Below are 70,966 nucleotides of genomic sequence, written 5' to 3' on the forward strand. Positions count from 1 at the left end.
ACTGGAACTTCCAAAGGGTCCTTCCCACCATTGCTTCAACTCAAGAAGTTTCCCGACATACCCGTCTCCACTCGAGAGGAAGCACGTGGTGTCCCGCACACATCCAGGGGAGCCCCGTTTCCGCCTCCTAGCTCGAGATGAGGGATCCTTTCCCTGTTTCGTAGGGAAAGAATTCCCGGCGTTCCCGTCGTATCTCAAGAGGAGGCGCTCTCCACAGGAAAGGCGAGAGGAACTCCAGGGTCGTGACACCATTCCAAGAGTCCCCCAGATGTGTCAGTCCATTCCAGAGGAACCTGTTTTCCCTGCACTGCCTTGACGTTCAAGCCGAGGATCGACTCCCACCACGTGTGCACGTGGGACAGCCCTGTGGGAAAGCCTGGTGGGAAAGCCTCGTGGGAAAGACTCGAGGGAAAACCATAGATCCTTTGATCCACGCGGCGGACTGCGTGACACTGCTGCTACCGCTCTGGAGGAAAGCGCAAGTGCATACCCGCATTCGAGACGAGGACTGACTCCCCTGGGGAGACTCCAGAAGTACCCCAAGATCCATGTCAGCACTGGAGAGGAATCCTCAGGTTCCGGCCCCGACTCCACACAAGGTCTTAGGCCCCGGCATCGACGGGAGAGGAATCCCGAGAGGCCCCCGAGGAACTCGCATGGGGACTGGCCTTTCCTGAGGCCACCAGAGCGGGTCCCTGAGGTCCCCGTAGTAAGTCGAGAGCACCTGCCGCAACTCGAGAAAATCCAGGAGGTTTTGCCCTCCAGGCGAGATGAGGCCCATTTCCGCTGAGGCTTCTCGAGGCCAATCACATCTAACCACTGGAACTTCCAAAGGGTCCTTCACACCATTGCTGCAACTCAAGAAGTTCCCCGACATACCCGTCTCCACTCGAGAGGAAGCACGTGGGGTCCCGCACACATCCAGGGGAGCCCCGTTTCCGCCTCCTAGCTCGAGATGAGGGATCCTTTCCCTGTTTCGTAGGGAAAGAATTCCCGGCGTTCCCGTCGCAACTCAAGAGGAGGCGCTCTTCACAGGAAAGGCGAGAGGAACTCTAGGGTCGTGACACCATTCCAAGAGTCCCCCAGATGTGTCAGTCCATTTCAGAGGAACCTGTTTTCCCTGCACTGCCTTGACGTTCAAGCCGAGGATCGACTCCCACCACGTGTGCACGTGGGACAGCCCTGTGGGAAAGCCTGGTGGGAAAGCCTCGTGGGAAAGACTCGAGGGAAAACCATAGATCCTTTGACCCACGCGGCGGACTGCGTGACACTGCTGCTACCGCTCTGGAGGAAAGCGCAAGTGCATGCCCGCATTCGAGACGAGGACTGACTCCCCTGGGGAGACTCCAGAAGTACCCCAAGATCCATGTCAGCACTGGAGAGGAATCCTCAGGTTCCCGCCCCGACTCCACACAAGGTCTTAGGCCCCGGCATTGACGGGAGAGGAATCCCGAGAGGCCCCCGAGGTACTCGCATGGGGACTGGCCTTTCCTGGGGCCACCAGAGCGGGAACCTGAGGTCCCCGTCGTAAGTCGAGAGCACCTGCCGCATCTCGAGAAAATCCAGGAGGTTTTGCCCTCTAGGCGAGATGAGGCCCATTTCCGCTGAGGCTTCTCGAGTCCAATCACATCTAACCACTGGAACTTCCAAAGGGTCCTTCACACCCTTGCTGCAACTCAAGAAGTTCCCCGACATACCCGTCTGCACTCGAGAGGAAGCACGTGGTGTCCCGCACACATCCAGGGGAGCCCCGTTTCCGCCTCCTAGCTCGAGATGAGGGATCCTTTCCCTGTTTCGTAGGGAAAGAATTCCCGGCGTTCCCGTCGCATCTCAAGAGGGGGCGCTCTCCACAGGAAAGGCGAGAGGAACTCCAGGGTCATGCCACCATTCCAAGAGTCCCCCAGATGTGTCAGTCCATTCCAGAAGAACCTGTTTTCCCTGCACTGCCTTGACGTTCAAGCCGAGGATCGACTCCCACCACGTGTGCACGTGGGACAGCCATGTGGGAAAGCCTCGTGGGAAAGCCGCGTGGGAAAGACTCGAGGGAAAACCATAGATCCTTTGATCCACGCGGCGGACTGCGTGACACTGCTGCTACCGCTCTGGAGGAAAGCGCAAGTGCATGCCCGCATTCGAGACGAGGACTGACTCCCCTGGGGAGACTCCAGAAGTACCCCAAGATCCATGTCAGCACTGGAGAGGAATCCTCAGGTTCCGGCCCCGACTCCACACAAGGTCTTAGGCCCCGGCATCGACGGGAGAGGAATCCCGAGACGCCCCCGAGGAACTCGCATGGGGACTGGCCTTTCCTGAGGCCACCAAAGCGGTTCCCTGAGGTCCCCGTCGTAAGTCGAGAGCACCTGCCGCAACTCGAGAAAACCCAGGAGGTTTTGCCCTCCAGGCGAGATGAGGCCCATTTCCGCTGAGGCTTCTCGAGGCCAATCACATCTAACCACTGGAACTTCCAAACGGTCCTGCACACCCTTGCTGCAACTCAAGAAGTTCCCCGACATACCCGTCTCCACTCGAGAGGAAGCACGTGGTGTCCCGCACTCATCCAGGGGAGCCCCGTTTCGCCTCCTAGCTCGAGATGAGGGATCCTTTCCCTGTTTCGTAGGGAAAGAATTCCCGGCGTTCCCGTCGCATCTCAAGAGGAGGCGCTCTCCACAGGAAAGGCGAGAGGAACTCCAGGGTCGTGACACCATTCCAAGAGTCCCCCAGATGTGTCAGTCCATTCCAGAGGAACCTGTTTTCCCTGCACTGCCTTGACGTTCAAGCCGAGGATCGACTCCCACCACGTGTGCACGTGGGACAGCCCTGTGGGAAAGACTCGAGGGAAAACCATATATCCTTTGATCCTTGCGGCGGACTGCGTGACACTGCTGCTACCGCTCTGGAGGAAAGCGCAAGTGCATGCCCGCATTCGAGCCAAGGACTGACTCCCCTGGGGAGACTCCAGAAGTACCCCAAGATTCATGTCAGCACTGGAGAGGAATCCTCAGGTTCCGGCCCCGACTCCACACAAGGTCTTAGGCCAAGGCATCGACGGGAGAGGAATCCCGAGACGCCCCCGAGGAACTCGCATGGGGACTGGCCTTTCCTGAGGCCACCAGAGCGGTTCCCTGAGGTCCCCGTCGTACGTCGAGAGCACCTGCCGCAACTCGAGAAAATCCAGGAGGTTTTGCCCTCCAGGCGAGATGAGGCCCATTTCCGCTGAGGCTTCTCGAGGCCAATCACATCTAACCACTGGAACTTCCAAAGGGTCCTTCACACCATTGCTGCAACTCAAGAAGTTCCCCGACATACCCGTCTCCACTCGAGAGGAAGCACGTGGGGTCCCGCACACATCCAGGGGAGCCCCGTTTCCGCCTCCTAGCTCGAGATGAGGGATCCTTTCCCTGTTTCGTAGGGAAAGAATTCCCGGCGTTCCCGTCGCATCTCAAGAGGAGGCGCTCTCCACAGGAAAGGCGAGAGGAACTCCAGGGTCGTGACACCATTCCAAGAGTCCCCCAGATGTGTCAGTCCATTCCAGAGGAACCTGTTTTACCTGCACTGCCTTGACATTCAAGCCGAGGATCGACTCCCACCACGTGCGCACGTGGGACAGCCCTGTGGGAAAGCCTCGTGGGAAAGCCTCGTGGGAAAGACTCGAGGGAAAACCATAGATCCGTTGATCCACGCGGCGGACTGCGTGACACTGCTGCTACCGCTCTGGAGGAAAGCGCAAGTGCATGCCCGCATTCGAGACGAGGACTGACTCCCCTGGGGAGACTCCAGAAGTACCCCAAGATCCATGTCAGCACTGGAGAGGAATCCTCAGGTTCCGGCCCCGACTCCACACAAGGTCTTAGGCCCCGGCATCGACGGGAGAGGAATCCCGAGAGGCCCCCGAGGAACTCGCATGGGGACTGGCCTTTCCTGGGCCACCAGAGCGGGTCCCTGAGGTCCCCGTCGTAAGTCGAGAGCACCTGCCGCAACTCGAGAAAATCTAGGAGGTTTTGCCCTCCAGGCGAGATGAGGCCCATTTCCGCTAAGGCTTCTCGAGGCCAATCACATCTAACCACTGGAACTTCCAAAGGGTCCTGCACACCCTTGCTGCAACTCAAGAAGTTCCCCGACATACCCGTCTCCACTCGAGAGGAAGCACGTGGGTTCCCGCACACATCCAGGGGAGCCCCGTTTCCGCCTCCTAGCTCGAGATGAGGGATACTTTCCCTGTTTCGTAGGGAAAGAATTCCCGGCGTTCCCGTCGCATCTCAAGAGGAGGCGCTCTCCACAGGAAAGGCGAGAGGAACTCCAGGGTCGTGACACCATTCCAAGAGTCCCCCAGATGTGTCAGTCCATTCCAGAGGAACCTGTTTTCCCTGCACTGCCTTGACATTCAAGCCGAGGATCGACTCCCACCACGTGTGCACGTGGGACAGCCCTGTGTGAAAGCCTCGTGGGAAAGCCTCGTGGGAAAGACTCGAGGGAAAACCATAGATCCGTTGATCCACGCGGCGGACTGCGTGACACTGCTGCTACCGCTCTGGAGGAAAGCGCAAGTGCATGCCCGCATTCGAGACGAGGACTGACTCCCCTGGGGAGACTCCAGAAGTACCCCAAGATCCATGTCAGCACTGGAGAGGAATCCTCAGGTTCCGGCCCCGACTCCACACAAGGTCTTAGGCCCCGGCATCGACGGGAGAGGAATCCCGAGAGGCCCCCGAGGAACTCGCATGGGGACTGGCCTTTCCTGAGGCCACCAGAGCGGGTCCCTGAGGTCCCCGTCGTAAGTCGAGAGCACCTGCCGCAACTCGAGAAAATCCAGGAGGTTTTGCCCTCCAGGCGAGATGAGGCCCATTTCCGCTGAGACTTCTCGAGGCCAATCACATCTAACCACTGGAACTTCCAAAGGGTCCTGCACACCCTTGCTGCAACTCAAGAAGTTCCCCGACATACCCGTCTCCACTCGAGAGGAAGCACGTGGTGTCCCGCACACATCCAGGGGAGCCCCGTTTCGCCTCCTAGCTCGAGATGAGGGATCCTTTCCCTGTTTCCTAGGGAAAGAATTCCCGGCGTTCCCGTCGCATCTCAAGAGGAGGCGCTCTCCACAGGAAAGGCGAGAGGAACTCCAGGGTCGTGCCACCATTCCAAGAGTCCCCCAGATGTGTCAGTCCATTCCAGAGGAACCTGTTTTCCCTGCACTGCCTTGCGTTCAAGCCGAGGATCGACTCCCACCACGTGTGCACGTGGGACAGCCCTGTGGGAAAGACTCGAGGGAAAACCATAGATCCTTTGATCCATGCGGCGGACTGCGTGACACTGCTGCTACCGCTCTGGAGGAAAGCGCAAGTGCATGCCCGCATTCGAGCCGAGGACTGACTCCCCTGGGGAGACTCCAGAAGTACCCCAAGATCCATGTCAGCACTGGAGAGGAATCCTCAGGTTCCGGCCCCGACTCCACACAAGGTCTTAGGCCCCGGCATCGACGGGAGAGGAATCCCGAGAGGCCCCCGAGGAACTCGCATGGGGACTGGCCTTTCCTGAGGCCACCAGACCGGGTCCCTGAGGTCCCCGTCGTAAGTCGAGAGCACCTGCCGCAACTCGAGAAAATCCAGGAGGTTTTGCCCTCCAGGCGAGATGAGGCCCATTTCCGCTGAGGCTTCTCGAGGCCAATCACATCTAACCACTGGAACTTCCAAAGGGTCCTGCACACCCTTGCTGCAACTCAAGAAGTTCCCCGACATACCCGTCTCCACTCGAGAGGAAGCACGTGGGTTCCCGCACACATCCAGGGGAGCCCCGTTTCCGCCTCCTAGCTCGAGATGAGGGATCCTTTCCCTGTTTCGTAGGGAAAGAATTCCCGGCGTTCCCGTCGCATCTCAAGAGGAGGCGCTCTCCACAGGAAAGGCGAGAGGAACTCCAGGGTCGTGACACCATTCCAAGAGTCCCCCAGATGTGTCAGTCCATTCCAGAGGAACCTGTTTTCCCTGCACTGCCTTGACATTCAAGCCGAGGATCGACTCCCACCACGTGTGCACGTGGGACAGCCCTGTGTGAAAGCCTCGTGGGAAAGCCTCGTGGGAAAGACTCGAGGGAAAAACATAGATCCGTTGATCCACGCGGCGGACTGCGTGACACTGCTGCTACCGCTCTGGAGGAAAGCGCAAGTGCATGCCCGCATTCGAGACGAGGACTGACTCCCCTGGGGAGACTCCAGAAGTACCCCAAGATCCATGTCAGCACTGGAGAGGAATCCTCAGGTTCCGGCCCCGACTCCACACAAGGTCTTAGGCCCAGGCATCGTCGGGAGAGGTATCCCGAGACGCCCCCGAGGAACTCGCATGGGGACTGGCCTTTCCTGAGGCCACCAGAGCGGTTCCCTGAGGTCCCCGTCGTAAGTCGAGAGCACCTGCCGCAACTCGAGAAAATCCAGGAGGTTTTGCCCTCCAGGCGAGATGAGGCCCATTTCCGCTGAGGCTTCTCGAGGCCAATCACATCTAACCACTGGAACTTCCAAAGGGTCCTTCACACCATTGCTGCAACTCAATAAGTTCCCCGACATACCCGTCTCCACTCGAGAGGAAGCACGTGGGGCCCCGCACACATCCAGGGGAGCCCCGTTTCCGCCTCCTAGCTCGAGATGAGGGATCCTTTCCCTGTTTCGTAGGGAAAGAATTCCCGGCGTTCCCGTCGCAACTCAAGAGGAGGCGCTCTCCACAGGAAAGGCGAGAGGAACTCCAGGGTCGTAACACCATTCCAAGAGTCCCCCAGATGTGTCAGTCCATTCCAGAGGAACCTGTTTTCCCTGCACTGCCGTGACGTTCAAGCCGAGGATCGACTCCCACCTCGTGTGCACGTGGGACAGCCCTGTGGGAAAGCCTCGTGGGAAAGCCTCGTGGGAAAGACTCGAGGGAAAACCATAGATCCTTTGATCCACGCGGCGGACTGCGTGACACTGCTGCTACCGCTCTGGAGGAAAGCGCAAGTGCATGCCCGCATTCGAGACGAGGACTGACTCCCCTGGGGAGACTCCAGAAGTACCCCAAGATCCATGTCAGCACTGGAGAGGAATCCTCAGGTTCCGGCCCCGACTCCACACAAGGTCTTAGGCCCCGGCATCGACGGGAGAGGAATCCCGAGAGGCCCCCGAGGAACTCGCATGGGGACTGGCCTTTCCTGAGGCCACCAGAGCGGGTCCCTGAGGTCCCCGTCGTAAGTCGAGAGCACCTGCCGCAACTCGAGAAAATCCAGGAGGTTTTGCCCTCCAGGCGAGATGAGGCCCATTTCCGCTGAGGCTTCTCGAGGCCAATCACATCTAACCACTGGAACTTCCAAAGGGTCCTGCACACCCTTGCTGCAACTCAATAAGTTCCCCGACATACCCGTCTCCACTCGAGACGAAGCACGTTGTGTCCCGTACACATCCAGGGGAGCCCCGTTTCGCCTCCTAGCTCGAGATGAGGGATCCTTTCCCTGTTTCGTAGGGAAAGAATTCCCGGCGTTCCCGTCGCATCTCAAGAGGAGGCGCTCTCCACAGGAAAGGCGAGAGGAACTCCAGGGTCGTGACACCATTCCAAGAGTCCCCCAGATGTGTCAGTCCATTCCAGAGGAACCTGTTTTCCCTGCACTGCCTTGACGTTCAAACCGAGGATTGACTCCCACCACGTGTGCACGTGGGACAGCCCTGTGGGAAAGACTCGAGGGAAAACCATAGATCCTTTGATCCATGCGGCGGACTGCGTGACACTGCTGCTACCGCTCTGGAGGAAAGCGCAAGTGCATGCCCGAATTCGAGCCGAGGACTGACTCCCCTGGGGAGACTCCAGAAGTACCCCAAGATCCATGTCAGCCCTGGAGAGGAATCCTCAGGTTCCAGCCCCGACTCCACACAAGGTATTAGGCCCCGGCATCGACGGGAGAGGAATCCCGAGAGGCCCCCGAGGAACTCGCATGGGGACTGGCCTTTCCTGAGGCCACCAGAGCGGGTCCCTGAGGTCCCCGTCGTAAGTCGAGAGCACCTGCCGCAACTCGAGAAAATCCAGGAGGTTTTGCCCTCCAGGCGAGATGAGGCCCATTTCCGCTGAGGCTTCTCGAGGCCAATCACATCTAACCACTGGAACTTCCAAAGGGTCCTGCACACCCTTGCTGCAACTCAAGAAGTTCCCCGACATACCCGTCTCCACTCGAGAGGAAGCACGTGGGGTCCGGCACACATCCAGGAGAGCCCCGTTTCCGCCTCCTAGCTCGAGATGAGGGATCCTTTCCCTGCTTCGTAGGGAAAGAATTCCCGGCGTTCCCGTCGCATCTCAAGAGGAGGCGCTCTCCACAGGAAAGGCGAGAGGAACTCCAGGGTCGTGCCACCATTCCAAGAGTCCCCCAGATGTGTCAGTCCATTCCAGAGAAACCTGTTTTCCCTGCACTGCCTTGACGTTCAAGCCGAGGATCGACCCCCACCACGTGTGCACTTGGGACAGCCCTGTGGGAAAGCCTCGTGGGAAAGCCTTGTGGGAAAGACTCGAGGGAAAACCATAGATCCTTTGATCCACGCGGCGGACTGCGTGACACTGCTGCTACCGCTCTGGAGGAAGCGCAAGTGCATGCCCGCATTCGAGACGAGGGCTGACTCCCCTGGGGAGACTCCAGAAGTACCCCAAGATCCATGTCAGCACTGGAGAGGAATCCTCAGGTTCCGGCCCCGACTCCACACAAGGTCTTAGGCACCGGCATAGACGGGAGAGGAATCCCGAGAGGCCCCCGAGGAACTCGCATGGGGACTGGCCTTTCCTGAGGCCACCAGAGCGGTTCCCTGAGGTCCCCGTCATAAGTCGAGAGCACCTGCCGCAACTCGAGAAAATCCAGGAGGTTTTGCCCTCCAGGCGAGATGAGGCCCATTTCCGCTGAGGCTTCCCGAGGCCAATCACATCTAACCACTGGAACTTCCAAAGGGTCCTTCAAACCCTTGCTGCAACTCAAGAAGTTCCCCGACATATCCGTCTCCACTCGAGAGGAAGCACGTGGTGTCCCGCACACATCCAGGGGAGCCCCGTTTCCGCCTCCTAGCTCGAGATGAGGGATCCTTTCCCTGTTTCGTAGGGAAAGAATTCCCGGCGTTCCCGTCGCATCTCAAGAGGAGGCGCTCTCCACAGGAAAGGCGAGAGGAACTCCAGGGTCATGCCAGCATTCCAAGAGTCCCCCAGATGTGTCAGTCCATTCCAGAGGAACCTGTTTTCCCTGCACTACCTTGACGATCAAGCCGAGGATCGACTCCCACCACGTGTGCACGTGGGACAGCCCTGTGGGAAAGCCACGTGGGAAAGCCTCGTGGGAAAGACTCGACGGAAAATCATAGATCCTTTGATCCACGCGGCGGACTGCGTGACACTGCTGCTACCGCTCTGGAGGAAAGCGCAAGTGCATGCCCGCATTCGAGACGAGGACTGACTCCCCTGGGGAGACTCCAGAAGTACCCCAAGATCCATGTCAGCACTGGAGAGGAATCCTCAGGTTCCGGCCCCGACTCCACACAAGGTCTTAGGCCCAGGCATCGTCGGGAGAGGAATCCCGAGACGCCCCCGAGGAACTCGCATGGGGACTGGCCTTTCCTGAGGCCACCAGAGCGGTTCCCTGAGGTCCCCGTCGTAAGTCGAGAGCACCTGCCGCAACTCGAGAAAATCCAGGAGGTTTTGCCCTCCAGGCGAGATGAGGCCCATTTCCGCTGAGGCTTCTCGAGGCCAATCACATCTAACCACTGGAACTTCCAAAGGGTCCTTCACACCATTGCTGCAACTCAATAAGTTCCCCGACATACCCGTCTCCACTCGAGAGGAAGCACGTGGGGCCCCGCACACATCCAGGGGAGCCCCGTTTCCGCCTCCTAGCTCGAGATGAGGGATCCTTTCCCTGTTTCGTAGGGAAAGAATTCCCGGCGTTCCCGTCGCAACTCAAGAGGAGGCGCTCTCCACAGGAAAGGCGAGAGGAACTCCAGGGTCGTAACACCATTCCAAGAGTCCCCCAGATGTGTCAGTCCATTCCAGAGGAACCTGTTTTCCCTGCACTGCCGTGACGTTCAAGCCGAGGATCGACTCCCACCTCGTGTGCACGTGGGACAGCCCTGTGGGAAAGCCTCGAGGGAAAGCCTCGTGGGAAAGACTCGAGGGAAAACCATAGATCCTTTGATCCACGCGGCGGACTGCGTGACACTGCTGCTACCGCTCTGGAGGAAAGCGCAAGTGCATGCCCGCATTCGAGACGAGGACTGACTCCCCTGGGGAGACTCCAGAAGTACCCCAAGATCCATGTCAGCACTGGAGAGGAATCCTCAGGTTCCGGCCCCGACTCCACACAAGGTCTTAGGCCCCGGCATCGACGGGAGAGGAATCCCGAGAGGCCCCCGAGGAACTCGCATGGGGACTGGCCTTTCCTGAGGCCACCAGAGCGGGTCCCTGAGGTCCCCGTCGTAAGTCGAGAGCACCTGCCGCAACTCGAGAAAATCCAGGAGGTTTTGCCCTCCAGGCGAGATGAGGCCCATTTCCGCTGAGGCTTCTCGAGGCCAATCACATCTAACCACTGGAACTTCCAAAGGGTCCTGCACACCCTTGCTGCAACTCAATAAGTTCCCCGACATACCCGTCTCCACTCGAGACGAAGCACGTTGTGTCCCGTACACATCCAGGGGAGCCCCGTTTCGCCTCCTAGCTCGAGATGAGGGATCCTTTCCCTGTTTCGTAGGGAAAGAATTCCCGGCGTTCCCGTCGCATCTCAAGAGGAGGCGCTCTCCACAGGAAAGGCGAGAGGAACTCCAGGGTCGTGACACCATTCCAAGAGTCCCCCAGATGTGTCAGTCCATTCCAGAGGAACCTGTTTTCCCTGCACTGCCTTGACGTTCAAACCGAGGATTGACTCCCACCACGTGTGCACGTGGGACAGCCCTGTGGGAAAGACTCGAGGGAAAACCATAGATCCTTTGATCCATGCGGCGGACTGCGTGACACTGCTGCTACCGCTCTGGAGGAAAGCGCAAGTGCATGCCCGAATTCGAGCCGAGGACTGACTCCCCTGGGGAGACTCCAGAAGTACCCCAAGATCCATGTCAGCCCTGGAGAGGAATCCTCAGGTTCCAGCCCCGACTCCACACAAGGTATTAGGCCCCGGCATCGACGGGAGAGGAATCCCGAGAGGCCCCCGAGGAACTCGCATGGGGACTGGCCTTTCCTGAGGCCACCAGAGCGGGTCCCTGAGGTCCCCGTCGTAAGTCGAGAGCACCTGCCGCAACTCGAGAAAATCCAGGAGGTTTTGCCCTCCAGGCGAGATGAGGCCCATTTCCGCTGAGGCTTCTCGAGGCCAATCACATCTAACCACTGGAACTTCCAAAGGGTCCTGCACACCCTTGCTGCAACTCAAGAAGTTCCCCGACATACCCGTCTCCACTCGAGAGGAAGCACGTGGGGTCCGGCACACATCCAGGAGAGCCCCGTTTCCGCCTCCTAGCTCGAGATGAGGGATCCTTTCCCTGCTTCGTAGGGAAAGAATTCCCGGCGTTCCCGTCGCATCTCAAGAGGAGGCGCTCTCCACAGGAAAGGCGAGAGGAACTCCAGGGTCGTGCCACCATTCCAAGAGTCCCCCAGATGTGTCAGTCCATTCCAGAGAAACCTGTTTTCCCTGCACTGCCTTGACGTTCAAGCCGAGGATCGACCCCCACCACGTGTGCACTTGGGACAGCCCTGTGGGAAAGCCTCGTGGGAAAGCCTTGTGGGAAAGACTCGAGGGAAAACCATAGATCCTTTGATCCACGCGGCGGACTGCGTGACACTGCTGCTACCGCTCTGGAGGAAGCGCAAGTGCATGCCCGCATTCGAGACGAGGGCTGACTCCCCTGGGGAGACTCCAGAAGTACCCCAAGATCCATGTCAGCACTGGAGAGGAATCCTCAGGTTCCGGCCCCGACTCCACACAAGGTCTTAGGCACCGGCATAGACGGGAGAGGAATCCCGAGAGGCCCCCGAGGAACTCGCATGGGGACTGGCCTTTCCTGAGGCCACCAGAGCGGTTCCCTGAGGTCCCCGTCATAAGTCGAGAGCACCTGCCGCAACTCGAGAAAATCCAGGAGGTTTTGCCCTCCAGGCGAGATGAGGCCCATTTCCGCTGAGGCTTCCCGAGGCCAATCACATCTAACCACTGGAACTTCCAAAGGGTCCTTCAAACCCTTGCTGCAACTCAAGAAGTTCCCCGACATATCCGTCTCCACTCGAGAGGAAGCACGTGGTGTCCCGCACACATCCAGGGGAGCCCCGTTTCCGCCTCCTAGCTCGAGATGAGGGATCCTTTCCCTGTTTCGTAGGGAAAGAATTCCCGGCGTTCCCGTCGCATCTCAAGAGGAGGCGCTCTCCACAGGAAAGGCGAGAGGAACTCCAGGGTCATGCCAGCATTCCAAGAGTCCCCCAGATGTGTCAGTCCATTCCAGAGGAACCTGTTTTCCCTGCACTACCTTGACGATCAAGCCGAGGATCGACTCCCACCACGTGTGCACGTGGGACAGCCCTGTGGGAAAGCCACGTGGGAAAGCCTCGTGGGAAAGACTCGACGGAAAATCATAGATCCTTTGATCCACGCGGCGGACTGCGTGACACTGCTGCTACCGCTCTGGAGGAAAGCGCAAGTGCATGCCCGCATTCGAGACGAGGACTGACTCCCCTGGGGAGACTCCAGAAGTACCCCAAGATCCATGTCAGCACTGGAGAGGAATCCTCAGGTTCCGGCCCCGACTCCACACAAGGTCTTAGGCCCCGGCATTGACGGGAGAGGAATCCCGAGAGGCCCCCGAGGAACTCGCATGGGGACTGGCCTTTCCTGAGGCCACCAGAGCGGGTCCCTGAGGTCCCCGTCGTAAGTCGAGAGCACCTGCCGCAACTCGAGAAAATCCAGGAGGTTTTGCCCTCCAGGCGAGATGAGGCCCATTTCCGCTGAGGCTTCTCGAGGCCAATCACATCTAACCACTGGAACTTCCAAAGGGTCCTGCACACCCTTGCTGCAACTCAAGAAGTTCCCCGACATACCCGTCTCCACTCGAGAGGAAGCACGTGGTGTCCCGCACACATCCAGGGGAGCCCCGTTTCCGCCTCCTAGCTCGAGATGAGGGATCCTTTCCCTGTTTCGTAGGGAAAGAATTCCCGGCGTTCCCGTCGCATCTCAAGAGGAGGCGCTCTCCACAGGAAAGGCGAGAGGAACTCCAGGGTCGTGCCACCATTCCAAGATTCCCCCAGATGTGTCAGTCCATTCCAGAGGAACCTGTTTTCCCTGCACTGCCTTGACGTTCAAGCCGAGGATCGACTCCCACCAGGTGTGCACGTGGGACAGCCCTGTGGGAAAGCCTCGTGGGAAAGCCTCGTGGGAAAGACTCGAGGGAAAACCATAGATCCTTTGATCCACGCGGCGGACTGCGTGACACTGCTGCTACCGCTCTGGAGGAAAGCGCAAGTGCATGCCCGCATTCGAGACGAGGACTGACTCCCCTGGGGAGACTCCAGAAGTACCCCAAGATCCATGTCAGCACTGGAGAGGAATCCTCAGGTTCCGGCCCCGACTCCACACAAGGTCTTATGCCCCGGCATCGACGGGAGAGGAATCCCGAGAGGCCCCCGAGGAACTCGCATGGGGACTGGCCTTTCCTGAGGCCACCAGAGCGGGTCCCTGAGGTCCCCGTCTTAAGTCGAGAGCACCTGCCGCAACTCGAGAAAATCCAGGAGGTTTTGCCCTCCAGGCGAGATGAGGCCCATTTCCGCTGAGGCTTCTCGAGGCCAATCACATCTAACCACTGGAACTTCCAAAGGGTCCTGCACACTCTTGCTGCAACTCAAGAAGTTCCCCGACATACCCGTCTCCACTCGAGAGGAAGCACGTGGTGTCCCGCACACATCCAGGGGATCCCCGTTTCGCCTCCTAGCTCGAGATGAGGGATCCTTTCCCTGTTTCGTAGGGAAAGAAGTCCCGGCGTTCCCGTCGCATCTCAAGAGGAGGCGCTCTCCACAGGAAAGGCGAGAGGAACTCCAGGGTCGTGCCACCATTCCAAGAGTCCCCCAGATGTGTCAGTCCATTCCAGAGGAACCTGTTTTCCCTTCACTGCCTTAACGTTCAAGCCGAGGATCGACTCCCACCACGTGTGCACGTGGGACAGCCCTGTGGGAAAGACTCGAGGGAAAACCATAGATCCTTTGATCCATGCGGCGGACTGCGTGACACTGCTGCTACCGCTCTGGAGGAAAGCGCAAGTGCATGCCCGCATTCGAGCAGAGGACTGACTCCCCTGGGGAGACTCCAGAAGTACCCCAAGATCCATGTCAGCACTGGAGAGGAATCCTCAGGTTCCGGCCCCGACTCCACACAAGGTATTAGGCCCCGGCATCGACGGGAGAGGAATCCCGAGAGGCCCCCGAGGAACTCGCATGGGGACTGGCCTTTCCTGAGGCCACCAGAGCGGGTCCCTGAGGTCCCCGTCGTAAGTCGAGAGCACCTGCCGCAACTCGAGAAAATCCAGGAGGTTTTGCCCTCCAGGCGAGATGAGGCCCATTTCCGCTGAGGCTTCTCGAGGCCAATCACATCTAACCACTGGAACTTCCAAAGGGTCCTGCACACCCTTGCTGCAACTCAAGAAGTTCCCCGACATACCCGTCTCCACTCGAGAGGAAGCACGTGGGGTCCCGCACACATCCAGGAGAGCCCCGTTTCCGCCTCCTAGCTCGAGATGAGGGATCCTTTCCCTGCTTCGTAGGGAAAGAATTCCCGGCGTTCCCGTCGCATCTCAAGAGGAGGCGCTCTCCACAGGAAAGGCGAGAGGAACTCCAGGGTCGTGCCACCATTCCAAGAGTCCCCCAGATGTGTCAGTCCATTCCAGAGAAACCTGTTTTCCCTGCACTGCCTTGACGTTCAAGCCGAGGATCGACCCCCACCACGTGTGCACGTGGGACAGCCCTGTGGGAAAGCCTCGTGGGAAAGCCTCGTGGGAAAGACTCGAGGGAAAACCATAGATCCTTTGATCCACGCGGCGGACTGCGTGACACTGCTGCTACCGCTCTGGAGGAAGCGCAAGTGCATGCCCGCATTCGAGACGAGGGCTGACTCCCCTGGGGAGACTCCAGAAGTACCCCAAGATCCATGTCAGCACTGGAGAGGAATCCTCAGGTTCCGGCCCCGACTCCACACAAGGTCTTAGGCACCGGCATAGACGGGAGAGGAATCCCGAGAGGCCCCCGAGGAACTCGCATGGGGACTGGCCTTTCCTGAGGCCACCAGAGCGGTTCCCTGAGATCCCCGTCATAAGTCGAGAGCACCTGCCGCAACTCGAGAAAATCCAGGAGGTTTTGCCCTCCAGGCGAGATGAGGCCCATTTCCGCTGAGGCTTCCCGAGGCCAATCACATCTAACCACTGGAACTTCCAAAGGGTCCTTCAAACCCTTGCTGCAACTCAAGAAGTTCCCCGACATATCCGTCTCCACTCGAGAGGAAGCACGTGGTGTCCCGCACACATCCAGGGGAGCCCCGTTTCCGCCTCCTAGCTCGAGATGAGGGATCCTTTCCCTGTTTCGTAGGGAAAGAATTCCCGGCGTTCCCGTCGCATCTCAAGAGGAGGCGCTCTCCACAGGAAAGGCGAGAGGAACTCCAGGGTCATGCCAGCATTCCAAGAGTCCCCCAGATGTGTCAGTCCATTCCAGAGGAACCTGTTTTCCCTGCACTACCTTGACGATCAAGCCGAGGATCGACTCCCACCACGTGTGCACGTGGGACAGCCCTGTGGGAAAGCCACGTGGGAAAGCCTCGTGGGAAAGACTCGACGGAAAATCATAGATCCTTTGATCCACGCGGCGGACTGCGTGACACTGCTGCTACCGCTCTGGAGGAAAGCGCAAGTGCATGCCCGCATTCGAGACGAGGACTGACTCCCCTGGGGAGACTCCAGAAGTACCCCAAGATCCATGTCAGCACTGGAGAGGAATCCTCAGGTTCCGGCCCCGACTCCACACAAGGTCTTAGGCCCCGGCATTGACGGGAGAGGAATCCCGAGAGGCCCCCGAGGAACTCGCATGGGGACTGGCCTTTCCTGAGGCCACCAGAGCGGGTCCCTGAGGTCCCCGTCGTAAGTCGAGAGCACCTGCCGCAACTCGAGAAAATCCAGGAGGTTTTGCCCTCCAGGCGAGATGAGGCCCATTTCCGCTGAGGCTTCTCGAGGCCAATCACATCTAACCACTGGAACTTCCAAAGGGTCCTGCACACCCTTGCTGCAACTCAAGAAGTTCCCCGACATACCCGTCTCCACTCGAGAGGAAGCACGTGGTGTCCCGCACACATCCAGGGGAGCCCCGTTTCCGCCTCCTAGCTCGAGATGAGGGATCCTTTCCCTGTTTCGTAGGGAAAGAATTCCCGGCGTTCCCGTCGCATCTCAAGAGGAGGCGCTCTCCACAGGAAAGGCGAGAGGAACTCCAGGGTCGTGCCACCATTCCAAGATTCCCCCAGATGTGTCAGTCCATTCCAGAGGAACCTGTTTTCCCTGCACTGCCTTGACGTTCAAGCCGAGGATCGACTCCCACCACGTGTGCACGTGGGACAGCCCTGTGGGAAAGCCTCGTGGGAAAGCCTCGTGGGAAAGACTCGAGGGAAAACCATAGATCCTTTGATCCACGCGGCGGACTGCGTGACACTGCTGCTACCGCTCTGGAGGAAAGCGCAAGTGCATGCCCGCATTCGAGACGAGGACTGACTCCCCTGGGGAGACTCCAGAAGTACCCCAAGATCCATGTCAGCACTGGAGAGGAATCCTCAGGTTCCGGCCCCGACTCCACACAAGGTCTTATGCCCCGGCATCGACGGGAGAGGAATCCCGAGAGGCCCCCGAGGAACTCGCATGGGGACTGGCCTTTCCTGAGGCCACCAGAGCGGGTCCCTGAGGTCCCCGTCTTAAGTCGAGAGCACCTGCCGCAACTCGAGAAAATCCAGGAGGTTTTGCCCTCCAGGCGAGATGAGGCCCATTTCCGCTGAGGCTTCTCGAGGCCAATCACATCTAACCACTGGAACTTCCAAAGGGTCCTGCACACTCTTGCTGCAACTCAAGAAGTTCCCCGACATACCCGTCTCCACTCGAGAGGAAGCACGTGGTGTCCCGCACACATCCAGGGGATCCCCGTTTCGCCTCCTAGCTCGAGATGAGGGATCCTTTCCCTGTTTCGTAGGGAAAGAAGTCCCGGCGTTCCCGTCGCATCTCAAGAGGAGGCGCTCTCCACAGGAAAGGCGAAAGGAACTCCAGGGTCGTGCCACCATTCCAAGAGTCCCCCAGATGTGTCAGTCCATTCCAGAGGAACCTGTTTTCCCTGCACTGCCTTAACGTTCAAGCCGAGGATCGACTCCCACCACGTGTGCACGTGGGACAACCCTGTGGGAAAGACTCGAGGGAAAACCATAGATCCTTTGATCCATGCGGCGGACTGCGTGACACTGCCTCTACCGCTCTGGAGGAAAGCGCAAGTGCATGCCCGCATTCGAGCAGAGGACTGACTCCCCTGGGGAGACTCCAGAAGTACCCCAAGATCCATGTCAGCACTGGAGAGGAATCCTCAGGTTCCGGCCCCGACTCCACACAAGGTATTAGGCCCCGGCATCGACGGGAGAGGAATCCCGAGAGGCCCCCGAGGAACTCGCATGGGGACTGGCCTTTCCTGAGGCCACCAGAGCGGGTCCCTGAGGTCCCCGTCGTAAGTCGAGAGCACCTGCCGCAACTCGAGAAAATCCAGGAGGTTTTGCCCTCCAGGCGAGATGAGGCCCATTTCCGCTGAGGCTTCTCGAGGCCAATCACATCTAACCACTGGAACTTCCAAAGGGTCCTGCACACCCTTGCTGCAACTCAAGAAGTTCCCCGACATACCCGTCTCCACTCGAGAGGAAGCACGTGGTGTCCCGCACACATCCAGGGGAGCCCCGTTTCCGCCTCCTAGCTCGAGATGAGGGATCCTTTCCCTGTTTCGTAGGGAAAGAATTCCCGGCGTTCCCGTCGCATCTCAAGAGGAGGCGCTCTCGACAGGAAAGGCGAGAGGAACTCCAGGGTCATGCCAGCATTCCAAGAGTCCCCCAGATGTGTCAGTCCATTCCAGAGGAACCTGTTTTCCCTGCACTACCTTGACGATCAAGCCGAGGATCGACTCCCACCACGTGTGCACGTGGGACAGCCCTGTGGGAAAGCCACGTGGGAAAGCCTCGTGGGAAAGACTCGACGGAAAATCATAGATCCTTTGATCCACGCGGCGGACTGCGTGACACTGCTGCTACCGCTCTGGAGGAAAGCGCAAGTGCATGCCCGCATTCGAGACGAGGACTGACTCCCCTGGGGAGACTCCAGAAGTACCCCAAGATCCATGTCAGCACTGGAGAGGAATCCTCAGGTTCCGGCCCCGACTCCACACAAGGTCTTAGGCCCCGGCATCGACGGGAGAGGAATCCCGAGAGGCCCCCGAGGAACTCGCATGGGGACTGGCCTTTCCTGAGGCCACCAGAGCGGGTCCCTGAGGTCCCCGTCGTAAGTCGAGAGCACCTGCCGCAACTCGAGAAAATCCAGGAGGTTTTGCCCTCCAGGCGAGATGAGGCCCATTTCCGCTGAGGCTTCTCGAGGCCAATCACATCTAACCACTGGAACTTCCAAAGGGTCCTGCACACCCTTGCTGCAACTCAAGAAGTTCCCCGACATACCCGTCTCCACTCGAGAGGAAGCACGTGGTGTCCCGCACACATCCAGGGGAGCCCCGTTTCCGCCTCGTAGCTCGAGATGAGGGATCCTTTCCCTGTTTCGTAGGGAAAGAATTCCCGGCGTTCCCGTCGCATCTCAAGAGGAGGCGCTCTCCACAGGAAAGGCGAGAGGAACTCCAGGGTCGTGCCACCATTCCAAGATTCCCCCAGATGTGTCAGTCCATTCCAGAGGAACCTGTTTTCCCTGCACTGCCTTGACGTTCAAGCCGAGGATCGACTCCCACCACGTGTGCACGTGGGACAGCCCTGTGGGAAAGCCTCGTGGGAAAGCCTCGTGGGAAAGACTCGAGGGAAAACCATAGATCCTTTGATCCACGCGGCGGACTGCGTGACACTGCTGCTACCGCTCTGGAGGAAAGCGCAAGTGCATGCCCGCATTCGAGACGAGGACTGACTCCCCTGGGGAGACTCCAGAAGTACCCCAAGTTCCATGTCAGCACTGGAGAGGAATCCTCAGGTTCCGGCCCCGACTCCACACAAGGTCTTAGGCCCCGGCATCGACGGGAGAGGAATCCCGAGAGCCCCCTGAGGAACTCGCATGGGGACTGGCCTTTCCTGAGGCCACCAGAGCGGGTCCCTGAGGTCCCAGTCGTAAGTCGAGAGCACCTGCCGCAACTCGAGAAAATCCAGGAGGTTTTGCCCTCCAGGCGAGATGAGGCCCATTTCCGCTGAGGCTTCTCGAGGCTAATCACATCTAACCACTGGAACTTCCAAAGGGTCCTGCACACCCTTGCTGCAACTCAAGAAGTTCCCCGACATACCCGTCTCCACTCGAGAGGAAGCACGTTGTGTCCCGCACACATCCAGGGGAGCCCCGTTTCGCCTCCTAGCTCGAGATGAGGGATCCTTTCCCTGTTTCGTAGGGAAAGAATTCCCGGCGTTCCCGTCGCATCTCAAGAGGAGGCGCTCTCCACAGGAAAGGCGAGAGGAACTCCAGGGTCGTGACACCATTCCAAGAGTCCCCCAGATGTGTCAGTCCATTCCAGAGGAACCTGTTTTCCCTGCACTGCCTTGACGTTCAAACCGAGGATCGACTCCCACCACGTGTGCACGTGGGACAGCCCTGTGGGAAAGACTCGAGGGAAAACCATAGATCCTTTGATCCATGCGGCGGACTGCGTGACACTGCTGCTACCGCTCTGGAGGAAAGCGCAAGTGCATGCCCGCATTCGAGCCGAGGACTGACTCCCCTGGGGAGACTCCAGAAGTACCCCAAGATCCATGTCAGCACTGGAGAGGAATCCTCAGGTTCCGGCCCCGACTCCACACAAGGTCTTAGGCCCCGGCATTGACGGGAGAGGAATCCCGAGAGGCCCCCGAGGAACTCGCATGGGGACTGGCCTTTCCTGAGGCCACCAGAGCGGGTCCCTGAGGTCCCCGTCGTAAGTCGAGAGCACCTGCCGCAACTCGAGAAAATCCAGGAGGTTTTGCCCTCCAGGCGAGATGAGGCCCATTTCCGCTGAGGCTTCTCGAGGCCAATCACATCTAACCACTGGAACTTCCAAAGGGTCCTGCACACCCTTGCTGCAACTCAAGAAGTTCCCCGACATACCCGTCTCCACTCGAGAGGAAGCACGTGGGGTCCCGCACACATCCAGGGGAGCCCCGTTTCCGCCTCCTAGCTCGAGATGAGGGATCCTTTCCCTGTTTCGTAGGGAAAGAATTCCCGGCGTTCCCGTCGCATCTCAAGAGGAGGCGCTCTCCACAGGAAAGGCGAGAGGAACTCCAGGGTCGTGCCACCATTCCAAGATTCCCCCAGATGTGTCTGTCCATTCCAGAGGAACCTGTTTTCCCTGCACTGCCTTGACGTTCAAGCCGAGGATCGACTCCCACCACGTGTGCACGTGGGACAGCCCTGTGGGAAAGCCTCGTGGGAAAGCCTCGTGGGAAAGACTCGAGGGAAAACCATAGATCCTTTGATCCACGCGGCGGACTGCGTGACACTGCTGCTACCGCTCTGGAGGAAAGCGCAAGTGCATGCCCGCATTCGAGACGAGGACTGACTCCCCTGGGGAGACTCCAGAAGTACCCCAAGATCCATGTCAGCACTGGAGAGGAATCCTCAGGTTCCGGCCCCGACTCCACACAAGGTCTTAGGCCCCGGCATCGACGGGAGAGGAATCCCGAGAGGCCCCCGAGGAACTCGCATGGGGACTGGCCTTTCCTGAGGCCACCAGAGCGGGTCCCTGAGGTCCCCGTCGTAAGTCGAGAGCACCTGCCGCAACTCGAGAAAATCCAGGAGGTTTTGCCCTCCAGGCGAGATGAGGCCCATTTCCGCTGAGGCTTCTCGAGGCCAATCACATCTAACCACTGGAACTTCCAAAGGGTCCTGCACACCCTTGCTGCAACTCAAGAAGTTCCCCGACATACCCGTCTCCACTCGAGAGGAAGCACGTGGTGTCCCGCACACATCCAGGGGAGCCCCGTTTCGCCTCCTAGCTCGAGATGAGGGATCCTTTCCCTGTTTCGAAGGGAAAGAATTCCCGGCGTTCCCGTCGCATCTCAAGAGGAGGCGCTCTCCACAGGAAAGGCGAGAGGAACCCCAGGGTCGTGCCACCATTCCAAGAGTCCCCCAGACGTGTCAGTCCATTCCAGAGGAACCTGTTTTCCCTGAACTGCCTTGACGTTCAAGCCGAGGATCGACTCCCACCACGTGTGCACGTGGGACAGCCCTGTGGGAAAGACTCGAGGGAAAACCACAGATCCTTTGATCCATGCGGCGGACTGCGTGACACTGCTGCTACCGCTCTGGAGGAAAGCGCAAGTGCATGCCCGCATTCGAGCAGAGGACTGACTCCCCTGGGGAGACTCCAGAAGTACCCCAAGATCCATGTCAGCACTGGAGAGGAATCCTCAGGTTCCGGCCCCGACTCCACACAAGGTCTTAGGCCCCGGCATCGACGGGAGAGGAATCCCGAGAGGCCCCCGAGGAACTCGCATGGGGACTGGCCTTTCCTGAGGCCACCAGAGCGGTTCCCTGAGGTCGACGTCGTAAGTCGAGAGCACCTGCCGCAACTCGAGAAAATCCAGGAGGTTTTGCCCTCCAGGCGAGATGAGGCCCATTTCCGCTGAGGCTTCTCGAGGCCAATCACATCTAACCACTGGAACTTCCAAAGGGTCCTGCACACCCTTGCTGCAACTCAAGAAGTTCCCCGACATACCCGTCTCCACTCGAGAGGAAGCACGTGGGGTCCCGCACACATCCAGGAGTGCCCCGTTTCCGCCTCCAAGCTCGAGATGAGGGATCCTTTCCCTGCTTCGTAGGGAAAGAATTCCCGGCGTTCCCGTCGCATCTCAAGAGGAGGCGCTCTCCACAGGAAAGGCGAGAGGAACTCCAGGGTCGTGCCACCATTCCAAGAGTCCCCCAGATGTGTCAGTCCATTCCAGAGAAACCTGTTTTCCCTGCACTGCCTTGACGTTCAAGCCGAGGATCGACCCCCACCACGTGTGCACGTGGGACAGCCCTGTGGGGAAGCCTCGTTGGAAAGCCTCGTGGGAAAGACTCGAGGGAAAACCATAGATCCTTTGATCCACGCGGCGGACTGCGTGACACTGCTGCTACCGCTCTGGAGGAAGCGCAAGTGCATGCCCGCATTCGAGACGAGGACTGACTCCCCTGGGGAGACTCCAGAAGTACCCCAAGATCCATGTCAGCACTGGAGAGGAATCCTCAGGTTCCGGCCCCGACTCCACACAAGGTCTTAGGCACCGGCATAGACGGGAGAGGAATCCCGAGAGGCCCCCGAGGAACTCGCATGGGGACTGGCCTTTCCTGAGGCCACCAGAGCGGGTCCCTGAGGTCCCCGCCGTAAGTCGAGAGCACCTGCCGCAACTCGAGAAAATCCAGGAGGTTTTGCCCTCCAGGCGAGATGAGGCCCATTTCCGCTGAGGCTTCTCGAGGCCAATCACATCTAACCACTGGAACTTCCAAAGGGTCCTGCACACCCTTGCTGCAACTCAAGAAGTTCCCCGACATACCCGTCTCCACTCGAGAGGAAGCACGTGGTGTCCCGCACACATCCAGGGGAGCCCCGTTTCCGCCTCCTAGCTCGAGATGAGGGATCCTTTCCCTGTTTCGTAGGGAAAGAATTCCCGGCGTTCCCGTCGCATCTCAAGAGGAGGCGCTCTCCACAGGAAAGGCGAGAGGAACTCCAAGGTCGTGCCACCATTCCAAGATTCCCCCAGATGTGTCTGTCCATTCCAGAGGAACCTGTTTTCCCTGCACTGCCTTGACGTTCAAGCCGAGGATCGACTCCCACCAGGTGTGCACGTGGGACAGCCCTGTGGGAAAGCCTCGTGGGAAAGCCTCGTGGGAAAGACTCGAGGGAAAACCATAGATCCTTTGATCCACGCGGCGGACTGCGTGACACTGCTGCTACCGCTCTGGAGGAAAGCGCAAGTGCATGCCCGCATTCGAGACGAGGACTGACTCCCCTGGGGAGACTCCAGAAGTACCCCAAGATCCATGTCAGCACTGGAGAGGAATCCTCAGGTTCCGGCCCCGACTCCACACAAGGTCTTAGGCCCCGGCATCGACGGGAGAGGAATCCCGAGAGCCCCCTGAGGAACTCGCATGGGGACTGGCCTTTCCTGAGGCCACGAGAGCGGGTCCCTGAGGTCCCAGTCGTAAGTCGAGAGCACCTGCCGCAACTCGAGAAAATCCAGGAGGTTTTGCCCTCCATGCGAGATGAGGCCCATTTCCGCTGAGGCTTCTCGAGGCTAATCACATCTAACCACTGGAACTTCCAAAGGGTCCTGCACACCCTTGCTGCAACTCAAGAAGTTCCCCGACATACCCGTCTCCACTCGAGAGGAAGCACGTTGTGTCCCGCACACATCCAGGGGAGCCCCGTTTCGCCTCCTAGCTCGAGATGAGGGATCCTTTCCCTGTTTCGTAGGGAAAGAATTCCCGGCGTTCCCGTCGCATCTCAAGAGGAGGCGCTCTCCACAGGAAAGGCGAGAGGAACTCCAGGGTCGTGACACCATTCCAAGAGTCCCCCAGATGTGTCAGTCCATTCCAGAGGAACCTGTTTTCCCTGCACTGCCTTGACGTTCAAACCGCGGATCGACTCCCACCACGTGTGCACGTGGGACAGCCCTGTGGGAAAGACTCGAGGGAAAACCATAGATCCTTTGATCCATGCGGCGGACTGCGTGACACTGCTGCTACCGCTCTGGAGGAAAGCGCAAGTGCATGCCCGCATTCGAGCCGAGGACTGACTCCCCTGGGGAGACTCCAGAAGTACCCCAAGATCCATGTCAGCACTGGAAAGGAATCCTCAGGTTCCGGCCCCGACTCCACACAAGGTCTTAGGCCCCGGCATCGACGGGAGAGGAATCCCGAGAGGCCCCCGAGGAACTCGCATGGGGACTGGCCTTTCCTGAGGCCACCAGAGCGGTTCCCTGAGGTCGACGTCGTAAGTCGAGAGCACCTGCCGCAACTCGAGAAAATCCAGGAGGTTTTGCCCTCCAGGCGAGATGAGGCCCATTTCCGCTGAGGCTTCTCGAGGCTAATCACGTCTAACCACTGGAACTTCCAAAGGGTCCTTCACACCCTTGCTGCAACTCAAGAAGTTCCCCGACATACCCGTCTCCACTCGAGAGGAAGCACGTGGGTCCCGCACACATCCAGGGGAGCCCCGTTTCCGCCTCCTAGCTCGAGATGAGGGATCCTTTCCCTGTTTCGTAGGGAAAGAATTCCCGGCGTTCCCGTCGCATCTCAAGAGGAGGCGCTCTCCACAGGAAAGGCGAGAGGAACTCCAGGGTCGTGCCACCATTCCAAGAGTCCCCCAGATATGTCAGTCCATTCCAGAGGAACCTGTTTTCCCTGAACTGCCTTGACGTACAAGCCGAGGATAGACTCACACCACGTGTGCACGTGGGACAGCTCTGTGGGAAAGCCTCGGGGGAAAGCCTCGTGGGAAAGACTCGAGGGAAAACCATAGATCCTTTGATCCTCGGGGCGGACTGCGTGACACTGCTGCTACCCCTCTGGAGGAAAGCGCAAGTGCATGCCCGCATTCGAGACGAGGACTGACTCCCCTAGGGAGACTCCAGAAGTACCCCAAGATCCATGTCAGCACTGGAGAGGAATCCTCAGGTTCCGGCCCCGACTCCACACAAGGACTAAGGCCCTGGCATCGACGGGAGAGGAATCCCCAGAGGCCCCGAGGAACTCGCATGGGGACTGGCCTTTCCTGAGGCCACCAGAGCGGGTCCCTGAGGTCCCCGTCGTAAGTCGAGAGCACCTGCCGCAACTCGAGAAAATCCAGGAGGTTTTGCCCTCCAGGCGAGATGAGGTCCATTTCCGCTGAGGGTTCTCGAGGCTAATCACGTCTAACCACTGGAACTTCCAAAGGGTCCTTCACACCCTTGCTGCAACTCAAGAACTTCCCCGACATACCCGTCTCCACTCGAGAGGAAGCACGTGGAGTCCCGCACACATCCAGGGGATCCCCGTTTCCGCCTCCTAGCTCGAGATGAGGGATCCTTTCCCTGTTTCGTAGGGAAAGAATTCCCGGCGTTCCCGTCGCATCTCAAGAGGAGGCGCTCTCCACAGGAAAGGCGAGAGGAACTCCAGGGTCATGCCACCATTCCAAGAGTCCCCCAGATGTGTCAGTCCATTCCAGAGGAACCTGTTTTCCCTGCACTGCCTTGACGTTCAAGCCGAGGATCGACTCCCACCACGTGTGCACGTGGGACAGCCCTGTGGGAAAGCCTCGTGGGAAAGCCTCGTGGGAAAGACTCGAGGGAAATCCATAGATCCTTTGATCCACGCGGCGGACTGCGTGACACTGCTGCTACCGCTCTGGAGGAAAGCGCAAGTGCATGCCCGCATTCGAGACGAGGACTGACTCCCCTGGGGAGACTCCAGAAGTACCCCAAGATCCATGTCAGCACTGGAGAGGAATCCTCAGGTTCCGGCCCCGACTCCACACAAGGTCTTAGGCCCCGGCATCGACGGGAGAGGAATCCCGAGAGGCCCCCGAGGAACTCGCATGGGGACTGGCCTTTCCTGAGGCCCCCAGAGCGGGTCCCTGAGGTCCCCGTCGTAAGTCGAGAGCACCTGCCGCAACTCGAGAAAATTCAGGAGGTTTTGCCCTCCAGGCGAGATGAGGCCCATTTCCGCTGAGGCTTCTCGAGGCCAATCACATCTAACCACTGGAACTTCCAAAGGGTCCTTCACACCATTGCTGCAACTCAAGAAGTTCCCCAACATACCCGTTTCCACTCGAGAGGAAGCACGTGGGGTCCCGCACACATCCAGGGGAGCCCCGTTTCCGCCTCCTAGCTCGAGATGAGGGATCCTTTCCCTGTTTCCTAGGGAAAGAATTCCCGGCGTTCCCGTCGCATCTCAAGAGGAGGCGCTCTCCACAGGAAAGGCGAGAGGAACTCCAGGGTCGTGCCACCATTCCAAGAGTCCCCCAGATGTGTCAGTCCATTCCAGAGGAACCTGTTTTCCCTGCACTGCCTTGACGTTCAAGCCGAGGATCGACTCCCACCACGTGTGCACGTGGGACAGCCCTGTGGGAAAGCCTCGTGGGAAAGCCTCGTGGGAAAGACTCGAGGGAAAACCATAGATCCTTTGATCCACGCGGCGGACTGCGTGACACTGCTGCTACCGCTCTGGAGGAAAGCGCAAGTGCATGCCCGCATTTGAGACGAGGACTGACTCCCCTGTGGAGACTCCATAAGTACCCCAAGATCCATGTCAGCACTGGAGAGGAATCCTCAGGTTCCGGCCCCGACTCCACACAAGGTCTTAGTCCCCGGCATCGACGGGAGAGGAATCCCGAGACGCCCCCGAGGAACTCGCATGGGGACTGGCCTTTCCTGAGGCCACCAGAGCGGTTCCCTGAGGTCCCCGTCGTAAGTCGAGAGCACCTGCCGCAACTCGAGAAAATCCGGGAGGTTTTGCCCTCCAGGCGAGATGAGGCCCATTTTCACTGAGGCTTCTCGAGGCTAACCACGTCTAACCACTGGAACTTCCAAAGGGTCCTTCACACCCTTGCTGCAACTCAAGAAGTTCCCCGACATACCCGTCTCCACTCGAGAGGAAGCACGTGGTGTCCCGCACACATCCAGGGGAGCCCCGTTTCCGCCTCCTAGCTCGAGATGAGGGATCCTTTCCCTGTTTCGTAGGGAAAGAATTCCCGGCGTTCCCGTCGCATCTCAAGAGGAGGCGCTCTCCACAGGAAAGGCGAGAGGAACTCCAAGGTCGTGCCACCATTCCAAGATTCCCCCAGATGTGTCTGTCCATTCCAGAGGAACCTGTTTTCCCTGCACTGCCTTGACGTTCAAGCCGAGGATCGACTCCCACCAGGTGTGCACGTGGGACAGCCCTGTGGGAAAGCCTCGTGGGAAAGCCTCGTGGGAAAGACTCGAGGGAAAACCATAGATCCTTTGATCCACGCGGCGGACTGCGTGACACTGCTGCTACCGCTCTGGAGGAAAGCGCAAGTGCATGCCCGCATTCGAGACGAGGACTGACTCCCCTGGGGAGACTCCAGAAGTACCCCAAGATCCATGTCAGCACTGGAGAGGAATCCTCAGGTTCCGGCCCCGACTCCACACAAGGTCTTAGGCCCCGGAATCGACGGGAGAGGAATCCCGAGAGCCCCCTGAGGAACTCGCATGGGGACTGGCCTTTCCTGAGGCCACCAGAGCGGGTCCCTGAGGTCCCAGTCGTAAGTCGAGAGCACCTGCCGCAACTCGAGAAAATCCAGGAGGTTTTGCCCTCCAGGCCAGATGAGGCCCATTTCCGCTGAGGCTTCTCGAGGCTAATCACATCTAACCACTGGAACTTCCAAAGGGTCCTGCACACCCTTGCTGCAACTCAAGAAGTTCCCCGACATACCCGTCTCCACTCGAGAGGAAGCACGTTGTGTCCCGCACACATCCAGGGGAGCCCCGTTTCGCCTCCTAGCTCGAGATGAGGGATCTTTTCCCTGTTTCGTAGGGAAAGAATTCCCGGCGTTCCCGTCGCATCTCAAGAGGAGGCGCTCTCCACAGGAAAGGCGAGAGGAACTCCAGGGTCGTGACACCATTCCAAGAGTCCCCCAGATGTGTCAGTCCATTCCAGAGGAACCTGTTTTCCCTGCACTGCCTTGACGTTCAAACCGAGGATCGACTCCCACCACGTGTGCACGTGGGACAGCCCTGTGGGAAAGACTCGAGGGAAAACCATAGATCCTTTGATCCACGCGGCGGACTGCGTGACACTGCTGCTACCGCTCTGGAGGAAAGCGCAAGTGCATGCCCGCATTCGAGAGGAGGACTGACTCCCCCGGGGAGACTCCAGAAGTACCCCAAGATCCATGTCAGCACTGGAGAGGAATCCTCAGGTTCCGGCCCCGACTCCAAACAAGGTCTTAGGCCCCGGCATCGACGGGAGAGGAATCCCGAGAGGCCCCCGAGGAACTCGCATGGGGACTGGCCTTTCCTGAGGCCACCAGAGCGGGTCCCTGAGGTCCCCGTCGTAAGTCGAGAGCACCTGCCGCAACTCGCGAAAATCCAGGAGGTTTTGCCCTCCAGGCGAGATGAGGCCCATTTCCGCTGAGGTTTCTCGAGGCCAATCACATCTAACCACTGGAACTTCCAAAGGGTCCTTCACACCCTTGCTTCAACTCAAGAAGTTCCCCGACATACCCGTCTCCACTCGAGAGGAAGCACGTGGGGTCCCGCACACATCCAGGGGAGCCCCGTTTCCGCCTCCTAGCTCGAGATGAGGGATCCTTTCCCTGTTTCGTAGGGAAAGAATTCCCGGCGTTCCCGTCGCATCTCAAGAGGAGGCGCTCTCTACAGGAAAGGCGAGAGGAACTCCAGAGTCGAGACACCATTCCAAGAGTCCCCCAGATGTGTCAGTCCATTCCAAAGGAACCTGTTTTCCCTGCACTGCCTTGACGTTCAAGCCGAGGATCCACTCCCACCACGTGTGCACGTGGGACAGCCCTGTGGGAAAGCCTCGTGGGAAAGACTCGAGGGAAAACCATAGATCCTTTGATCCACGCGGCGGACTGCGTGACACTGCTGCTACCGCTCTGGAGGAAAGCGCAAGTGCATGCCCGCATTCGAGACGAGGACTGACTCCCCTGGGGAGACTCCAGAAGTACCCCAAGATCCATGTCAGCACTGGAGAGGAATCCTCAGGTTCCGGCCCCGACTCCACACAAGGACTAAGGCCCTGGCATCGACGGGAGAGGAATCCCCAGAGGCCCCGAGGAACTCGCATGGGGACTGGCCTTTCCTGAGGCCACCAGAGCGGGTCCCTGAGGTCCCCGTCGTAAGTCGAGAGCACCTGCCGCAACTCGAGAAAATCCAGGAGGTTTTGCCCTCCAGGCGAGATGAGGTCCATTTCCGCTGAGGGTTCTCGAGGCTAATCACGTCTAACCACTGGAACTTCCAAAGGGTCCTTCACACCCTTGCTGCAACTCAAGAACTTCCCCGACATACCCGTCTCCACTCGAGAGGAAGCACGTGGGGTCCCGCACACATCCAGGGGATCCCCGTTTCCGCCTCCTAGCTCGAGATGAGGGATCCTTTCCCTGTTTCGTAGGGAAAGAATTCCCGGCGTTCCCGTCGCATCTCAAGAGGAGGCGCTCTCCACAGGAAAGGCGAGAGGAACTCCAGGGTCATGCCACCATTCCAAGAGTCCCCCAGATGTGTCAGTCCATTCCAGAGGAACCTGTTTTCCCTGCACTGCCTTGACGTTCAAGCCGAGGATCGACTCCCACCACGTGTGCACGTGGGACAGCCCTGTGGGAAAGCCTCGTGGGAAAGCCTCGTGGGAAAGACTCGAGGGAAATCCATAGATCCTTTGATCCACGCGGCGGACTGCGTGACACTGCTGCTACCGCTCTGGAGGAAAGCGCAAGTGCATGCCCGCATTCGAGACGAGGACTGACTCCCCTGGGGAGACTCCAGAAGTACCCCAAGATCCATGTCAGCACTGGAGAGGAATCCTCAGGTTCCGGCCCCGACTCCACACAAGGTCTTAGGCCCCGGCATCGACGGGAGAGGAATCCCGAGAGGCCCCCGAGGAACTCGCATGGGGACTGGCCTTTCCTGAGGCCCCCAGAGCGGGTCCCTGAGGTCCCCGTCGTAAGTCGAGAGCACCTGCCGCAACTCGAGAAAATCCAGGAGGTTTTGCCCTCCAGGCGAGATGAGGCCCATTTCCGCTGAGGCTTCTCGAGGCCAATCACATCTAACCACTGGAACTTCCAAAGGGTCCTTCACACCATTGCTGCAACTCAAGAAGTTCCCCAACATACCCGTTTCCACTCGAGAGGAAGCACGTGGGGTCCCGCACACATCCAGGAGAGCCCCGTTTCCGCCTCCTAGCTCGAGATGAGGGATCCTTTCCCTGTTTCCTAGGGAAAGAATTCCCGGCGTTCCCGTCGCATCTCAAGAGGAGGCGCTCTCCACAGGAAAGGCGAGAGGAACTCCAGGGTCGTGCCACCATTCCAAGAGTCCCCCAGATGTGTCAGTCCATTCCAGAGGAACCTGTTTTCCCTGCACTGCCTTGACGTTCAAGCCGAGGATCGACTCCCACCACGTGTGCACGTGGGACAGCCCTGTGGGAAAGCCTCGTGGGAAAGCCTCGTGGGAAAGACTCGAGGGAAAACAATAGATCCTTTGATCCACGCGGCGGACTGCGTGACACTGCTGCTACCGCTCTGGAGGAAAGCGCAAGTGCATGCCCGCATTTGAGACGAGGACTGACTCCCCTGTGGAGACTCCAGAAGTACCCCAAGATCCATGTCAGCACTGGAGAGGAATCCTCAGGTTCCGGCCCCGACTCCACACAAGGTCTTAGGCCCCGGCATCGACGGGAGAGGAATCCCGAGACGCCCCCGAGGAACTCGCATGGGGACTGGCCTTTCCTGAGGCCACCAGAGCGGTTCCCTGAGGTCCCCGTCGTAAGTCGAGAGCACCTGCCGCAACTCGAGAAAATCCGGGAGGTTTTGCCCTCCAGGCGAGATGAGGCCCATTTTCACTGAGGCTTCTCGAGGCTAACCACGTCTAACCCCTGGAACTTCCAAAGGGTCCTTCACACCCTTGCTGCAACTCAAGAAGTTCCCCGACATACCCGTCTCCACTCGAGAGGAAGCACGTGGTGTCCCGCACACATCCAGGGGAGCCCCGTTTCCGCCTCCTAGCTCGAGATGAGGGATCCTTTCCCTGTTTCGTAGGGAAAGAATTCCCGGCGTTCCCGTCGCATCTCAAGAGGAGGCGCTCTCCACAGGAAAGGCGAGAGGAACTCCAAGGTCGTGCCACCATTCCAAGATTCCCCCAGATGTGTCTGTCCATTCCAGAGGAACCTGTTTTCCCTGCACTGCCTTGACGTTCAAGCCGAGGATCGACTCCCACCAGGTGTGCACGTGGGACAGCCCTGTGGGAAAGCCTCGTGGGAAAGCCTCGTGGGAAAGACTCGAGGGAAAACCATAGATCCTTTGATCCACGCGGCGGACTGCGTGACACTGCTGCTACCGCTCTGGAGGAAAGCGCAAGTGCATGCCCGCATTCGAGACGAGGACTGACTCCCCTGGGGAGACTCCAGAAGTACCCCAAGATCCATGTCAGCACTGGAGAGGAATCCTCAGGTTCCGGCCCCGACTCCACACAAGGTCTTAGGCCCCGGCATCGACGGGAGAGGAATCCCGAGAGCCCCCTGAGGAACTCGCATGGGGACTGGCCTTTCCTGAGGCCACCAGAGCGGGTCCCTGAGGTCCCAGTCGTAAGTCGAGAGCACCTGCCGCAACTCGAGAAAATCCAGGAGGTTTTGCCCTCCAGGCCAGATGAGGCCCATTTCCGCTGAGGCTTCTCGAGGCTAATCACATCTAACCACTGGAACTTCCAAAGGGTCCTGCACACCCTTGCTGCAACTCAAGAAGTTCCCCGACATACCCGTCTCCACTCGAGAGGAAGCACGTTGTGTCCCGCACACATCCAGGGGAGCCCCGTTTCGCCTCCTAGCTCGAGATGAGGGATCCTTTCCCTGTTTCGTAGGGAAAGAATTCCCGGCGTTCCCGTCGCATCTCAAGAGGAGGCGCTCTCCACAGGAAAGGCGAGAGGAACTCCAGGGTCGTGACACCATTCCAAGAGTCCCCCAGATGTGTCAGTCCATTCCAGAGGAACCTGTTTTCCCTGCACTGCCTTGACGTTCAAACCGAGGATCGACTCCCACCACGTGTGCACGTGGGACAGCCCTGTGGGAAAGCCTCGTGGGAAAGCCTCGTGGGAAAGACTCGAGGGAAAACCATAGATCCTTTGATCCACGCGGCGGACTGCGTGACACTGCTGCTACCGCTCTGGAGGAAAGCGCAAGTGCATGCCCGCATTCGAGACGAGGACTGACTCCCCTGGGGAGACTCCAGAAGTACCCCAAGATCCATGTCAGCACTGGAGAGGAATCCTCAGGTTCCGGCCCCGACTCCACACAAGGTCTTAGGCCCCGGCATCGACGGGAGAGGAATCCCGAGAGGCCCCCGAGGAACTCGCATGGGGACTGGCCTTTCCTGAGGCCACCAGAGCGGGTCCCTGAGGTCCCCGTCTTAAGTCGAGAGCACCTGCCGCAACTCGAGAAAATCCAGGAGGTTTTGCCCTCCAGGCGAGATGAGGCCCATTTCCGCTGAGGCTTCTCGAGGCCAATCACATCTAACCACTGGAACTTCCAAAGGGTCCTGCACACCCTTGCTGCAACTCAAGAAGTTCCCCGACATACCCGTCTCCACTCGAGAGGAAGCACGTGGTGTCCCGCACACATCCAGGGGAGCCCCGTTTCGCCTCCTAGCTCGAGATGAGGGATCCTTTCCCTGTTTCGTAGGGAAAGAATTCCCGGCGTTCCCCTCGCATCTCAAGAGGAGGCGCTCTCCACAGGAAAGGCGAGAGGAACCCCAGGGTCGTGCCACCATTCCAAGAGTCCCCCAGACGTGTCAGTCCATTCCAGAGGAACCTGTTTTCCCTGCACTGCCTTGACGTTCAAGCCGAGGATCGACTCCCACCACGTGTGCACGTGGGACAGCCCTGTGGGAAAGACTCGAGGGAAAACCATAGATCCTTTGATCCATGCGGCGGACTGCGTGACACTGCTGCTACCGCTCTGGAGGAAAGCGCAAGTGCATGCCCGCATTCGAGCAGAGGACTGACTCCCCTGGGGAGACTCCAGAAGTACCCCAAGATCCATGTCAGCACTGGAGAGGAATCCTCAGGTTCCGGCCCCGACTCCACACAAGGTCTTAGGCCCCGGCATCGACGGGAGAGGAATCCCGAGAGGCCCCCGAGGAACTCGCATGGGGACTGGCCTTTCCTGAGGCCACCAGAGCGGGTCCCTGAGGTCCCCGTCGTAAGTCGAGAGCACCTGCCGCAACTCGAGAAAATCCAGGAGGTTTTGCCCTCCAGGCGAGATGAGGCCCATTTCCGCTGAGGCTTCTCGAGGCCAATCACATCTAACCACTGGAACTTCCAAAGGGTCCTGCACACCCTTGCTGCAACTAAAGAAGTTCCCCGACATACCCGTCTCCACTCGAGAGGAAGCACGTGGGGTCCCGCACACATCCAGGAGTGCCCCGTTTCCGCCTCCAAGCTCGAGATGAGGGATCCTTTCCCTGCTTCGTAGGGAAAGAATTCCCGGCGTTCCCGTCGCTTCTCAAGAGGAGGCGCTCTCCACAGGAAAGGCGAGAGGAACTCCAGGGTCGTGCCACCATTCCAAGAGTCCCCCAGATGTGTCAGTCCATTCCAGAGAAACCTGTTTTCCCTGCACTGCCTTGACGTTCAAGCCGAGGATCGACCCCCACCACGTGTGCACGTGGGACAGCCCTGTGGGGAAGCCTCGTTGGAAAGCCTCGTGGGAAAGACTCGAGGGAAAACCATAGATCCTTTGATCCACGCGGCGGACTGCGTGACACTGCTGCTACCGCTCTGGAGGAAGCGCAAGTGCATGCCCGCATTCGAGACGAGGACTGACTCCCCTGGGGAGACTCCAGAAGTACCCCAAGATCCATGTCAGCACTGGAGAGGAATCCTCAGGTTCCGGCCCCGACTCCACACAAGGTCTTAGGCACCGGCATAGACGGGAGAGGAATCCCGAGAGGCCCCCGAGGAACTCGCATGGGGACTGGCCTTTCCTGAGGCCACCAGAGCGGGTCCCTGAGGTCCCCATCGTAAGTCGAGAGCACCTGCCGCAACTCGAGAAAATCCAGGAGGTTTTGCCCTCCAGGCGAGATGAGGCCCATTTCCGCTGAGGCTTCTCGAGGCCAATCACATCTAACCACTGGAACTTCCAAAGCGTCCTTCACACCCTTGCTGCACCTCAAGAAGTTCCCCGACATACCCGTCTCCACTCGAGAGGAAGCACGTTGTGTCCCGCACACATCCAGGGGAGCCCCGTTTCGCCTCCTAGCTCGAGATGAGGGATCCTTTCCCTGTTTCGTAGGGAAAGAATTCCCGGCGTTCCCGTCGCATCTCAAGAGGAGGCGCTCTCCACAGGAAAGGCGAGAGGAACTCCAGGGTCGTGACACCATTCCAAGAGTCCCCCAGATGTGTCAGTCCATTCCAGAGGAACCTGTTTTCCCTGCACTGCCTTGACGTTCAAGCCGAGGATCAACCCCCACCACGTGTGCACGTGGGACAGCCCTGTGGGAAAGCCTCGTGGGAAAGCCTCGTGGGAAAGACTCGAGGGAAAACCATAGATCCTTTGATCCACGCGGCGGACTGCGTGACACTGCTGCTACCGCTCTGGAGGAAAGCGCAAGTGCATGCCCGCATTCGAGACGACGACTGACTCCCCTGGGGAGACTCCAGAAGTACCCCAAGATCCATGTCAGCACTGGAGAGGAATCCTCAGGTTCCGGCCCCGACTCCACACAAGGTCTTAGGCCCCGGCATAGACGGGAGAGGATTCCCGAGAGGCCCCCGAGTAACTCGCATGGGGACTGGCCTTTCCTGAGGGCACCAGAGCGGGTCCCTGAGGTCCCCGTCGTAAGTCGAGAGCACCTGCCGCAACTCGAGAAAATCCAGGAGGTTTTGCCCTCCAGGTGAGATGAGGCCCATTTCCGCTGAGGCTTCTCGAGGCCAATCACATCTAACCACTGGAACTTCCAAAGGGTCCTTCACACCCTTGCTGCAACTCAAGAAGTTCCCCGACATATCCGTCTCCACTCGAGAGGAAGCACGTGGGGTCCCGCACACATCCAGGGGAGCCCCGTTTCCGCCTCCTAGCTCGAGATGAGGGATCCTTTCCCTGTTTCGTAGGGAAAGAATTCCCGGCGTTCCCGTCGCATCTCAAGAGGAGGCGCTCTCCACAGGAAAGGCGAGAGGAACTCCAGGGTCGTGCCACCATTCCAAGAGTCCCCCAGATGTGTCAGTCCATTCCAGAGGAACCTGTTTTCCCTGCACTGCCTTGACGTTCAAGCCGAGGATCGACTCCCACCACGTGTGCACGTGGGACAGCCCTGTGGGAAAGCCTCGTGGGAAAGCCTCGTGGGAAAGACTCGAGGGAAAACCATAGATCATTTGATCCACGCGGCGGACTGCGTGACACTGCTGCTACCGCTCTGGAGGAAACCGCAATGCATGCCCGCATTCGAGACGAGGACTGACTCCCCTGGGGAGACTCCAGACGTACCCCAAGATCCATGTCAGCACTGGAGAGGAATCCTCAGGTTCCGGCCCCGACTCCACACAAGGTCTTAGGCCCCGGCATCGACGGGAGAGGAATCCCCAGAGGCCCCCGAGGAACTCGCATGGGGACTGGCCTTTCCTGAGGCCACCAGAGCGGGTCCCTGAGGTCCCCGTCGTAAGTCGAGAGCACCTGCCGCAACTCGAGAAAATCCAGGAGGTTTTGCCCTCCAGGCGAGATGAGGCCCATTTCCGCTGAGGCTTCTCGAGGCCAATCACATCTAACCACTGGAACTTCCAAAGGGTCCTTCACACCATTGCTGCAACTCAAGAAGTTCCCCGACATACATGTCTCCACTCGAGAGGAAGCACGTGGTGTCCCGCACACATCCAGGGGAGCCCCGTTTCCTCCTCCTAGCTCGAGATGAGGGATCCTTTCCCTGTTTCGTAGGGAAAGAATTCCCGGCGTTCCCGTCGCATCTCAAGAGGAGACGCTCTCCACAGGAAAGGCGAGAGGAACTCCAGGGTGGTGCCACCATTCCAAGAGTCCCCCAGATGTGTCAGTCCATTCCAGAGGAACCTGTTTTCCCTGCACTGCCTTGACGTTCAAGCCGAGGATCGACTCCCACCTCGTGTGCACGTGGGACAGCCCTGTGGGAAAGCCTCGTGGGAAAGCCTCGTGGGAAAGACTCGAGGGAAAACCATAGATCCTTTGATCCACGCGGCGGACTTCGTGACACTGCTGCTACCGCTCTGGAGGAAAGCGCAAGTGCATGCCCGCATTCGAGACGAGGACTGACTCCTCTGGGGAGACTCCAGAAGTACCCCAAGATCCATGTCAGCACTGGAGAGGAATCCTCAGGTTCCGGCCCTGACTCCACACAAGGTCTTAGGCCCCGGCATCGACGAGAGAGGAATCTCGAGGGGCCCCCGAGGAACTCGCATGGGGACTGGCCTTTCCTGAGGCCACCAGAGCGGGTCCCTGAGGTCCCCGTCGTAAGTCGAGAGCACCTGCCGCAACTCGAGAAAATCCCGGAGGTTTTGCCCTCCAGGCGAGATGAGGCCCATTTCCGCTGAGGCTTCTCGAGGCCAATCACATCTAACCACTGGAACTTCCAAAGGGTCCTTCACACCCTTGCTGCAACTCAAGAAGTTCCCCGACATACCCGTCTCCACTCGAGAGGAAGCACGTGCGGTCCCGCACAAATCCAGGGGAGCCCCGTTTCCGCCTCCTAGCTCGAGATGAGGGATCCTTTCCCTGTTTCGTAGGGAAAGAATTCCCGGCGTTCCCGTCGCATCTCAAGAGGAGGCGCTCTCCACAGGAAAGGCGAGAGGAACTCCAGGGTCGAGACACCATTCCAAGAGTCCCCCAGATGTGTCAGTCCATTCCAGAGGAACCTGTTTTCCCTGCACTGCCTTGACGTTCAAGCCGAGGATCGACTCCCACCACGTGTGCACGTGGGACAGCACTGTGGGAAAACCTCGTGGGAAAGCCTCGTGGGAAAGACTCGAGGGAAAACCATAGATCCTTTGATCCACGCGGCGGACTGCGTGACACTGCTGCTACCGCTCTGGAGGAAAGCGCAAGTGCATGCCCGCATTCGAGACGAGGACTGACTCCCCTGGGGAGACTCCAGAAATACCCCAAGATCCATGTCAGCACTGGAGAGGAATTCTCAGGTTCCGGCCCCGACTCCACACAAGGTCTTAGGCCCCGGCATCGACGGGAGAGGAATCCCGAGAGGCCCCAGAGGAACTCGCATGGGGACTGGCCTTTCCTGAGGCCACCAGAGCGGGTCCCTGAGGTCCCCGTCGAAAGTCGAGAGCACCTGCCGCAACTCGAGAAAATCCAGGAGGTTTTGCCCTCCAGGCGAGATGAGGCCCATTTCCGCTGAGGCTTCTCGAGGCTAATCACGTCTAACCACTGGAACTTCCAAAGGGTCCTTCACACCCTTGCTGCAACTCAAGAAGTTCCCCGACATACCCGTCTCCACTCGAGAGGAAGCACGTGGGTCCCGCACACATCCAGGGGAGCCCCGTTTCCGCCTCCTAGCTCGAGATGAGGGATCCTTTCCCTGTTTCATAGGGAAAGAATTCCCGGCGTTCCCGTCGCATCTCAAGAGGAGGCGCTCTCCACAGGAAAGGCGAGAGGAACTCCAGGGTCGTGCCACCATTCCAAGAGTCCCCCAGATGTGTCAGTCCATTCCAGAGGAACCTGTTTTCCCTGCACTGCCTTGACGTTCAAGCCGAGGATCGACTCCCTCCACGTGTGCACGTGGGACAGCCTTGTGCGAAAGCCTCGTGGGAAAGCCTCGTGGGAAAGACTCGAGGGAAAACCATAGATCCTTTGATCCACGCGGCAGACTGCGTGACACTGCTGCTACCGCTCTGGAGGAAAGCCCAATGCATGCCCGCATTCGAGACGAGGCCTGACTCCCCTGGGGAGACTCCAGAAGTACCCCAAGATCCATGTCAGCACTGGAGAGGAATCCTCAGGTTCCGGCCCCGGCTCCACACAAGGTCTTAGGACTCGGCATCGACGGGAGAGGAATCCCGAGACGCCCCCGAGGAACTCGCATGGGGACTGGCCTTTCCTGAGGCCACCAGAGCGGTTCCCTGAGGTCCCCGTCGTAAGTCGAGAGCACCTGCCGCAACTCGAGAAAATCCAGGAGGTTTTGCCCTCCAGGTGAGATGAGGCCCATTTCCGCTGAGGCTTCTCGAGGCCAATCACATCTAACCACTGGAATTTCCAAAGGGTCCTTCACACCATTGCTGCAACTCAAGAAGTTCCCCGACATACCCGTCTCCACTCGAGAGGAAGCACGTGGGGTCCCGCACACATCCAGGGGAGCCCCGTTTCCGCCTCCTAGCTCGAGATGAGGGATCCTTTCCCTGTTTCGTAGGGAAAGAATTCCCGGCGTACCCGTCGCATCTCAAGAGGAGGCGCTCTCCACAGGAAAGGCGAGAGGAACTCCAGGGTCGTGCCACCATTCCAAGAGTCCCCCAGATGTGTCAGTCCATTCCAGAGGAACCTGTTTTCCCTGCACTGCCTTGACGTTCAAGCCGAGGATCGACTCCCACCTCGTGTGCACGTGGGACAGCCCTGTGGGAAAGCCTCGTGGGAAAGCCTCGTGGGAAAGACTCGAGGGAAAACCATAGATCCTTTGATCCACGCGGCGGACTTCGTGACACTGCTGCTACCGCTCTGGAGGAAAGCGCAAGTGCATGCCCGCATTCGAGACGAGGACTGACTCCTCTGGGGAGACTCCAGAAGTACCCCAAGATCCATGTCAGCACTGGAGAGGAATCCTCAGGTTCCGGCCCTGACTCCACACAAGGTCTTAGGCCCCGGCATCGACGAGAGAGGAATCTCGAGGGGCCCCCGAGGAACTCGCATGGGGACTGGCCTTTCCTGAGGCCACCAGAGCGGGTCCCTGAGGTCCCCGTCGTAAGTCGAGAGCACCTGCCGCAACTCGAGAAAATCCCGGAGGTTTTGCCCTCCAGGCGAGATGAGGCCCATTTCCGCTGAGGCTTCTCGAGGCCAATCACATCTAACCACTGGAACTTCCAAAGGGTCCTTCACACCCTTGCTGCAACTCAAGAAGTTCCCCGACATACCCGTCTCCACTCGAGAGGAAGCACGTGCGGTCCCGCACACATCCAGGGGAGCCCCGTTTCCGCCTCCTAGCTCGAGATGAGGGATCCTTTCCCTGTTTCGTAGGGAAAGAATTCCCGGCGTTCCCGTCGCATCTCAAGAGGAGGCGCTCTCCACAGGAAAGGCGAGAGGAACTCCAGGGTCGAGACACCATTCCAAGAGTCCCCCAGATGTGTCAGTCCATTCCAGAGGAACCTGTTTTCCCTGCACTGCCTTGACGTTCAAGCCGAGGATCGACTCCCACCACGTGTGCACGTGGGACAGCACTGTGGGAAAACCACGTGGGAAAGCCTCGTGGGAAAGACTCGAGGGAAAACCATAGATCCTTTGATCCACGCGGCGGACTGCGTGACACTGCTGCTACCGCTCTGGAGGAAAGCGCAAGTGCATGCCCGCATTCGAGACGAGGACTGACTCCCCTGGGGAGACTCCAGAAATACCCCAAGATCCATGTCAGCACTGGAGAGGAATCCTCAGGTTCCGGCCCCAACTCTACACAAGGTCTTAGGCCCCGGCATCGACGGGAGAGGAATCCAGAGAGGCCCCCGAGGAACTCGCATGGGGACTGGCCTTTCCTGAGGCCACCAGAGCGGTTCCCTGAGGTCCCCGTCGTAAGTCGAGAGCACCTGCCGCAACTCGAGAAAATCCAGGAGTTTTGCCCTCCAGGCGAGATGAGGCCCATTTCCGCTGAGGCTTCTCGAGGCCAATCACATCTAACCACTGGAACTTCCAAAGGGTCCTTCACACCCTTGCTGCAACTCAAGAAGTTCCCCGACATACCCGTCTCCACTCGAGAGGAAGCACGGGGGGTCCCGCACACATCCAGGGGAGACCCGTTTCCGCCTTCTAGCTCGAGATGAGGGATCCTTTCCCTGTTTCGTAGGGAAAGAATTCCCGGCGTTCCCGTCGCATCTCAAGAGGAGGCGCTCTCCACAGGAAAGGCGAGAGGAACTCCAGGGTCGTGCCACCATTCCAAGAGTCCCCCAGATGTGTCAGTCCATTCCAGAGGAACCTGTTTTCCCTGCACTGCCTTGACGTTCAAGCCGAGGATCGACTCCCACCACGTGTGCACGTGGGACAGCCCTGTGGGAAAGCCTCGTGGGAAAGCCTCGTGGGAAAGACTCGAGGGAAAACCATAGATCCTTTGATCCACGCGGCGGACTGTGTGACACTGCTGCTACCGCTCTGGAGGAAAGCGCAAGTGCATGCCCGCATTCGAGACGAGGACTGACTCCCCTGGGGAGACTCCAGAAGTACCCCAAGATCCATGTCAGCACTGGAGAGGAATCCTCAGGTTCCGGCCCCGACTCCACACAAAGTCTTAGGCCCCGGCATCGACGGGAGAGGAATCCCGAGAGGCCCCCGAGGAACTCGCATGGGGACTGGCCTTTCCTGAGGCCACCAGAGCGGGTCCCTGAGGTCCCCGTCGTATGTCGAGAGCACCTGCCGCAACTCGAGAAAATCCAGGAGGTTTTGCCCTCCAGGCAAGATGAGGCCCATTTCCGCTGAGGCTTCTCGAGGCTAATCATGTCTAACCACTGGAACTTCCAAAGGGTCCTTCACACCCTTGCTGCAACTCAAGAAGTTCCCCGACCTACCCGTCTCCACTCGAGAGGTAGCCCGTGGGTCCCGCACACATCCAGGGGAGCCCCGTTTCCGCCTCCTAGCTCGAGATGAGGGATCCTTTCCCTGTTTCGTAGGGAAAGAATTCCCGGCGTTCCCGTCGCATCTCAAGAGGAGGCGCTCTCCACAGGAAAGGCGAGAGGAACTCCAGGGTCGTGCCACCATTCCAAGAGTACCCCAGATGTGTCAGTCCATTCCAGAGGAACCTGTTTTCCCTGCACTTGACATTCAAGCCGAGGATCGACTCCCACCACGTGTGCACGTGGGACAGCCCTGTGGGAAAGCCTCGTGGGAAAGCCTCGTGGGAAAGACTCGAGGGAAAACCATAGATCCTTTGATCCACGCGGCGGACTGCGTGACACTGCTGCTACCGCTCTGGAGGAAAGCCCAATGCATGCCCGCATTCGAGACGAGGCCTGACTCCCCTGGGGAGACTCCAGAAGTACCCCAAGATCCATGTCAGCACTGGAGAGGAATCCTCAGGTTCCGGCCCCGGCTCCACACAAGGTCTTAGGACTCGGCATCGACGGGAGAGGAATCCCGAGACGCCCCCGAGGAACTCGCATGGGGACTGGCCTTTCCTGAGGCCACCAGAGCGGTTCCCTGAGGTCCCCGTCGTAAGTCGAGAGCACCTGCCGCAACTCGAGAAAATCCAGGAGGTTTTGCCCTCCAGGTGAGATGAGGCCCATTTCCGCTGAGGCTTCTCGAGGCCAATCACATCTAACCACTGGAACTTCCAAAGGGTCCTTCACACCATTGCTGCAACTCAAGAAGTTCCCCGACATACCCGTCTCCACTCGAGAGGAAGCACGTGGGGTCCCCCACACATCCAGGGGAGCCCCGTTTCCGCCTCCTAGCTCGAGATGAGGGATCCTTTCCCTGTTTCGTAGGGAAAGAATTCCCGGGGTTCCCGTCGCATCTCAAGAGGAGGCGCTCTCCACAGGATAGGCGATAGGAACTCCAGGGTCGTGCCACGATTCCAAGAGTCCCCCAGATGTGTCAGTCCATTCCAGAGGAACCTGTTTTCCCTGCACTGCCTTGACGTTCAAGCCGATGATCGACTGCCACCACGTGTGCACGTGGGACAGCCCTGTGGGACAGCCCTGTGTGAAAGCCTCGTGGGAAAGCCTCGTGGGAAAGACTCGAGGGAAAACCATAGATCCTTTGATCCACGCGGCGGACTGCGTGACACTGCTGCTACCGCTCTGGAGGAAAGCGCAAGTGCATGCTCGCATTCGAGACGAGGACTGACTCCCCTGGGGAGACTCCAGAAGTACCCCAAGATCCATGTCAGCACTGGAGAGGAATCCTCAGGTTCCGGCCCCGACTCCACACAAGGTCTTAGGCCCCGGGATCGCCGGGAGAGGAATCCCGAGAGGCCCCCGAGGAACTCGCATGGGGACTGGCCTTTCCTGAGGCCACCAGAGCGGGTCCCTGAGGTTCCCGTCGTACGTCGAGAGCACCTGCCGCAACTCGAGAAAATCCAGGAGGTTTTGCCCTCCAGGCGAGATGAGGCCCATTTCCGCTGAGGCTTCTCGAGGCCAATCACGTCTAACCACTGGAACTTCCAAAGGGTCCTTCACACCCTTGCTGCAACTCAAGAAGTTCCCCGACATACCCGTCTCCACTCGAGAGGAGGCACGTGGTGTCCCGCACACATCCAGGGGAGCCCCGTTTCCGCCTCCTAGCTCGAGATGAGGGATCCTTTCCCTGTTTCGTAGGGAAAGAATTCCCGGCGTTCCCGTCGCATCTCAAGAGGAGGCTCTCTCCACAGGAAAGGCGAGAGGAACTCCAGGGTCGTGCCATTATTCCAAGAGTCCCCCAGATGTGTCAGTCCATTCCAGAGGAACCTGTTTTCCCTGCACTGCCTTGACGTTCAAGCCGAGGATCGACTCCCACCACGTGTGCACGTGGGACAGCCCTGTGGGAAAGCCTCGTGGGAAAGCCTCGTGGGAAAGACTCGAGGGAAAACCATAGATCCTTTGATCCACGCGGCGGACTGCGTGACGCTGCTGCTACCGCTCTGGAGGAAAGCGCAAGTGCATGCCCGCATTAGAGAGGAGGACTGACTCCCCTGGGGAGACTCCAGAAGTACCCCAAGATCCATGTCAGCACTGGAGAGGACTCCTCAGGTTCCGGCCCCGACTCCACACAAGGTCTTAGGCCCCGGCATCGACGGGAGAGGAATCCCGAGAGGCCCCCGAGGAACTCGCATGGGGACTGGCCTTTCCTGAGGCCCCCAGAGCGGGTCCCTGAGGTCCCCGTCGTAAGTCGAGAGCACCTGCCGCAACTCGAGAAAACCCAGGAGGTTTTGCCCTCCAGGCGAGATGAGGCCCATTTCCGCTGAGGCTTTTCGAGGCTAATCACGTCTAACCACTGAAACTTCCAAAGGGTCCTTCACACCCTTGCTGCAACTCAAGAAGTTCCCCGACATACCCGTCTCCACTCGAGAGGAAGCACGTGGGGTCTCGCACACATCCAGGGGAGCCCCGTTTCCGCCTCCTAGCTCGAGATGAGGGATCCTTTCCCTGTTTCGTAGGGAAAGAATTCCCGGCGTTCCCGTCGCATCTCAAGAGGAGGCGCTCTCCACAGGAAAGGCGAGAGGAACTCCAGGGTCGTGCCACCATTCCAAGAGTCCCCCAGATGTGTCAGTCCATTCCAGAGGAACCTGTTTTCCCTGCACTGCCTTGACGTTCAAGCCGAGGATCCACTCCCAACACGTGTGCACGTGGGACAGCCCTGTGGGAAAGCCTCTTGGGAAAGCCTCGTTGGAAAGACTCGAGGGAAAACCATAGATCCTTTGATCCACGCGGCGGACTGCGTGACACTGCTGCTACCGCTCTGGAGGAAAGCGCAAGTGCATGCCCGCATTCGAGACGAGGACTGACTCCCCTGGGGAGACTCCAGAAGTACCCCAAGATCCATGTCAGCACTGGAGAGGAATCCTCAGGTTCCGGCCCCGACTCCACACAAGGTCTTAGGCCCCGGCATCGACGGGAGAGGAATGCCGAGAGGCCCCCGAGGAACTCGCATGGGGACTGGCCTTTCCTGAGGCCACCAGAGCGGGTCCCTGAGGTCCCCATCGTAAGTCGAGAGCACCTGCCGCAACTCGAGAAAATCCAGGAGGTTTTGCCCTCCAGGCGAGATGAGGCCCATTTCCGCTGAGGCTTCTCGAGGCTAATCACATCTAACCACTGGAACTTCCAAAGGGTCCTTCACACCCTTGCTGCAACTGAAGCAGTTCCGCGACATACCCGTCTCCACTCGAGAGGAAGCACGTGGGGTCCCGCACACATCCAGGGGAGCCCCTTTTCCGCCTCCTAGCTCGAGATGAGGGATCCTTTCCCTGTTTCGTAGGGAAAGAATTCCCGGCGTTCCCGTCGTATCTCAAGAGGTGGCGCTCTCCACAGGAAAGGCGAGAGGAACTCCAGGGTCGTGGCACCATTCCAAGAGACCCCCAGATGTGTCAGTCCATTCCAGAGGAACCTGTTTTCCCTGCACTGCCTTGACGTTCAAGCCGAGGATCCACTCCCACCACGTGTGCACGTGGGACAGCCCTGTGGGAAAGCCTCGTGGGAAAGCCTCGTGGGAAAGACTCGAGGGAAAACCATAGATCCTTTGATCCACGCGGCGGACTGCGTGACACTGCTGCTACCGCTCTGGAGGAAAGCGCAAGTGCATGCCCGCATTCGAGACGAGGACTGACTCCCCTGGGGAGACTCCAGAAGTACCCCAAGATCCATGTCAGCACTGGGGAGGAATCCTCAGGTTCCGGCCCCGACTCCACACAAGGTCTTAGGCCCCGGCATCGACGGGAGAGGAATCCCGAGAGGCCCCCGAGGAACTCGCATGGGGACTGGCCTTTCCTGAGGCCACCAGAGCGGGTCCCTGAGGTCCCCGTCGTAAGTCGAGAGCACCTGCCGCAACTCGAGAAAATCCAGGAGGTTTTGCCCTCCAGGCGAGATGAGGCCCTTTTCCGCTGAGGCTTCTCGAGGCCAATCACGTCTAACCACTGGAACTTCCAAAGGGTCTTTCACACCCTTGCTGCAACTCAAGAAGTTCCCCGACATTCCCGTCTCCACTCGAGAGGAAGCACGTGGGGTCCCGCACACATCCAGGGGAGCCCCGTTTCCGCCTCCTAGCTCGAGATGAGGGATCCTTTCCCTGTTTCGTAGGGAAAGAATTCCCGGCGTTCCCGTCGCATCTCAAGAGGAGGCGCTCTCCACAGGAAAGGCGAGAGGAACTCCAGGGTCGTGCCACCATTCCAAGTGTCCCCCAGATGTGTCAGTCCATTCCAGAGGAAACTGTTTTCCCTGCACTGCCTTGACGTTCAAGCCGAGGATCGACTCCCACCACGTGTGCACGTGGGACAGCCCTGTGGGAAAGCCTCTTGGGAAAGCCCCGTGGGAAAGACTCGAGGGACAACCATAGATCCTTTGATCCACGCGGCGGACTGCGTGACACTGCTGCTACCGCTCTGGAGGAAAGCGCAAGTGCATGCCCGCATTCGAGACGAGGACTGACTCCCCTGGGGAGACTCCAGAAGTACCCCAAGATCCATGTCAGCACTGGAGAGGAATCCTCAGGTTCCGGCCCCGACTCCACACAAGGTCTTAGGCCCCGGCATCGACGGGAGAGGAATGCCGAGAGGCCCCCGAGGAACTCGCATGGGGACTGGCCTTTCCTGAGGTCACCAGAGCGGGTCCCTGAGGTCCCCGTCGTAAGTCGAGAGCACCTGCCGCAACTCGAGAAAATCCAGGAGGTTTTGCCCTCCAGGCGAGATGAGGCCCATTTCCGCTGAGGCTTCTCGAGGCTAATCACGTCTAACCACTGGAACTTCCAAAGGGTCCTTCACACCCTTGCTGCAACTCAAGAAGTTCCCCGACATACCCGTCTCCACTCGAGAGGAAGCACGTGGGGTCCCGCACACATCCAGGGGAGCCCCGTTTCCGCCTCCTAGCTCGAGATGAGGGATCCTTTCCCTGTTCCTTAGGGAAAGAATTCCCGGCGTTCCCGTCGCATCTCAAGAGGAGGCGCTCTCAACAGGAAAGGCGAGAGGAACTCCAGGGTCGTGGCACCATTCCAAGAGACCCCCAGATGTGTCACTCCATTCCAGAGGAACCTGTTTTCCCTGCACTGCCTTGACGTTCAAGCCGAGGATCCACTCCCACCACGTGTGCACGTGGGACAGCCCTGTGGGAAAGCCTCGTGGGAAAGCCTCGCGGGAAAGACTCGAGGGAAAACCATAGATCCTTTGATCCACGCGGCGGACTGCGTGACACTGCTGCTACCGCTCTGGAGGAAAGCGCAAGTGCATGCCCGCATTCGAGACGAGGACTGACTCCCCTGGGGAGACTCCAGAAGTACCCCAAGATCCATGTCAGTACTGGAGAGGAATCCTCAGGTTCCGGCCCTGACTCCACACAAGGTCTTAGGCCCCGGCATCGACGGGAGAGGAATCCCGAGAGGCCCCCGAGGAACTCGAATGGGGACTGGCATTTCCTGAGGCCACCAGAGCGGGTCCCTGAGGTCCCCGTCGTAAGTCGAGAGCACCTGCCGCAACTCGAGAAAATCCAGGAGGTTTTGCCCTCCAGGCGAGATGAGGCCCATTTCCGCTGAGGCTTCTCGAGGCTAATCACGTCTAACCACTGGAACTTCCAAAGGGTCCTTCACACCCTTGCTGCAACTCAAGAAGTTCCCCGACATACCCGTCTCCACTCGAGAGGAAGCACGTGGGGTCCCGCACACATCCAGGGGAGCCTCGTTTCCGCCTCCTAGCTCGAGATGAGGGATCCTTTCCCTGTTTCGTAGGGAAAGAATTCCCGGCGTTCACGTCGCATCTCAAGAGGAGGCGCTCTCCACAGGAAAGGCGAGAGGAACTCCAGGGTCGTGCCACCATTCCAAGAGTCCCCCAGATGTGTCAGTCCATTCCAGAGGAACCTGTTTTCCCTGCACTGCCTTGACGTTCAAGCCGAGGATCCACTCCCACCACGTGTGCACGTGGGACAGCCCTGTGGGAAAGCCTCGTGGGAAAGCCTCGTGGGAAAGACTCGAGGGAAAACCATAGATCTTTTGATCCACGCGGCGGACTGCGTGACACTGCTGCTACCGCTCTGGAGGAAAGCGCAAGTGCATGCCCGCATTCGAGACGAGGACTGACTCCCCTGGGGAGACTCCAGAAGTACCCCAAGATCCATGTCAGTACTGGAGAGGAATCCTCAGGTTCCGGCCCCGACTCCACACAAGGTCTTAGGCCCCGGCATCGACGGGAGAGGAATCCCGAGAGGCCCCCGAGGAACTCGCATGGGGACTGGCCTTTCCTGAGGCCACCAGAGCGGGTCCCTGAGGTCCCCGTCGTAAGTCGAGAGCACCTGCCGCAACTCGAGAAAATCCAGGAGGTTTTGCCCTCCAGGCGAGATGAGGCCCTTTTCCGCTGAGGCTTCTCGAGGCCAATCACGTCTAACCACTGGAACTTCCAAAGGGTCTTTCACACCCTTGCTGCAACTCAAGAAGTTCCCCGACATTCCCGTCTCCACTCGAGAGGAAGCACGTGGGGTCCCGCACACATCCAGGGGAGCCCCGTTTCCGCCTCCTAGCTCGAGATGAGGGATCCTTTCCCTGTTTCGTAGGGAAAGAATTCCCGGCGTTCCCGTCGCATCTCAAGAGGAGGCGCTCTCCACAGGAAAGGCGAGAGGAACTCCAGGGTCGTGCCACCATTCCAAGTGTCCCCCAGATGTGTCAGTCCATTCCAGAGGAAACTGTTTTCCCTGCACTGCCTTGACGTTCAAGCCGAGGATCGACTCCCACCACGTGTGCACGTGGGACAGCCCTGTGGGAAAGCCTCTTGGGAAAGCCCCGTGGGAAAGACTCGAGGGACAACCATAGATCCTTTGATCCACGCGGCGGACTGCGTGACACTGCTGCTACCGCTCTGGAGGAAAGCGCAAGTGCATGCCCGCATTCGAGACGAGGACTGACTCCCCTGGGGAGACTCCAGAAGTACCCCAAGATCCATGTCAGCACTGGAGAGGAATCCTCAGGTTCCGGCCCCGACTCCACACAAGGTCTTAGGCACCGGCATCGCCGGGAGAGGAATGCCGAGAGGCCCCCGAGGAACTCGCATGGGGACTGGCCTTTCCTGAGGTCACCAGAGCGGGTCCCTGAGGTTCCCGTCGTAAGTCGAGAGCACCTGCCGCAATTCGAGAAAATCCAGGAGGTTTTGCCCTCCAGGCGAGATGAGGCCTATTTCCGCAGAGGCTTCTCGAGGCTAATCACGTCTAAACACTGGAACTTCCAAAGGGTCCTTCACACCCTTGCTGCAACTCAAGAAGTTCCCCGACATACCCGTCTCCACTCGAGAGGAAGCACGTGGGGTCCCGCACACATCCAGGGGAGCCCCGTTTCCGCCTCCTAGCTCGAGATGAGGGATCCTTTCCCTGTTCCTTAGGGAAAGAATTCCCGGCGTTCCCGTCGCATCTCAAGAGGAGGCGCTCTCCACAGGAAAGGCGAGAGGAACTCCAGGGTCGTGGCACCATTCCAAGAGACCCCCAGATGTGTCAGTCCATTCCAGAGGAACCTGTTTTCCCTGCACTGCCTTGACGTTCAAGCCGAGGATCCACTCCCACCACGTGTGCACGTGGGACAGCCCTGTGTGAAAGCCTCGTGGGAAAGCCTCGTGGGAAAGACTCGAGGGAAAACCATAGATCCTTTGATCCACGCGGCGGACTGCGTGAACCTGCTGCTACAGCTCTGGAGGAAAGCGCAAGTGCATGCCCGCATTCGAGACGAGGACTGCCTCCCCTGGGGAGACTCCAGAAGTACCCCAAGATCCATGTCAGCACTGGAGAGGAATCCTCAGGTTCCGGCCCCGACTCCACACAAGGTCTTAGGCCCCGGCATCGACGGGAGAGGAATTCCGAGAGGCCCCCGAGGAACTCGCATGGGGACTGGCCTTTCCTGAGGCCACCAGAGCTGTTCCCTGAGGTCCCCATCGTAAGTCGAGAGCACCTGCCGTAACTCGAGAAAATCCAGGAGGTTTTGCCCTCCAGGCGAGATGAGGCCCATTTCCGCTGAGGCTTCTCGAGGCCAATCACATCTAACCACTGGAACTTCCAAAGGGTCATTCACACCATTGCTGCAACTCAAGAAGTTCCCCGACATACCCGTCTCCACTCGAGAGGAAGCACGCGGGGTCCCGCACACATCCACGGGAGCCCCGTTTCCGCCTCCTAGCTCGAGATGAGGGATCCTTTCCCTGTTTCATAGGGAAAGAATTCCCGGTGTTCCCGTCGCATCTCAAGAGGAGGCGCTCTCCACAGGAAAGGCGAGAGGAACTCCAGGGTCGTGCCACCATTCCAAGAGTCCCCCAGATGTGTCAGTCCATTCCAGAGGAACCTGTTTTCCCTGCACTGCCTTGACGTTCCAGCCGAGGATCGACTCCCACCACGTGTGCACGTGGGACAGCCCTGTGGGAAAGCCTCGTGGGAAAGCCTCGTGGGAAAGACTCGAGGGAAAACCATAGATCCTTTGATCCACGCGGCGGACTGCGTGACACTGCTGCTACCGCTCTGGAGGAAAGCGCAAGTGCATGCCCGCATTCGAGACGAGGACTGACTCCCCTGGGGAGACTGCAGAAGTACCCCAAGATCCATGTCAGCACTGGAGAGGAATCCTCAGGTTCCGGCCCCGACTCCACACAAGGTCTTAGGCCCCGGCATCGACGGGAGAGGAATCCCGAGAGGCCCCCGAGGAACTCGCATGGGGACTGGCCTTTCCTGAGGCCACCAGAGCGGGTCCCTGAGGTCCCCGTCGTAAGTCGAGAGCACCTGCCGCAACTCGAGAAAATCCAGGAGGTTTTGCCCTCCAGGCGAGATGAGGCCCATTTCCGCTGAGGCTTCTCGAGGCCAATCACATCTAACCACTGGAACTTCCAAAGGGTCCTTCACACCATTGCTGCAACTCAAGATGTTCCCCGACATACCCGTCTCCACTCGAGAGGAAGCACGTGGGGTCCCGCACACATCCAGGGGATCCCCGTTTCCGCCTCCTAGCTCGAGATGAGGGATCCTTTCCCTGTTTCGTAGGGAAAGAATTCCCGGCGTTCCCGTCGCATCTCAAGAGGAGGCGCTCTCCACAGGAAAGGCGAGAGGAACTCCTGGGTCGAGACACCATTCCAAGAGTCCCCCATATGTGTCAGTTCATTCCAGAGGAACCTGTTTTCCCTGCACTGCCTTGACTTTCAAGCTGAGGATCGACTCCCACCACGTGTTCACGTGGGACAGCCCTGTGGGAAAGCCTCGTGGGAAAGCCTCGTGGGAAAGACTCGAGGGAAAACCATAGATCTATTGATCCACGCCGCGGACTGCGTGACACTGCTGCTACCGCTCTGGAGGAAAGCGCAAGTGCATGCCCGCATTCGAGACGAGGACTGACTCCCCTGGGGAGACTCCAGAAGTACCCCAAGATCCATGTCAGCACTGGAGAGGAATCCTCAGGTTCCGGCCCCGACTCCACACAAGGTCTTAGGCCCCGGCATCGACGGGAGAGGAATCCCGGGAGGCCCCCGAGGAACTCGCATGGGGACTGGTCTTTCCTGAGGCCACCAGAGCGGTTCCCTGAGGTCCCCGTCGTAAGTCGAGAGCACGTGCCGCAACTCGAGAAAATCCAGGAGGTTTTGCCCTCCAGGCGAGATGAGGCCCATTTCCAATGAGGCTTCTCGAGGCCAATCACATCTAACCACTGGAACTTCCAAAGGGTCCTTCACACCATTGCTGCAACTCAAGAAGTTCCCCGACATACCCGTCTGCACTCGAGAGGAAGCACATGGGGTCCCGCACACATCCAGGGGAGCCCCGTTTCCGCCTCCTAGCTCGAGATGAGGGATCCTTTCCCTGTTTCGTAGGGAAAGAATTCCCGGCGTTCCCGTCGCATCTCAAGAGGAGGCGCTCTCCACAGGAAAGGCGAGAGGATCTCCAGGGTCGTGCCACCATTCCAAGAGTCCCCCAGATGTGTCAGTCCATTCCAGAGGAACCTGTTTTCCCTGCACTGCCTTGACGTTCAAGCCGAGGATCGACTCCCAACACGTGTGCACGTGGGACAGCCCTGTGGGAAAGCCTCGTGGGAAAGCCTCGTGGGAAAGACTCGAGGGAAAACCGTAGATCCTTTGATCCACGCGGCGGACTGCGTGACACTGCTGCAACCGCTCTGGAGGAAAGCGCAAGTGCATGCCCGCATTCGAGACGAGGACTGACTCCCCTGGGGAGACTCCAGAAGTACCCCAAGATCCATGTCAGCACTGGAGAGGAATCCTCAGGTTCCGGCCACGACTCCACACAAGGTCTTAGGCCCCGGCATCGACGAGAGAGGAATCCCGAGAGGCCCCCGAGGAACTCGCATGGGGACTGGCCTTTCCTGAGGCCACCAGAGCGGGTCCCTGAGGTCCCCGTCGTAAGTCGAGAGCACCTGCCGCAACTCGAGAAAATCCAGGAGGTTTTGCCCTCCAGGCGAGATGAGGCCCATTTCCGCTGAGGCTTCACGAGGCCAATCACATCTAACCACTGTAACTTCCAAAGGGTCCTTCACACCCTTGCTGCAACTCAAGAAGTTCCCCGACATACCCGTCTCCACTCGAGAGGAAGCACGTGGTGTCCCGCACACATCCAGGGGAGCCCCGTTTCCGCCTCCTAGCTCGAGATGAGGGATCCTTTCCCTGTTTCGTAGGGAAAGAATTCCCGGGGTTCCCGTCGCATCTCAAGAGGAGGCGCTCTCCACAGGAAAGGCGAGAGGAACTCCAGGGTCGAGACACCATTCCAAGAGTCCCCCAGATGTGTCAGTGCATTCCAGAGGAACCTGTTTTCCCTGCACTGCCTTGACGTTCAAGCCGAGGATCGACTCCCACCACGTGTGCACGTGGGACAGCCCTGTGGGAAAGCCTCGTGGGAAAGCCTCGTGGGAAAGCCTCGAGGGAAAACCATAGATTCTTTGATCCACGCGGCGGACTGCGTGAACCTGCTGCTACCGCTCTGGAGGAAAGCGCAAGTGCATGCCCGCATTCGAGACGAGGACTGACTCCCCTGGGGAGACTCCAGAAGTACCCCAAGATCCATGTCAGCACTGGAGAGGAATCCTCAGGTTCCGGCCCCGACTCCACACAAGGTCTTAGGCCCCGGCATCGACGGGAGAGGAATTCGGAGAGGCCCCCGAGGAACTCGCATGGGGACTGGCATTTCCTGAGGCCACCAGAGCTGTTCCCTGAGGTCCCCATCGTAAGTCGAGAGCACCTGCCGCAACTCGAGAAAATCCAGGAGGTTTTGCCCTCCAGGCCAGATGAGGCCCATTTCCACTGAGGCTTCTCGAGGCCAATCACATCTAACCACTGGAACTTCCAAAGGGTCCTTCACACCATTGCTGCAACTCAAAAAGTTCCCCGACATACCCGTTTCCACTCGAGAGGAAGCACGTGGGGTCCCGCACACATCCAGGGGAGCCCCGTTTCCGCCTCCTAGCTCGAGATGAGGGATCCTTTCCCTGTTTCATAGGGAAAGAATTCCCGGCGTTCCCGTCGCATCTCAAGAGGAGGCGCTCTCCACAGGAAAGGCGAGAGGAACTCCAGGGTCGTGACACCATTCCAAGAGTCCCCCAGATGTGTCAGTCCATTCCAGAGGAACCTGTTTTCCCTGCACTGCCTTGACGTTCAAGCCGAGGATCGACTCCCACCACGTGTGCACGTGGGACAGCCCTGTGGGAAAGCCTCTTGGGAAAGCCTCGTGGGAAAGACTCGAGGGAAAACCATAGATCCTTTGATCCACGCGGCGGACTGCGTGACACTGCTGCTACCGCTCTGGAGGAAAGCGCAAGTGCATGCCCGCATTCGAGACGAGGACTGACTCCCCTGGGGAGACTCCAGAAGTACCCCAAGATCCATGTCAGCACTGGAGAGGAATCCTCAGGTTCCGGCCCCGACTCCACACAAGGTCTTAGGCCCCGGCATCGACGGGAGAGGAATCCCGAGAGGCCCCCGAGGAACTCGCATGGGGACTGGCCTTTCCTGAGGCCACCAGAGCGGGTCCCTGAGGTCCCCGTCGTAAGTCGAGAGCACCTGCCGCAACTCGAGAAAATCCAGGAGGTTTTGCCCTCCAGGCGAGATGAGGCCCATTTCCGCTGAGGCTTCTCGAGGCCAATCACATCTAACCACTGGAACTTCCAAAGGGTCCTTCACACCATTGCTGCAACTCAAGAAGTTCCCCGACATACCCGTCTCCACTCGAGAGGAAGCACGTGGGTCCCGCACACATCCAGGGGAGCCCCGTTTCCGCCTCCTAGCTCGAGATGAGGGATCCTTTCCCTGTTGCACAGGGAAAGAATTCCCGGCGTTCCCGTCGCATCTCAAGAGGAGGCGCTCTCCACAGGAAAGGTGAGAGGAACTCCAGGCTCGTGCCACCATTCCAAGAGTCCCCCAGATGTGTCAGTCCATTCCAGAGGAACCTGTTTTCCCTGCACTGCCTTGACGTTCAAGCCGAGGATCGACTCCCACCACGTGTGCACGTGGGACAGCCCTGTGGGAAAGCCTCGTGGGAAAGCCTCGTGGGAAAGACTCGAGGGAAAACCATAGATTCTTTGATCCACGCGGCGGACTGCGTGACACTGCTGCTACCGCTCAGGAGGAAAGCGCAAGTGCATGCCCGCATTCGAGACGAGGACTGACTCCCCTGGGGAGACTCCAGAAGTACCCCAAGATCCATGTCAGCACTGGAGAGGAATCCTCAGGTTCCGGCCCCGACTCCACACAAGGTCTTAGGCCCCGGCATCGACGGGAGAGGAATTCCGAGAGGCCCCCGAGGAACTCGCATGGGGACTGGCCTTTCCTGAGGCCACCAGAGCGGTTCCCTGAGGTCCCCATCGTAAGTCGAGAGCACCTGCCGCAACTCGAGAAAATCCAGGAGGTTTTGCCCTCCAGGCCAGATGAGGCCCATTTCCGCTGAGGCTTCTCGAGGCCAATCACATCTAACCACTGGAACTTCCAAAGGGTCCTTCACACCATTGCTGCAACTCAAGAAGTTCCCCGACATACCCGTCTCCACTCGAGAGGAAGCACGTGGGGTCCCGCACACATCCAGGGGAGCCCCGTTTCCGCCTCCTAGCTCGAGATGAGGGATCCTTTCCCTGTTTCATAGGGAAAGAATTCCCGGCGTTCCCGTCGCATCTCAAGAGGAGGCGCTCTCCACAGGAAAGGCGAGAGGAACTCCAGGGTCGTGACACCATTCCAAGAGTCCCCCAGATGTGTCAGTCCATTCCAGAGGAACCTGTTTTCCCTGCACTGCCTTGACGTTCAAGCCGAGGATCGACTCCCACCACGTGTGCACGTGGGACAGCCCTGTGGGAAAGCCTCGTGGGAAAGCCTCGTGGGAAAGACTCGAGGGAAAACCATAGATCCTTTGATCCACGCGGCGGACTGCGTGACACTGCTGCTACCGCTCTGGAGGAAAGCGCAAGTGCATGCCCGCATTCGAGACGAGGACTGACTCCCCTGGGGAGACTCCAGAAGTACCCCAAGATCCATGTCAGCACTGGAGAGGAATCCTCAGGTTCCGGCCCCGACTCCACACAAGGTCTTAGGCCCCGGCATCGACGGGAGAGGAATCCCGAGAGGCCCCCGAGGAACTCGCATGGGGACTGGCCTTTCCTGAGGCCACCAGAGCGGGTCCCTGAGGTCCCCGTCGTAAGTCGAGAGCACCTGCCGCAACTCGAGAAAATCCAGGAGGTTTTGCCCTCCAGGCGAGATGAGGCCCATTTCCGCTGAGGCTTCTCGAGGCCAATCACATCTAACCACTGGAACTTCCAAAGGGTCCTTCACACCATTGCTGCAACTCAAGAAGTTCCCCGACATACCCGTCTCCACTCGAGAGGAAACACGTGGGTCCCGCACACATCCAGGGGAGCCCCGTTTCCGCCTCCTAGCTCGAGATGAGGGATCCTTTCCCTGTTGCACAGGGAAAGAATTCCCGGCGTTCCCGTCGCATCTCAAGAGGAGGCGCTCTCCACAGGAAAGGTGAGAGGAACTCCAGGCTCGTGCCACCATTCCAAGAGTCCCCCAGATGTGTCAGTCCATTCCAGAGGAACCTGTTTTCCCTGCACTGCCTTGACGTTCAAGCCGAGGATCGACTCCCACCACGTGTGCACGTGGGACAGCCCTGTGGGAAAGCCTCGTGGGAAAGCCTCGTGGGAAAGACTCGAGGGAAAACCATAGATTCTTTGATCCACGCGGCGGACTGCGTGACACTGCTGCTACCGCTCTGGAGGAAAGCGCAAGTGCATGCCCGCATTCGAGACGAGGACTGACTCCCCTGGGGAGACTCCAGAAGTACCCCAAGATCCATGTCAGCACTGGAGAGGAATCCTCAGGTTCCGGCCCCGACTCCACACAAGGTCTTAGGCCCCGGCATCGACGGGAGAGGAATTCCGAGAGGCCCCCGAGGAACTCGCATGGGGACTGGCCTTTCCTGAGGCCACCAGAGCGGTTCCCTGAGGTCCCCATCGTAAGTCGAGAGCACCTGCCGCAACTCGAGAAAATCCAGGAGGTTTTGCCCTCCAGGCCAGATGAGGCCCATTTCCGCTGAGGCTTCTCGAGGCCAATCACATCTAACCACTGGAACTTCCACAGGGTCCTTCACACCATTGCTGCAACTCAAGAAGTTCCCCGACATACACGTATCCACTCGAGAGGAAGCACGTGGGGTCCCGCACATATCCAGGGGAGCCCCGTTTCCGCCTCCTAGCTCGAGATGAGGGATCCTTTCCCTGTTTCATAGGGAAAGAATTCCCGGCGTTCCCGTCGCATCTCAAGAGAAGGCGCTCTCCACAGGAAAGGCGAGAGGAACTCCAGGGTCGTGACACCATTCCAAGAGTTCCCCAGATGTGTCAGTCCATTCCAGAGGAACCTGTTTTCCCTGCACTGCCTTGACGTTCAAGCCGAGGATCGACTCCCACCACGTGTGCACGTGGGACAGCCCTGTTGGAAAGCCTCGTGGGAAAGCCTCGTGGGAAAGACTCGAGGGAAAACCATAGATCCTTTGATCCACGCGGCGGACTGCGTGACACTGCTGCTACCGCTCTGGAGGAAAGCGCAAGTGCATGCCCGCATTCGAGACGAGGACTGACTCCCCTGGGGAGACTCCAGAAGTACCCCAAGATCCATGTCAGCACTGGAGAGGAATCCTCAGGTTCCGGCCCCGACTCCACACAAGGTCTTAGGCCCCGGCATCGACGGGAGAGGAATCCCGAGAGGCCCCCGAGGAACTCGCATGGGGACTGGCCTTTCCTGAGGCCACCAGAGCGGGTCCCTGAGGTCCCCGTCGTAAGTCGAGAGCACCTGCCGCAACTCGAGAAAATCCAGGAGGTTTTGCCCTCCAGGCGAGATGAGGCCCATTTCCGCTGAGGCTTCTCGAGGCCAATCACATCTAACCACTGGAACTTCCAAAGGGTCCTTCACACCATTGCTGCAACTCAAGAAGTTCCCCGACATACCCGTCTCCACTCGAGAGGAAGCACGTGGGGTCCCGCACACATCCAGGGGATCCCCGTTTCCGCCTCCTAGCTCGAGATGAGGGATCCTTTCCCTGTTTCGTAGGGAAAGAATTCCCGGCGTTTCCGTCGCATCTCAAGAGGAGGCGCTCTCCACAGGAAAGGCGAGAGGAACTCCAGGGTCGAGACACCATTCCAAGAGTCCCCCATATGTGTCAGTTCATTCCAGAGGAACCTGTTTTCCCTGCACTGCCTTGACGTTCAAGCCGAGGATCGACTCCCACCACGTGTGCACGTGGGACAGCCCTGTGGGAAAGCCTCGTTGGAAAGCCTCGTGGGAAAGACTTGAGGGGAAAACATAGATCCTTTGATCCACGCCGCGGACTGCGTGACACTGCTGCTACCGCTCTGGAGGAAAGCGCAAGTGCATGCCCGCATTCGAGACGAGGACTGACTCCCCTGGGGAGACTCCAGAAGTACCCCAAGATCCATGTCAGCACTGGAGAGGAATCCTCAGGTTCCGGCCCCGACTCCACGCAAGGTCTTAGGCCCCGGCATCGACGGGAGAGGAATCCCGAGAGGCCCCCGAGGAACTCGCATGGGGACTGGCCTTTCCTGAGGCCACCAGAGCGGGTCCCTGAGGTCCCCGTCGTAAGTCGAGAGCACCTGCCGCAACTCGAGAAAATCCAGGAGGTTTTGCCCTCCAGGCGAGATGAGGCCCATTTCCGCTGAGGCTTCTCGAGGCCAATCACATCTAACCACTGGAACTTCCAAAGGGTCCTTCACACCATTGCTGCAACTCAAGAAGTTCCCCGACATACCCGTCTCCACTCGAGAGGAAGCACGTGGGGTCCCGCACACATCCAGGGGATCCCCGTTTCCGCCTCCTAGCTCGAGATGAGGGATCCTTTCCCTGTTTCGTAGGGAAAGAATTCCCGGCGTTCCCGTCGCATCTCAAGAGGAGGCGCTCTCCACAGGAAAGGCGAGAGGAACTCCAGGGTCGAGACACCATTCCAAGAGTCCCCCATATGTGTCAGTTCATTCCAGAGGAACCTGTTTTCCCTGCACTGCCTTGACGTTCAAGCCGAGGATCGACTCCCACCACGTGTGCACGTGGGACAGCCCTGTGGGAAAGCCTCGTTGGAAAGACTCGTGGGAAAGACTTGAGGGAAAAACATAGATCCTTTGATCCACGCGGCGGACTGCGTGACACGGCTGCTACCGCTCTGGAGGAAAGCGCAAGTGCATGCCCGCATTCGAGACGAGGACTGACTTCCTTGGGGAGACTCCAGAAGTACCCCAAGATCCATGTCAGCACTGGAGAGGAATCCTCAGGTTCCGGCCCCGACTCCACACAAGGTCTTAGGCCCCGGCATCGACGGGAGAGGAATCCCGAGAGGCCCCCGAGGAACTCGCATGGGGACTGGCCTTTCCTGAGGCCACCAGAGCGGGTCCCTGAGTTCCCCGTCGTAAGTCGAGAGCATCTGCCGCAACTCGAGAAAATCCAGGAGGTTTTGCCCTCCAGGCGTGATGAGGCCCATTCCCGTGAGGCTTCTCGAGGCCAATCACATCTAACCACTGGAACTTTCAGAGGGTCCTTCACACCCTTGCTGCAACTCAAGAAGTTCGCCGACATACCCGTCTGCACTCGAGAGGAAGCACGTGGTGTCCCGCACACATCCAGGGGAGCTCCGTTTCCGCCTCCTAGTTCGAGATGAGGGATCCTTTCCCTGTTTCGTAGGGAAAGAATTCCCGGCGTTCCCGTCGCATCTCAAGAGGAGGCGCTCTCCACAGGAAAGGCGAGAGGAACTCCAGGGTCGTGCCACCATTCCGAGAGTCCCCCAGATGTATCAGCCCATTCCAGAGGAACCTGTTTTCCCTGCACTGCCTTGACGTTCAAGCCGAGGATCGACTCCCACCACGTGTGCACGTGGGACAGCCCTGTGGGAAAGCCTCGTGGGAAAGCCTCGTGGGAAAGACTCGAGGGAAAACCATAGATCCTTTGATCCACGCGGCGGACTGCGTGACACTGCTGCTACCGCTCTGGAGGAAAGCGCAAGTGCATGCCCGCATTCGAGACGAGGACTGACTCCCCTGGGGAGACTCCAGAAGTACCCCAAGATCCATGTCAGCACTGGAGAGGAATCCTCAGGTTCCGGCCCCGACTCCACACAAGGTCTTAGGCCCCGGCATCGACGGGAGAGGAATCCCGAGAGGCCCCCGAGGAACTCGCATGGGGACTGGCCTTTCCTGAGGCCACCAGAGCGGGTCCCTGAGGTCCCCGTCGTAAGTCGAGAGCACCTGCCGCAACTCGAGAAAATCCAGGAGGTTTTGCCCTCCAGGCGAGATGAGGCCCATTTCCGCTGAGGCTTCTCGAGGTCAATCACATCTAACCACTGGAACTTTCAGAGGGTCTTTCACACCCTTGCTGCAACTCAAGAAGTTCCCCGACATACCCGTCTCCACTCGAGAGGAAGCACGTGGGGTCCCGCACACATCCAGGGGAGCCCCGTTTCTGCCTCCTAGCTCGAGATGAGGGATCCTTTCCCTGTTTCGTAGGGAAAGAATTCCCGGCGTTCCCGTCGCATCTCAAGAGGAGGCGCTCTCCACAGGAAAGGCGAGAGGAACTCCAGGGTCCTGACACCATTCCAAGACTCCCCCAGATGTGTCAGTCCATTCCAGATGAACCTGTTTTCCGTGCACTGCCTTGACGTTTAAGCCGAGGATCGACTCCCACCACGTGTGCACGTGGGACAGCCCTGTGGGAAAGCCTCGGGGGAAAGCCTCGTGGGAAAGACTCGAGGGAAAACCATAGATCCTTTGATCCACGCGGCGGACTGCGTGACACTGCTGCTACCGCTCTGGAGTAAAGCGCAAGTGCATGCCCGCATTCGAGACGAGGACTGACTCCCCTGGGGAGACTCCAGAAGTACCCCAAGATCCATGTCAGCACTGGAGAGGAATCCTCAGGTTCCGGCCCCGACTCCACACAAGGTCGTAGGCCCGGCATCGACGGGAGAGGAATCCCGAGAGGCCCCCGAGGAACTCGCATGGGGACTGGCCTTTCCTGAGGCCACCAGAGCGGGTCCCTGAGGTCCCCGTCGTAAGTCGAGAGCACCTGCCGCAACTTGAGAAAATCCAGGAGGTTTTGCCCTCCAGGCGAGATGAGGCCCATTTCCGCTGAGGCTTCTCGAGGCCAATCACATCTAACCACTGGAACTTTCAAAGGGTCCTTCACACCCTTGCTGCAACTCAAGAAGTTCCACAACATACCCGTCTGCACTCGAGAGGAAGCACGTGGTGTCCCGCACACATCCAGGGGAGCCCCGTTTCCGCCTCCTAGCTCGAGATGAGGGATCCTTTCCCTGTTTCGTAGGGAAAGAATTCCCGGCGTTCCCGTCGCATCTCAAGAGGAGGCGCTCTCCACAGGAAAGGCGAGAGGAACTCCAGGGTCATGCCACCATTCCAAGAGTCCCCCAGATGTGTCAGTCCATTCCAGAGGAACCTGTTTTCCCTGCACTGCCTTGACGTTCAAGCCGAGGATCGACTCCCACCACGTGTGCACGTGGGACAGCCCTGTGGGAAAGCCTCGTGGGAAAACCTCGTGGGAAAGACTCGAGGGAAAACCATAGATCCTTTGATCCACGCGGCGGACTGCGTGACACGGCTGCTACCGCTCTGGAGGAAAGCGCAAGTGCATGCCCGCATTCGAGACGAGGACTGACTTCCTTGGGGAGACTCCAGAAGTACCCCAAGATCCATGTCAGCACTGGAGAGGAATCCTCAGGTTCCGGCCCCGACTCCACACAAGGTCTTAGGCCCCGGCATCGACGGGAGAGGAATCCCGAGAGGCCCCCGAGGAACTCGCATGGGGACTGGCCTTTCCTGAGGCCACCAGAGCGGGTCCCTGAGTTCCCCGTCGTAAGTCGAGAGCATCTGCCGCAACTCGAGAAAATCCAGGAGGTTTTGCCCTCCAGGCGTGATGAGGCCCATTTCCGCTGAGGCTTCTCGAGTCCAATCACATCTAACCACTGGAACTTCCAAAGGGTCCTTCACACCATTGCTGCAACTCAAGAAGTTCCCCGACATACCCGTCTCCACTCGAGAGGAAGCACGTGGTGTCCCGCACACATCCAGGGGAGCCCCGTTTCCGCCTCCTAGCTCGAGATGAGGGATCCTTTCCCTGTTTCGTAGGGAAAGAATTCCCTGCGTTCCCGTCGCATCTCAAGAGGAGGCGCTCTCCACAGGAAAGGCGAGAGGAACTCCAGGGTCGTGCCACCATTCCGAGAGTCCCCCAGATGTATCAGCCCATTCCAGAGGAACCTGTTTTCCCTGCACTGCCTTGACGTTCAAGCCGAGGATCGACTCCCACCACGTGTGCACGTGGGACAGCCCTGTGGAAAAGCCTCGTGGGAAAGCCTCGTGGGAAAGACTCGAGGGAAAACCATACATCCTTTGATCCACGCGGCGGACTGCGTGACACGGCTGCTACCGCTCTGGAGGAAAGCGCAAGTGCATGCCCGCATTCGAGACGAGGACTGACTTCCTTGGGGAGACTCCAGAAGTACCCCAAGATCCATGTCAGCACTGGAGAGGAATCCTCAGGTTCCGGCCCCGACTCCACACAAGGTCTTAGGCCCCGGCATCGACGGGAGAGGAATCCCGAGAGGCCCCCGAGGAACTCGCATGGGGACTGGCCTTTCCTGAGGCCACCAGAGCGGGTCCCTGAGGTCCCCGTCGTAAGTCGAGAGCACCTGCCGCAACTCGAGAAAATCCAGGAGGTTTTGCCCTCCAGGCGAGATGAGGCCCATTTCCGCTGAGGCTTCTCGAGGCCAATCACATCTAACCACTGGAACTTTCAGAGGGTCCTTCACACACTTGCTGCAACTCAAGAAGTTCCCCGACATACCCGTCTCCACTCGAGAGGAAGCACGTGGGGTCCCGCACACATCCAGGGGAGCCCCGTTTCCGCCTCCTAGCTCGAGATGAGGGATCCTTTCCCTGTTTCGTAGGGAAAGAATTCCCGGCGTTCCCGTCGCATCTCAAGAGGAGGCGCTCTCCACAGGAAAGGCGAGAGGAACTCCAGGGTCGTGACACCATTACAAGACTCCCCCAGATGTGTCAGTCCATTCCAGATGAACCTGTTTTCCGTGCACTGCCTTGACGTTCAAGCCGAGGATCGACTCCCACCACGTGTGCACGTGGGACAGCCCTGTGGGAAAGCCTCGTGGGAAAGCCTCGTGGGAAAGACTCGAGGGAAAACGATAGATCCTTTGATCCACGCGGCGGACTGCGTGACACTGCTGCTACCGCTCTGGAGGAAAGCGCAAGTGCATGCTCGCATTCGAGACGAGGACTGACTCCCCTGGGGAGACTCCAGAAGTACCCCAAGATCCATGTCATCACTGGAGAGGAATCCTCAGGTTCCGGCCCCGACTCCACACAAGGTCGTAGGCCCGGCATCGACGGGAGAGGAATCCCGAGAGGCCCCCGAGGAACTCGCATGGGGACTGGCCTTTCCTGAGGCCACCAGAGCTGTTCCCTGAGGTCCCCATCGTAAGTCGAGAGCACCTGCCGCAACTCGAGAAAATCCAGGAGGTTTTGCCCTCCAGGCCAGATGAGGCCCATTTCCGCTGAGGCTTCTCGAGGCCAATCACATCTAACCACTGGAACTTCCAAAGGGTCCTTCACACCATTGCTGCAACTCAAGAAGTTCCCCGACATACCCGTCTCCACTCGAGAGGAAGCACGTGGGGTCCCGCACACATCCAGGGGAGCCCCGTTTCCGCCTCCTAGCTCGAGATGAGGGATCCTTTCCCTGTTTCATAGGGAAAGAATTCCCGGCGTTCCCGTCGCATCTCAAGAGGAGGCGCTCTCCACAGGAAAGGCGAGAGGAACTCCAGGGTCGTGACACCATTCCAAGAGTCCCCCAGATGTGTCAGTCCATTCCAGAGGAACCTGTTTTCCCTGCACTGCCTTGACGTTCAAGCCGAGGATCGACTCCCACCACGTGTGCACGTGGGACAGCCCTGTGGGGAAGCCTCGTGGGAAAGCCTCGTGGGAAAGACTCGAGGGAAAACCATAGATCCTTTGATCCACGCGGCGGACTGCGTGACACTGCTGCTACCGCTCTGGAGGAAAGCGCAAGTGCATGCCCGCATTCGAGACGAGGACTGACTCCCCTGGGGAGACTCCAGAAATACCCCAAGATCCATGTCAGCACTGGAGAGGAATCCTCAGGTTCCGGCCCCGACTCCACACAAGGGCTTAGGCCCTGGCATCGACGGGAGAGGAATCCCGAGACGCCCCCGAGGAACTCGCATGGGGACTGGCCTTTCCTGAGGCCACCAGAGCGGGTCCCTGAGGTCCCCGTTGTAAGTCGAGAGCACCTGCCGCAACTCGAGAAAATCCAGGAGGTTTTGCCCTCCAGGCGAGATGAGGCCCATTTCCGCTGAGGCTTCTCGAGGCCAATCACATCTAACCACTGGAACTTCCAAAGGGTCCTTCACACCATTGCTGCAACTCAAGAAGTTCCCCGACATACCCGTCTCCACTCGAGAGGAAGCACGTGGGGTCCCGCACACAACCAGGGGAGCCCCGTTTCCGCCTCCTAGCTTGAGATGAGGGATCCTTTCCCTGTTTCGTAGGGAAAGAATTCCCGGCGTTCCAGTCGCATCTCAAGAGGAGGCGCTCTCCACAGGAAAGGCGAGAGGAACTCCAGGGTCGTGACACCATTCCAAGAGTCTCCCAGATGTGTCAGTCCATTAAAGAGGAACCTGTGTTCCCTGCACTGCCTTGACGTTCAAGCCGAGGATCGACTCCCACCACGTGTGCACGTGGGACAGCCCTGTGGGAAAGCCTCGGGGGAAAGCCTCGTGGGAAAGACTCGAGGGAAAACCATAGATCCTTTGATCCACGCGGCGGACTGCGTGACACTGCTGCTACCGCTCTGGAGGAAAGCGCAAGTGCATGCCCGCATTCGAGACGAGGACTGACTCCCCTGGGGAGACTCCAGAAGTACCCCAAGATCCATGTCAGCACTGGAGAGGAATCCTCAGGTTCCGGCCCCGACTCCACACAAGGTCTTAGGCCCCGGCATCGACGGGAGAGGAATCCCGAGAGGCCCCCGAGGAACTCGCATGGGGACTGGCCTTTCCTGAGGCCACCAGAGCGGGTCCCTGAGGTCCCCGTCGTAAGTCGAGAGCACCTGCCGCAACTCGAGAAAATCCAGGAGGTTTTGCCCTCCAGGCGAGATGAGGCCCATTTCCGCTGAGGCTTCTCGAGGCCAATCACATCTAACCACTGGAACTTTCAGAGGGTCCTTCACACCCTTGCTGCAACTCAAGAAGTTCCCCGACATACCCGTCTCCACTCGAGAGGAAGCACGTGGGGTCCCGCACACATCCAGGGGAGCCCCGTTTCCGCCTCCTAGCTTGAGATGAGGGATCCTTTCCCTGTTTCGTAGGGAAAGAATTCCCGGCGTTCCCGTCGCATCTCAAGAGGAGGCGCTCTCCACAGGAAAGGCGAGAGGAACTCCAGGGTCGTGACACCATTCCAAGAGTCCTCCAGATGTGTCAGTCCATTCCAGAGGAACCTGTTTTCCCTGCACTGCCTTGACGTTCAAGCCGAGGATCGACTCCCACCACGTGTGCACGTGGGACAGCCCTGTGGGAAAGCCTCGTGGGAAAGCCTCGTGGGAAAGACTCGAGGGAAAAACATAGATCCTTTGATCCACGGGGCGGACTGCGTGACACTGCTGCTACCGCTCTGGAGGAAAGCGCAAGTGCATGCCCGCATTCGAGACGAGGACTGACTCCCCTGGGGAGACTCCAGAAGTACCCCAAGATCCATGTCAGCACTGGAGAGGAATCCTCAGGTTCCGGCCCCGACTCCACACAAGGTCTTAGGCCCCGGCATCGACGGGAGAGGAATCCCGAGAGGCCCCCGAGGAACTCGCATGGGGACTGGCCTTTCCTGAGGCCACCAGAGCGGGTCCCTGAGGTCCCCGTCGTAAGTCGAGAGCACCTGCCGCAACTCGAGAAAATCCAGGAGGTTTTGCCCTCCAGGCGAGATGAGGCCCATTTCCGCTGAGGCTTCTCGAGGCCAATCACATCTAACCACTGGAACTTTCAGAGGGTCCTTCACACCCTTGCTGCAACTCAAGAAGTTCCCCGACATACCCGTCTCCACTCGAGAGGAAGCACGTGGGGTCCCGCACACATCCAGGGGAGCCCCGTTTCCGCCTCCTAGCTCGAGATGAGGGATCCTTTCCCTGTTTCGTAGGGAAAGAATTCCCGGTGTTCCCGTTGCATCTCAAGAGGAGGCGCTCTCCACAGGAAAGGCGAGAGGAACTCCAGGGTCGTGCCACCATTCCGAGAGTCCCCCAGATGTATCAGCCCATTCCAGAGAAACCTGTTTTCCCTGCACTGCCTTGACGTTCAAGCCGAGGATTGACTCCCACCACGTGTGCACGTGGGACAGCCCTGTGGGAAAGCCTCGTGGGAAAGCCTCGTGGGAAAGACTCGAGGGAAAACCATAGATCCTTTGATCCACGCGGCGGACTGCGTGACACTGCTGCTACCGCTCTGGAGGAAAGCGCAAGTGCATGCCCGCATTCGAGACGAGGACTGACTCCCCTGGGGAGACTCCAGAAGTACCCCAAGATCCATGTCAGCACTGGAGAGGAATCCTCAGGTTCCGGCCCCGACTCCACACAAGGGCTTAGGCCCGGGCATCGACGGGAGAGGAATCCCGAGACGCCCCCGAGGAACTCGCATGGGGACTGGCCTTTCCTGAGGCCACCAGAGCGGGTCCCTGAGGTCCCCGTTGTAAGTCGAGAGCACCTGCCGCAACTCGAGAAAATCCAGGAGGTTTTGCCCTCCAGGCGAGATGAGGCCCATTTCCGCTGAGGCTTCTCGAGGCCAATCACATCTAACCACTGGAACTTCCAAAGGGTCCTTCACACCATTGCTGCAACTCAAGAAGTTCCCCGACATACCAGTCTCCACTCGAGAGGAAGCCCGTGGGGTCCCGCACACATCCAGGGGAGCCCCGTTTCCGCCTCCTAGCTCGAGATGAGGGATCCTTTCCCTGTTTCGTAGCGAAAGAATTCCCGGCGTTCCCGTCGCATCTCAAGAGGAGGCGCTCTCCACAGGAAAGGCGAGAGGAACTCCAGGGTCGTGCCACCATTCCAAGAGTCCCCCAGATGTGTCAGTCCATTCCAGAGGAACCTGTTTTCCCTGCACTGCCTTGACGTTCAAGCCGAGGATCGACTCCCACCACGTGTGCACGTGGGACAGCCCTGTGGGAAAGCCTCGTGGGAAAGCCTCGTGGGAAAGACTCGAGGGAAAACCATAGATCCTTTGATCCACGCGGCGGACTGCGTGACACTGCTGCTACGGCTCTGGAGGAAAGCGCAAGTGCATGCCCGCATTCGAGACGAGGACTGACGCCCCTGGGGAGACTCCAGAAGTACCCCAAGATCCATGTCAGCACTGGAGAGGAATCCTCAGGTTCCGGCCCCGACTCCACACAAGGTCTTAGGCCCCGGCATCGACGGGAGAGGAATCCCGAGAGGCCCCCGAGGAACTCGCATGGGGACTGGCCTTTCCTGAGGCCACAAGAGCGGGTCCCTGAGGTCCCCATCGTAAGTCGAGAGCACCTGCCGCAACTCGAGAAAATCCAGGAGGTTTTGCCCTCCAGGCGAGATGAGGCCCATTTCCGCTGAGGCTTCTCAAGGCCAATCACATCTAACCACTGGAACTTCCAAAGGGTCCTTCACACCATTGCTGCAACTCAAGAAGTTCCCCGACATACACGTATCCACTCGAGAGGAAGCACGTGGGGTCCCGCACACATCCAGGGAAGCCCCGTTTCCGCCTCCTAGCTCGAGATGAGGGATCCTTTCCCTGTTTCATAGGGAAAGAATTCCCGGCGTTCCCGTCGCATCTCAAGAGGAGGCGCTCTCCACAGGAAAGGCGATAGGAACTCCAGGGTCGTGACACCATTCCAAGAGTCCCCCAGATGTGTCAGTCCATTCCAGAGGAACCTGTTTTCCCTGCACTGCCTTGACGTTCAAGCCGAGGATCGACTCCCACCACGTGTGCACGTGGGACAGCCCTGTGGGAAAGCCTCGTGGGAAAGCCTCGTGGGAAATACTCGAGGGAAAACCATAGATCCTTTGATCCACGCGGCGGACTGCGTGACACTGCTGCTACCGCTCTGGAGGAAACCGCAATGCATGCCCGCATTCGAGACGAGGACTGACTCCCCTGGGGAGACTCCAGATGTACCCCAAGATCCATGTCAGCACTGGAGAGGAATCCTCAGGTTCCGGCCCCGACTCCACACAAGGTCTTAGGCCCCGGCATCGACGGGAGAGGAATCCCGAGAGGCCCCCGAGGAACTCGCATGGGGACTGGCCTTTCCTGAGGCCACCAGAGCGGGTCCCTGAGGTCCCCGTCGTAAGTCGAGAGCACCTGCCGCAACTCGAGAAAATCCAGGAGGTTTTGCCCTCCAGGCGAGATGAGGCCCATTTCCGCTGAGGCTTCTCGAGGCTAACCACGTCTAACCACTGGAACATCCAAAGGGTCCTTCACACCCTTGCTGCAACTCAAGAAGTTCCCCGACATACCCGTCTCCACTCGAGAGGAAGCACGTGGGTCCCGCACACATCCAGGGGAGACCCGTTTCCGCCTCCTAGCTCGAGATGAGGGATCCTTTCCCTGTTTCGTAGGGAAAGAATTCCCGGCGTTCCCGTCGCATCTCAAGAGGAGGCGCTCTCCACAGGAAAGGCGAGAGGAACTCCAGGGTCGTGCCACCATTCCAAGAGTCCTCCAGATGTGTCAGTCCATTCCAGAGGAACCTGTTTTCCCTGAACTGCCTTGACGTACAAGCCGAGGATCGACTCCCACCACGTGTGCACGTGGGACAGCTCTGTGGGAAAGCCTCGGGGGAAAGCCTCGTGGGAAAGACTCGAGGGAAAACCATAGATCCTTTGATCCACGCGGCGGACTGCGTGACACTGCTGCTACCGCTCTGGAGGAAAGCGCAAGTGCATGTCCGCATTCGAGACGAGGACTGACTCCCCTAGGGAGACTCCAGAAGTACCCCAAGATCCATGTCAGCACTGGAGAGGAATCCTCAGGTTCCGGCCCCGACTCCACACAAGGTCTTAGGCCCCGGCATCGACGGGAGAGGAATCCCGAGAGGCCCCCGAGGAACTCGCATGGGGACTGGCCTTTCCTGAGGCAACCAGAGCGGGTCCCTGAGGTCCCCGTCGTAAGTCGAGAGCACCTGCCGCAACTCGAGAAAATCCAGGAGGTTTTGCCCTCCAGGCGAGATGAGGCCCATTTCCCCTGAGGCTTCTCGAGGCAAATCACGTCTAACCACTGGAACTTCCAAAGGGTCCTTCACACCCTTGCTGCAACTCAAGAAGTTCCCCGACATACCCGTCTCCACTCGAGGGGAAGCACGTGGTGTCCCGCCCACATCCAGGGGAGTTTCGTTTCCGCCTCCTAGCTCGAGATGAGGGATCCTTTCCCTGTTTCGTAGGGAAAGAATTCCCGGCGTTCCCGTCGCATCTCAAGAGGAGGCGCTCTCCACAGGAAAGGCGAGAGGAACTCCAGGGTCGTGCCACCATTCCAAGAGTCCCCCAGATGTGTCAGTCCATTCCAGAGGAACCTGTTTTCCCTGCACTGCCTTGACGTTCAAGCCAAGGATCGACTCCCACCACGTGTGGACGTGGGACAGCCCTGTGGGAAAGCCTCGTGGGAAAGCCTCGTGGAAAAGACTCGAGGGAAAACCATAGATCCTTTGATCCACGCGGCGGACTGCGTGACACTGCTGCTACCGCTCTGGAGGAAAGCGCAAGTGCACGCCCGCATTCGAGACGAAGACTGCCTCCCCTGGGGAGACTCCAGAAGTACCCCAAGATCCATGTCAGCACTGGAGAGGAATCCTCAGGTTCCGGCCCGGACTCCACACAAGGACTTATGCCCCGGCATCGACGGGAGAGGAATCCCCAGAGGCCCCCGAGGAACTCGCATGGGGACTGGCCTTTCCTGAGGCCACCAGAGCGGGTCCCTGAGGTCGCCGTCGTAAGTCGAGATCACCTGCCGCAACTCGAGAAAATCCAGGAGGTTTTGCCCTCCAGGCGAGATGAGGCCCATTTCCGCTGAGGCTTCTCGAGGCCAATCACATCTAACCACTGGAACTTCCAAAGGGTCCTTCACACCATTGCTGCAACTCAAGAAGTTCCCCGACATACACGTCTCCACTCGAGAGGAAGCACGTGGGGTCCCGCACACATCCAGGGAAGCCCCGTTTCCGCCTCCTAGCTCGAGATGAGGGATCCTTTCCCTGTTTCATAGGGAAAGAATTCCCGGCGTTCCCGTCGCATCTCAAGAGGAGGCGCTCTCCACAGGAAAGGCGAGAGGAACTCCAGGGTCGTGACACCATTACAAGACTCCCCCAGATGTGTCAGTCCATTCCAGATGAACCTGTTTTCCGTGCACTGCCTTGACGTTCAAGCCGAGGATCGACTCCCACCACGTGTGCACGTGGGACAGCCCTGTGGGAAAGCCTCGTGGGAAAGCCTCGTGGGAAAGACTCGAGGGAAAACGATAGATCCTTTGATCCACGCGGCGGACTGCGTGACACTGCTGCTACCGCTCTGGAGGAAAGCGCAAGTGCATGCTCGCATTCGAGACGAGGACTGACTCCCCTGGGGAGACTCCAGAAGTACCCCAAGATCCATGTCAGCACTGGAGAGGAATCCTCAGGTTCCGGCCCCGACTCCACACAAGGTCGTAGGCCCGGCATCGACGGGAGAGGAATCCCGAGAGGCCCCCGAGGAACTCGCATGGGGACTGGCCTTTCCTGAGGCCACCAGAGCTGTTCCCTGAGGTCCCCATCGTAAGTCGAGAGCACCTGCCGCAACTCGAGAAAATCCAGGAGGTTTTGCCCTCCAGGCCAGATGAGGCCCATTTCCGCTGAGGCTTCTCGAGGCCAATCACATCTAACCACTGGAACTTCCAAAGGGTCCTTCACACCATTGCTGCAACTCAAGAAGTTCCCCGACATACCCGTCTCCACTCGAGAGGAAGCACGTGGGGTCCCGCACACATCCAGGGGAGCCCCGTTTCCGCCTCCTAGCTCGAGATGAGGGATCCTTTCCCTGTTTCATAGGGAAAGAATTCCCGGCGTTCCCGTCGCATCTCAAGAGGAGGCGCTCTCCACAGGAAAGGCGAGAGGAACTCCAGGGTCGTGACACCATTCCAAGAGTCCCCCAGATGTGTCAGTCCATTCCAGAGGAACCTGTTTTCCCTGCACTGCCTTGACGTTCAAGCCGAGGATCGACTCCCACCACGTGTGCACGTGGGACAGCCCTGTGGGGAAGCCTCGTGGGAAAGCCTCGTGGGAAAGACTCGAGGGAAAACCATAGATCCTTTGATCCACGCGGCGGACTGCGTGACACTGCTGCTACCGCTCTGGAGGAAAGCGCAAGTGCATGCCCGCATTCGAGACGAGGACTTACTCCCCTGGGGAGACTCCAGAAATACCCCAAGATCCATGTCAGCACTGGAGAGGAATCCTCAGGTTCCGGCCCCGACTCCACACAAGGGCTTAGGCCCTGGCATCGACGGGAGAGGAATCCCGAGACGCCCCCGAGGAACTCGCATGGGGACTGGCCTTTCCTGAGGCCACCAGAGCGGGTCCCTGAGGTCCCCGTTGTAAGTCGAGAGCACCTGCCGCAACTCGAGAAAATCCAGGAGGTTTTGCCCTCCAGGCGAGATGAGGCCCATTTCCGCTGAGGCTTCTCGAGGCCAATCACATCTAACCACTGGAACTTCCAAAGGGTCCTTCACACCATTGCTGCAACTCAAGAAGTTCCCCGACATACCCGTCTCCACTCGAGAGGAAGCACGTGGGGTCCCGCACACAACCAGGGGAGCCCCGTTTCCGCCTCCTAGCTTGAGATGAGGGATCCTTTCCCTGTTTCGTAGGGAAAGAATTCCCGGCGTTCCAGTCGCATCTCAAGAGGAGGCGCTCTCCACAGGAAAGGCGAGAGGAACTCCAGGGTCGTGACACCATTCCAAGAGTCTCCCAGATGTGTCAGTCCATTAAAGAGGAACCTGTGTTCCCTGCACTGCCTTGACGTTCAAGCCGAGGATCGACTCCCACCACGTGTGCACGTGGGACAGCCCTGTGGGAAAGCCTCGGGGGAAAGCCTCGTGGGAAAGACTCGAGGGAAAACCATAGATCCTTTGATCCACGCGGCGGACTGCGTGACACTGCTGCTACCGCTCTGGAGGAAAGCGCAAGTGCATGCCCGCATTCGAGACGAGGACTGACTCCCCTGGGGAGACTCCAGAAGTACCCCAAGATCCATGTCAGCACTGGAGAGGAATCCTCAGGTTCCGGCCCCGACTCCACACAAGGTCTTAGGCCCCGGCATCGACGGGAGAGGAATCCCGAGAGGCCCCCGAGGAACTCGCATGGGGACTGGCCTTTCCTGAGGCCACCAGAGCGGGTCCCTGAGGTCCCCGTCGTAAGTCGAGAGCACCTGCCGCAACTCGAGAAAATCCAGGAGGTTTTGCCCTCCAGGCGAGATGAGGCCCATTTCCGCTGAGGCTTCTCGAGGCCAATCACATCTAACCACTGGAACTTTCAGAGGGTCCTTCACACCCTTGCTGCAACTCAAGAAGTTCCCCGACATACCCGTCTCCACTCGAGAGGAAGCACGTGGGGTCCCGCACACATCCAGGGGAGCCCCGTTTCCGCCTC

Source organism: Ovis canadensis, chromosome 24 (genome assembly GCF_042477335.2).
Source record: "Ovis canadensis isolate MfBH-ARS-UI-01 breed Bighorn chromosome 24, ARS-UI_OviCan_v2, whole genome shotgun sequence".
Lineage (NCBI taxonomy): Eukaryota > Metazoa > Chordata > Mammalia > Artiodactyla > Bovidae > Ovis > Ovis canadensis.